The 72,089-nt window shown below is 31.1% G+C and overlaps 1 protein-coding gene across 1 annotated transcript; it reads right to left on the reverse strand.

The window, feature by feature from the left end:
- Positions 1-22,765: 22,765 nt before the first annotated feature.
- LOC124358245 lies at positions 22,766-50,572 on the reverse strand. Its single transcript, XM_046810538.1, has 8 exons — positions 50,487-50,572; positions 35,605-35,801; positions 35,389-35,505; positions 35,029-35,289; positions 34,742-34,927; positions 34,296-34,498; positions 32,034-32,118; positions 22,766-22,863 (listed from the first exon to the last, which is right to left on the reverse strand). Exons 1-8 carry the CDS (start codon positions 50,570-50,572, stop codon positions 22,766-22,768), a joined length of 1,233 nt encoding a protein of 410 aa, XP_046666494.1.
- Positions 50,573-72,089: the final 21,517 nt, after the last annotated feature.

The raw sequence follows: 72,089 nt of genomic DNA on the forward strand, positions 1-72,089 counted from the left end.
TTTAAGATATTTGTATATTTCAGATTTACGTACAGTCGTATTATTTTATTTTTATCAGATTTTGAAAGCACACTTTTAATAATGTTGATTTAATTGTATACAGAGTGTTTCAGCCTATCTTGCCGCAATCTACTGTGGCCGTAATTTGACAGAGAGCGATGTCATTAAATTTAAATCTAATAAATCTCATATGGCGAACGTCGGAGAATTGTTTTTGACAAAATTAAAATAGAGAGTGTACCGTAAAGAAGGTCACAGGATCAAATTTCGAAACTTTCAAATAATAAGATAGGTCATGTTAATAATATTTAACGTAGGTAGATAGGTTTTAGAATAATGAAAAATATGCTTTTATCTTATTTTTCTATTACAAAGATTACCGCTTACAAATGTAGAGAAAAATCCAAAATATGTCTTTAAAATCCCTGCCATTAGGACAAGATGTTATTAAAAAAATAGTAACGACTTGTTCATCATTCAAACACTTTTAAATTGTTGTACCACAAGAATTACTTGTAATTTGAAATTTTCCAGATTCGGATATGTAACCCAATTTCGGATACATTCTGTATTTAAAATGTGACAAAATAAATATTGCGACGTTCGCCGTATGAGATTAATTAGGGTGACAGTTCATTACATCACTCTATGTAAAGCGGCCGAATGGTTTGAAAGAACCTGTTTATCAGTAAACAAAAATAGTATAATTTATATCAGCTTATATATAATTGAATAGGCTGTCTCTTTAATACAGCCTAATGTAGACAAAGATTTTGTCTAATGTTGTTCAAAGATTTCGATTTTCGATTTAATATTCAATGAAATGAAATTAATGATATTGCCGTTTGTACTAATGTAAAGAATGTTGAAAGTCATTTAACAGTTGTCTGGCCTACAATCCACATATTAGTTTAGTTATTTTAATAAATACGTGATACAAACGGTCAAATACAAAATAAGAGAATCGTAAAAAGAAAGGCCCGTTTGTGTCATAATAAAATGCTCTACCAACATGGAAATTCTGAGTTCAGGTCCCGACGAAGCAATTAATTTGATTGATTATATCGGTTTTTAAATTATAACCTTTTATAAATGCATACTAAAATGCAAGAGTGCGCTTAAAATTTTTTTTTTCACCAACTTTTATATTTTATTTTTAGATAGATATAAATGAAACTTAACCATACTCCCAAGTGATAAGCTTCGATAAAGCTCAGTAAACATTGGATAATTTATATTGTCAATGAAACAGAAAGCCTTTAAAGATAAATCTGTGTATAACGTTAGAGTCAATCTTAAATGTTTAGACTGCATGCTCAGTATCACCACCCAGTGAAGGAGGGTAGGGCAGGTCCAGAGAATGTGTCCCTAGAGTCCCCTTTCAATCCTAGAGTGCATCTCGATATGTCTAGACTACAAGTCTACAGTACCATTACAGAACACCTTTACACAGTTTATAGATAGAATACCAGGCTTTGCACTTGATTCATTATTGAATTACGTCCTAGATATATAATTTTTAAAGGGCATAGTAAACACTCCGGAATTTAAGTGATCACTGGTAGATATTCCAATCTTCTGACCCTTTTATATGTGTGTTCAAAGATTAACCGGAATTTTTAACTTTCATGAGTTTGGAGAATCCGATCGCTAGGCTTTTTTATCATGCTGGTACTTATTCTTAAAGTATAATAAAATCTCCAGCTATACTCATTGTTACATATTTCAGTGGCAAGTGTTATGGTTATACATGTTTAAGATCGCAGTGAATTTTATTGTGAAAGAAATGGATCTAACAGTTTGTCTTAGATTTTATGTGAGAAATGAAATAAAGAAGATTAAAGTGTGGGAAATGTTAACAAAGACGTATGATGAGTCTTTGTCAAAGCAAGGATTTTAGAGTTCTATAAAATTTAAAATCAATGTGATGATAATGAAAATGGCGAAAGAACAGGGCACCTCAGCACATCTACAGCTGATAAACTTGTATACATAGATATAGAGGGTGGTAAAGGACCAAAACTTTTCTATTTCAATCCTAGAGTCAGTCTCAGTATTTTAGACAAGTACACTTCACAATCACACAGTATAAGCACTGTGTTAGAGAGTAGCGCAGATCGAGGAAAGTGTTCCTTCTCAATCGTTTAATCAGTCTCGTTATGTCTGTACTACAAGTGCACAGTACAATCACACAGTATAGACATAGTGTTAGAGAGTAGAGCAGATCTAGATAAGTGTCCGTAGGGTTCTCTCTCAGTCCTGGAGTGTCTTATTATTTTTAAACCACAAGTTCTCAGTACAATCACACAGTATAGTCACTGTGTTAGAGAGTAGGGCAGATCGAGGTAAGTGTACGTAGGGTTCCCTCTCAGTCCTGGAGTCAGTCTCATTATTTTTAAACCACAAGTTCTCAGTACAATCACACAGTATACTCACTGTGTTAGAGAGTAGCGCAGATCGAGGAAAGTGTTCCTTCTCAATCGTTTAATCAGTCTCGTAATGTCTATACTACAAGTGCACAGTACAATCACACAGTATAGACATAGTGTTAGAGAGTAGGGCATATCGAGGTAAGTGTACGTAGGGTTCCCTCTCAGTCCTGGAGTCAGTCTCATTATTTTTAAACCACAAGTTCTCAGTAAAATCACACAGTATAGTCACTGTGTTAGAGAGTAGGGCAGATCGAGGTAAGTATCCGTAGGGTTCCCTCTCAATCCGTGAGTCAGTCTCGTTATTTTTAAACTACAGGTTATCAGTACAATCACACAGTGTAGTCACTGTGTTAGAGAGTAGGGCAGATCGAGGTAAGTGTCCCTAGGGTTCCCTCTCAATCCGTGAGTCAGTCTCGTTATTTTTAAACTACAGGTTATCAGTACAATCACACAGTGTAGTCACTGTGTTAGAGAGTAGAGCAGGTCGAGGTAAGTGTACCTAGGGTTCTTTCTCAATCCGTGATTCAGTCTCGTTATTTTTAAACTACAGGTTATCAGTACAATCACACAGTGTAGTCACTGTGTTAGAGAGTAGAGCAGGTCGAGGTAAGTGTCCCTAGGGTATTGTTCATTTAGATTTTCTTAAATCTAACAGTAACCAAACCCGCTAGGACTTTAATTAAAAATAATGGGCGTAAATCATCTATTGTTACGTCAAAAACCTTAATACCTAACATGAAAAAATAATATCTTTAATAATTAATAATAATATTAATATCTGTATTAACGAAAACGAACTTACAAGGAACGGAAACGGATGTTCCAGAATCATTAATTGGTTTTAAACATATACTGATATATTTCATACTTAACTTTGATTATTCCAAGTCAGCAGCACGTTTAAAAGGCTGCGCTAATGTAGTTTGCGGACAGAACAACAGAAAGTCATGCAGAAAAGAAAATTGTGAACCCCCCAAAAGAGAGATTGTGTCAGCCTTCCATGTTGCTAAATTGATTGTCGTTTTATCGGCCTATGGGATTGTTAAGGGATTTTAATGGGCCGAGAGCACTTTACGCAAGATGAAGTAACCGTCTTTATGGGACATTAAAACATCCTGTACAGTGCTTAAGTACTGTTTTATGGAAAGTAGTTATCAAGGCGTGTGTTTCACAAGAGCGAAGCGAGCGATTAATTATTTTAGAGCATATTTTTTGTGTAGTAAGATAATAGTTTGCTATTAAAAATCATTAACTGAATTTTCTGAATAAATAATTTTTATCGCTACATGTTTGATTGAAATCTTCTTGTTATCACTCTTATTAGAATGTCCCACAAATGAGTATTTGTGTTTAATTGTTTATTGCTTTCTCTTTTGTAAACCGACTATCCGGTAACGCACACATGCCTATATATATATATATATATATATATATATATATATATATATATATAAAACAGAAACGTTGTATATATATATATATATATATATATATATATATATATATATATATATAAATGTAAACAATAAATATTAAAACCATCTAATTATTACAGAAATGAAAGGACTACAAATATATCAATATTTGAAGTACAGTACTTCTTATGTTACATTTTACAGATAAGTTTTCACTGTAAAAAGTAGGCATATATTAGAATGGCTACACATTATCATAGTGAACATCTTCACATCTTCAAATGTTGAAGTCAATGTTGAGTTTATCGTACTATCACTAGTATAAACAAATTCAACATTTTCCAATATATAATTTTTATTCTGTGCAAGGCCTTTATTCTACATTCAATGTTGAGTATTTATGGCCATTTTCATTTATTCCGACCATTATTTTCTTGTGCAATGGTTTATTTTGTCTTGCTTTTCTTATCAAGAAAATAGATATACATAGACAGCTCTGAGATGCTTACATCTGCCAATAGAAAACTAAGGTGGTTTTATAACAGTATTAAATTTAATTGTGAATAGTAACTTTGTCTTTGTTTTGGCATTTGAAAGTATAATGGCATATTAATATATTATTCATATGAATTAAAAGGTTATATACATTTTGACATTCATATAACAAGATTTTTAGGTATGATATCCTTTTAACTGTTTTATAAATAGTATAGTTGATTTAATAATAAAATATATAACGTATGAAATCAATATAATTTAAAAACAATGTTTAGACTTAATTAGTCATAAATCAGTCAGTAATGTATTTTAAAATAAATTTGTTATTAATTTCTTGTAATTTGAGATTCGCGTTCCTAGATTTAATTTGCAACTACTAATTTATAATAATTTTTCCTATTTTTATCCACTAAATTCTTGATACAGGAATATTTAATTTTAAGGTCAAATAAAGCCTACATTTTCATACTTACAAAATCGAAGCGAAAACGCTATCTATTTCTATCTAGTTCAAAGTTAAAGTAGTTTTCAGAGTCAGTAAGACTGTACAAGTAACTTTAATTTGAAAAATCTATACTCTGTAAAGAGTATTTGTTTTGTTAGAAATACATACAAATTAGGTTACATCAGAGAACTGACTAATACTTTTTTCAAGAACATTCGGAAATTTGTAACTGTAGTATTTTGGTAAAATATAAAAATATAGTATCACTATACAAAAAGAATATCACTCGCTAGAAAGTGGTAGTTAGAGTAGAATTAGACTTAGAGTGGAATTAGAGTATCTTCTAATGGAATTTTATGAAATGAAAAAGTAAACATGCCAGACGAACCTGGCATAAGATTGTACCACAGGAATAAAGGACATGCTTCAACGTGAAGAAATTGGCAGAGATCTTGCATTAGAATGAGGTGTATACAAATAGTGTGATCAAAGTACTGACAACTATCTGTAGAATTTTTATTTAGATTGAGAAAACCATAATCCACTAGTAGTAATTACCGTCTTTTTTAATTTTCATTAGTACGTTCGTGACTATTTCAATATATCTGTGTTTTCTTAAAAATTTAATAAAACTTCAAAACAATAGACAATAGACAATTTCTTTATTTTACATATTCATAGAGAATAGTACATGCGTCATAAAACAAAAGTTGTGGTTAGTAAAATTTATACAATGGAAATAGTTTTTGTGTCATAGTTATATAATGCAAAGTTGATACAAAGTTTGATGTCCAGAAGGAGCTCTTGTCTTCCGCTGCACTGAGTCAGGTGCTCAAGAATTCGGACTCTTGAATAGTAGGGCCTTTCTTGCAGCCATTTTTTTAGTTGGTTCGCGAAACACTGAGGTGGCTGGTTTCTTAGATGATCGGGCAGGTGGTTGAAAAACAGCGCTCCTTGGTATGAGGGTTTCTTCTCAGAGAGGTTTAAGCGGTGTAAGGGCAGGGTGAAGTTTGTGGCATTTCTTGTGTTATATGGATGTAGTTCCTGATGTCCTAACTGCTGTGAAGTGACTGCATGCAGAATGGTTTCCGGATGTATAGTGAGATTGTTGTGAGAATTTTTAGTTGTTTAAAAAGATTCCCGGCAACTTTCCTGGTGATGTAGTCCTGCTAGGCATCTAATTGCTCTTTTTTGTAGAGTAAGAATCTTTCCCATGTTGGACGCTGTTGTTCCTCCCCATGATACTATTCCCCTATCTTAGGTGCGTTTCGAAAAGAGCAAAGTAGGCAAATTTGGCTACCCTCCATGCTACATACTTGTTTAATTCTGCGAATTACATAGATACTTGAGGAGAGTTTCTTACTTAGTTGGTCTATGTGGGGCTTCCATCACAATTTCGAGTCAATTGTGATACCTAGATATTTGGTCACATTGCTTACTTCCAGGTCCAGGAGAGGTGCTAGGTTTGTAATTTTGTTTTTTGTGTTGAAAACTATTTGTACGGTTTTATTTCATTTAATACTAGGTCATTATTTGTGCAGTATTGTTTAGTTTGGTTGAAGCATGCAGTCGTGTTTATTGCGAGCATTTCATTGACTTTATTAGAGATGGTAATCACAGTGTCATCTGCATACATTATAGTAGAACAGGCATCATCCAGGCAGTTTGGCATATCATTCGTGAGGAGGAGGAAGAGCACCGGCCCGAGCACGGATCCTTGAGGCACCCCTCTTCTCACTTCAGTTGTTGCTGATTGAATTTTATATTTTGTATAATTTTGGGTGTAATTTATTTCTACCAGTTGTTTTCTTCCCTTGAGGTAGCATTTAAAAACAATCTGCTTCTTTACCTCCTACGCCTAGGAAATCGTAGTTTTTGTAGTAGCTGATCGTGATTGAGGCAGTCGAAAGCTTTACTAAAGTCAAGGAACAGACTAGTTACTGAACATCCTTCCTCTAGTTGGTCTATGATGTGTTCTGTCAGCTGTACCAGGGCTGTTGTTGTTGGACCTACCCCTAAGGAATCCTTGCTGTTTGTTTGTAAGTAGATTATGCTGTTCGAGATGGTTTAGGAGTCTGGTAAGGACAATTTTCTCAATTATTTTGGAGAATGTCGGGATGAGTGATATTGGCCTGTAGCTGCCAGGTTCACTCCGTGGTCCTTTTTTTATATTTTGGATATATTTTGGTGGTCTTCAGAACAGTTGGGAAGATACCTTGACTGTAGGGATTTATTTATTATATTAGTTAGTGGTATTATCAGTTCTTCTTTACATCTTTTAACTAGTTTTGCGGATATTTCATCAATACCAGACGATGTTTTAGGCTTTATGGAGTCTATAGCTTTTTTTTACTTCTTCGCTTTGTTGTTAAGTAGAACTGTAATTTCTCATTTGTGACTGGAGCTGGGTCAGGGTTTGCAGGATTAATGTTGCTACTGTTTGTTTGGAGTGTGTTTTCTGCTATTGTTGCAAAAATATACATTAAGGGAGTTTGCTATTTCGTGTGGGTCCTTTGTTATTTTTCCATTTAGCTGAAGACTTAAGCTGATCATAATTTGTGTTAGTAGTTGCTTTTCTTTCATTATTTATTGCCTGCCCCAGCGCTTTTGATTTATTTTCTGCTTGGTTAATGTGTGCTGTAGTTTGTTCTCGCCTTAGGTGTTTCAGTCTCAAGTCATATTCTCTTTTCCTCTCCACTGTTTTTGCTTTATGTTTTGCTAGGCCTGTACGCTGTTCTATTTCTAAAGCACTGATGTACGCATTTTTCAGTTGGTTGCATTCGTCATCCCAGACCTGTCTTTTTTTATTTTGTCTTCCTTTGACTAATTTCAGAGGGCAGGTTTCATTTAATATAAGTTGTAGTGCACTGTGAAAGGAGTTATATTCATGGTTGACATCTTCTTCCATTAAGATCTGGTCGCAGGTTTGTGTGGTCGCACAAATAATCAAAACTTTGATTATTTGTGCGAGTGTGGTATCGCCAACGTTGGAATCTACTTTAGTCAAGATCGCGTTATAAATGATCTCACTCAAAATTAAATTATATATTACTGATTTTACTTTTACTAAAAACTGAGTACGTAATTCCGAAGTAAAGATTTCCCCTCTATAATAAATAGTATATAATTTAAATTGTGATCGATCAGATTTTACAACTTCTTCATGTAGTGCTACCACATCTATTATCTATGAAAACTTGCACAGTGTTAACGAATAATAAAAAATAAGAATCATCACATATTCAAAGTTTGTATAGCAAAACATACACAGGTGAAATGCAAAGTTGCCAGAGAATTGCACAAAGTTGGAACATTAGTGAGCAAGATGTTTCGTGTAATAGTAATAGTAGAGGTTTTGGGTAAATTTTTGGCCCATCTATACACCTCGTATTAAATACAAAATTTCCAAGCACCCCCGTTTTGCCTTTCTCTGAAAGTTAGCTACCTTTGAAAATGTTCCTAATATATCTTTCTCTGTACTTGTCGTATATATTTAAAGGTAGTGACACACGATTCCATTATGTAGTATATATATCCTAATATAACATTATTTCTGGTCTCTGGATTACTTCTTAAACATTTGTTTACAAGTCTGATATTTACTTCACTAACAAGGTTTTTCCGTGTAAATAAATTAATTATACAACTTTCATTCATTAAATAATCTTTAGGGACGTATAGTATTCTAAAGGTTTGCTTTAAAAAAAATTTTGTATCACACATTTTAATGAGTTATTGGCTGTACATGAATATAGAGTATTGTAAAAGGAAATAAGAGTTAATTATGAGAAGTATAACGGTAAGCAAAAAAAGGGCTTGGTGAGAAATGAACTAATCCATTGCCGCCACCGTAATGTAATATCCACCCTACCTGGGTATGAGCAGACAAATGCTTAGACATTTACTACAAACATTCCCTTGGGTTGAATGCTATCCTCCTTTTCTAAAAACCTCTAATTTTCTAAAAATAAAGAGATTGCAATAATTTTGAGTAGGTCTGGTGTTTTATACTAGATTTAATGTAAGGTAAAAAAATCCCTTTTAAGAGGTATTACGGCCTATTGTTAAATCTCTGAATATTCTTACTAAATCTCTAATATAGACCTATAGTGTAATCAAAATTTTTGAACAATAAAACGGCAAAAAATAAAAACAACACTTAGAATTTTAGCAAACCCATTCAAATTAAAAATATTAATACTAAAGAGTTAAAAATTATGAAGAACGACTACATTTTAACTAAAGTACTTAATTATTTTTTCAGTCGCAGGATTTGAAAAGGATACTCAGGAAATATTGTCTGTGGTTTATTATTATGTTGTGGGGCATTCTTTTTCCGAGATCCTTGATACAGGGCTTGGATAGTGGGCACCACTGCTGGTATAAATGGAATCGTAAGCTTAGTACAGTTTTTAACGCCAGCTATTAAGTGAACCCCACCAACTCCAACCATTATTTCTGCAGTAAATTAAATATATTGATTAATTTAAGACTATACCACATTATATAATTGCGGTAAGTGATATACTATTCCCAGAAAACCTCTGAGTTACCCAAATGGTAGTCGCCAATAGTGACTGATGAGTCATCCTATTGTCAGAAAACCTGCCTCAATATCAGAAAAAGTACTACAGTTGGCCAGTAACTATGCCAAGGAGACTGTTATGATCCTGATTCTGCTACTGTTTGGAGGTCATTTATGTATTTTTATAGTTTCCAGACCATATGAGGGAAAATCGCATGGGAGAAAATGAACCATCATCAAACTCAATCTTCCATAAAGAAATTTAGTTGTCATCAAATTTTATGTAATAATTAGTTTTCAGGATCATCAGAGTGCAGTGTTTCTCTCACTCTCAACTAAATCCCGCTGAAGGACATGCACCATCATTTAACTCTAATTTGCCGTCATAGAAAATTCCAAATCTTGTTGACATACATATATCTAGACAGAAGATAACTGAGTGACGCAGCCCTTGAGTTTAGCGTTAGCTCAGTCAATTATACTATCGTAAAAGTCTTAGTGAAGCTAAACAATAACCAAGGGAGTGCTGATAAATAGTAGTAGTCATTGCAATAAAAGTTTATAAATAGAGGATGTCCACTGACTACTGAGATAGGTTTGGATTTCTTTAGTCGTCCTTTTGAATTCATTTTGATAATACAGTTGGCAGCGTTTAGTACTTTTTATATTAGGGCAGGTCTTTTGACAATAGGATGAGCCATGACTCAACAATCACAATTGGCAACAATCATATTGGCAACCCAAGGGGTGTCTGGGAGTAATACACGTAAGTGGCGTATGGTATAATACTCGTTTTTGCTTATATTAAAACGCAAAATATACATTATTTTAAGGGAAAACAAGTTCGTAATTTTTATTAAACCGAACATAAAAAAATCATAAATAATGGCAGACTCACTTAGTGACTGAACGTGTTGTGCAATTAGTTTGAAATTGCATTGTATTTTAGACAGAGACATTCAAGCTCAAATTCTGAATCTTTTACAAGCAGTTTGTCATAAGCTTTCAAAATTATTGAATAACCCATAAGAGATGCCATTTTATATATTATCTGGCTTATCTAGATTACATATACAGAATTAAAGCAAAACAGACACATTCAAGATACAGTACATTATTATGATACTGGCAAATGAAGTATTTTCTTTATCAACTATTCAATAATCATCGAATCGACTTATTATCTTCTTGTCTTTTATTTTAAAGCAAGGAGTTGTATCACTGAGACTAGTACCTGTGGAGATTCTCTGGATTCTTCGAGGATTCATGTAAAATTGCCCCCTCACTGACCACTGTGACTGATAGTGTGTAGAATGGCCAATTGTTAGGTTGACGCAAGCATACTGTTGAAATCATGTACTTAAAACCAATTTTATCGGTTAGATGGTCTTGTGTAGAAAGAAGTGCTGTGTCTAAAGAATCTCCGTTTTGTAGGGGTATTCAAATCTTAGTGGTTCCTGTTTATTTCATTAGCGATCTTAATGGGATTATGTAGTGGCCATGGGCCATTGTCACGACTATTACCTGGTTTTCCCGGTTGGCATTGCGTGAAATAAATGCTACCATAGTTCAAACCTTACACAACTTTTTCTGGTCAACCATGTCTTTTAATATTTTAATTTCACTACAAATACTTAGACGTGGTAAGAACCGGAAAACCTGTATGAATTAATTGAAGATATAGAAATTACTCAAGTTACACATAATTTCATTGTAATAGTTTTCACGAAACAACTAAGATTTGACTGTCTGTGATCTTTAATCGGGCGTGTGTGGGAGATGCCCGTCAGCAAACTGATGTCGGTCGAATTGATATTAAACGATATTCCGAGATCGAATTATCCTGTAAACATGAAATTTTATCTAAAGCTTCACTTCTATATGGAACATCGAGTTCGATAGATAATGTTTGAACCCCATTTTAATCGGTGATAGTGAAAATTCTTTACACTGGTCTTATATGTAAGTATACTGGAAATAAAAGAATCTCAGAATACATATAATTTTAAAAACTAAATGGAGACACATAAAAAATAAACTTTGAGATAGTTACACATGAAGCTGTAGATTTGAAATCTTGTATGCAACCTTAGTACAGCTGGCTATTTGACACGTGCTCCTTCCTCGTTTTGCATTATTCCATATTTTTAAACTTAAATTCAGGAAAGGGTAAAACAGTTGCCTGATATTATTGATATTAAAGTAGTATGGTTTTTAAATATACCCCTCTTTCTTTATATTTACAGATGGCCAAACATCGTTATCAATCATATAAAATTCTTTAAATGGTTTATTTAAATTTATGCTGACTGAGAGCGTTTTTATAAGGTCCAAATTTAATCGGTGTATTCGATTTTATTACAAAGCGGTTTTATTACATAGTAAAGGTGTCGTGATACTAAAATAGTATCGCGTGTCACGCAGGGATACTAAAGCGTTATCTACCCACTTGCCAAGCTGTGTCCTTGAAGGAATAGTTTAAGGCAGAAGATAAATATCTCTGAGGAACATTTCTATGTCTCTTTACTTCATTACTTATATATATATATATATATATATATATATATATATATATATATATATATATATATATTTATATATATCCGGGAGTCGAACCCGTATCTCTCACTTGCCGGGTAAATGTGCTACCATTACACCACAGAGCGCTTACTTTTTCCAATTAAATTATTTTGTATTTGGCCGTATCTGTCACATATGTGTTTAATTAAGCAAACTAACATATGATGTAGTTTGACGGGGTTCGACTCCCGGCGGAGCAAGTACTTTTTGTGATTCAATGTTTATTGAAATTAAATAAGGCTATTGCATTTATATACAATTTAACGTAAATAAAAGTCATTTGACAGGTATTTGGTCTTCCGATCATATGTTAGTTTGCTTAATTAAACACATATGTGACAGATACGGCCAAATACAAAATAATTGAATCGGAAAAAGTAAGCGCTCTGTGGTGTAATGGTAGCACATTCACCCGGCAAGTGAGAGATCCGGGTTCGACTCCCGGCGGAACAAGTACTTTTTGTGATTCAATGTTTATTGAAATTATATATATATATATATATATGTATATATATATATGTATGTATATATATATATATATATATATATATATATATATATATATATATTATATAACATTACAGGACAATAATTATTGATAATTATACCATATTTGATATAATATGAACATATTTAATAGATCATAAAAATATATGACAATAATAAATACTCATGTTGCTACGGTATAGTTAGTGTTAACGTTTTTACAAAAAAGCTGATGTGACAGTAACAACGACTATCTGTATTGAATAAAACTCTTCTCATAAGTAATTTTTAGGAGGAAGTGTGTTTTTTATATAATGACTTATTTGAATGGTATTTCCTTTTTCAGTTATTACTTCGCAACTATGGATTTAGTGCATACGCATAATAAATTTAAAAAAACCTATGGAAATAAAGCATTTGTGTAGAAGTATACTAAATCAATGTTAAAACTATTTTGCCAATATAACCATTTATATTGAGAACTACTTATATTAGTATGTTATGAATTTTGTCATACTTTACAAACAATAATTTTAATTGTAAAGGATTAAAAACTAAGAACTTTACTTAGCTTACAGTAACATCGAATATTCTTCATTGTCAATATACACTAAAGGATAAGTTTTAAACGCATCACTTTAGTAATCAACATAAAATTGATTGTAATTTTCCTGGCGTAATACAACCTCACAAAACCCAAATAATTTGATAATTTACTATTAAATACATTAGACCTGTGATCTTAAATTTTGATGAAATATAAATAGAAAATAAATAGGTTTTTAATATGTTTTAGTTATAAAAAATTATCACTCTTTAGTGATCAGGTAAAAATTTAGGTTGAATCAAGCTTCAAGCTATCAATGAAATTTAGGATTAAAGACAATATCTAATTATCAATCTCAAAAACAAATTATACATATTAACGTTCTTCATTAAACAAAAAAATTAAATTGATTTTAACTCATTTATACGTTAAACTTCTCATACTTCCATCTCTTTATACTGTTGTGTGTACTCTCATAGTACTTTGTATAACATGTATTTGAGTCAGTTTTTTTCAATTTATAATATAAAAGTTTTAATGATACAATGAATTTATGGTTTCTAAGTACGTCATTGTTTCCAAATTCTCCAACACCAATTACAAGAGTATACTGTGCACAAGGTAAATCAATTGCACGGGAAACCTCACCAGATTAGGGTCTGAAGTAGATAAATGTGGAAGATTGTGTTATCTGCCTAGACTGTGTTGCGGTATCTGTAAACCATGTGTGTACAGCATCGTCCACTACCATGAAGTACAGTCTGGTACGTACACCATACTCAAACTTAGTACATGTTAAATACCGAAACATAACATTTAAATTCAATCTAGTTAACCATTATCATTAAAGGTTGTATTTATTGCTTTATATAAATATTTTACTATTAAGTACAGCGGATAACACATTTAAAAGGTTTTGCTAACAATAAAAAGTGCTGAGTATACAATACAACAATAGAAATATACAAAATTATTTGGCTACTGTGACAGTATTGCAATTTAAAGCAAATCATGCAATTATGTTTCACAAAAACTTATAGGCTATAGCTAGTTATAATGGATATCGGAATAATAGCGCCCAGTTGAACCTAATACTTTTGTATCCGGATTTTATTGCAGTGAAAACTGTGATCATGCCAGTACTTAAACTCTTTAATTGCTTAGTATATTCACCTGTTTTGAGTTTTTCAAGAACATGTTGAAAGTAAATAAAAAGCATATACCATTAACAAAATGTAGCGTATTATATTTTTTTCACTAAGGCGATTGAATACAAATTAGTAACTAAAAGTACTTATCGTTGCATCTTAAAAAGTTACTGTTTTTTCGAGAAAAACTTTTTTGCATTTTCACATTTAGCACAACATAGCACTTTACTAAGCTCATATAAAAAAACAAATAATATATGTAATTGTAAAAAGTTAATTAAAATAAAAAATATATAAATCTTGCAATAATTTTATTTGCATAGGAACCATAAGATGTTCTAACTGACACGTCCTAAAAATTATTCAGTTCTAAGTCATCTAGAGTTGGAGAAACTATACCAATAATACTCTATGGTATGCAACCCCATTTAAACCACTCTAATCTCTGGAGGTTAAGTGGTAGAGAGGACTTTTAAGTCCTAACTTCGTCTCTGTAAATAAAGACATTTTTCATTTCATCTCTTCCTACCGTAGTCCGTTTTGGACGAGTTCTTTGCCAAATCTATATCTCTTTAGGCTTACATTCCAGATTCAAGGGGTCGTCTGGGACAGTCTAAAATTTCAGACGCTGTAGCTGAACTGCTAGCCCTTTATTTGTATCGAGTTTCATCTTTTAATCATATAATTTATTTGTCATAACTATTTATTTATCTCAGCTATTTATATCTATGTATTTATCTCAGCTATTTATATCTACGCTTCTAACTATATTTATCTCTAACTTATTATTTTTTTATTTATCTCTTAGAGGTATCCAAAGTTACAAGTACCTTATCTCTTCCGTTGCTCTTTTCAATTTTCTTAAGTACTGTTACAAACAGTTTTAGGCATTGTGTTTTTTGTTAAACTTGAGTGGCGATGGCTTGCTAAAGTTAGCCGAGCAGCTTTTTGCAACCTGGCTTTTCATTTGGAAAATATCAAGCCTTTTTTGGCCAGTTAGAGTTTACGAGACCTAGTGGTTGTCAAAAGCATCAAGTCCTACACTGCTATTGGAAAGTTCTTTAAGTAAGTAAGTATGGTGATGCATGTTTATACGTGATAATTTATCGAAAAGCCAAATTATATCTAAAATCTCCTAGCAATATATTTCTCATCTCCTTCAGGTGATAGATTATTACTGTCGAGGAATTAACATTGTGTCTCATGTCCTCCGATTCATGTCTATCATATTTAACAAACCGTGTTCGTATAATAGCTAAACTTTCTATATTTAATGACCACATTAATTTAGAATTATTCTTACATTTGAAATCCTCATTAGATATATCTTTACTTACAAGATTTGCCACATATTTTCCGTCCTATCGATAAGGTTTACTCAATGTATCAATCACTTCTGGTATTCTGAAAATAGGATAAGCATAGTTTTTGTATTGCTACAAAATTATTTTAAATACCGTCACTTCACATTATGGAATTTGAAGTCAAAGATAGAAACTCTTATTATTCAGTAGTGTTAGTTTACCACATTTCTCTACATTTTTTAGTTGAAGAACTATCAAATGATAGGTACTTTGATTATATCTACTAATTATATTTAATTAAAATATTTTTAAAGTGTTCTCATACTTGGGTAGACAAGTTTCTATCGTCATATTTACTGTGTGAACACTTTAACTTCAAGTAAACTGCAAAGTTTAAGATTTATTTGTGTTGTCATTGACTAGTTTGACAAGTTAAATACAAGTTTTAAAAGCAATGTACACGTGAACTCTAATGTCATATATTAGTTCCTACAAAGAACTAAATTTATGAAGTCTACATGTGAAAGTATGAAGCAGTAGACAATATTTTCTACCAAATATCTTGCTTTAATAAGTTTTCCAAGTATGTATGCTCAATATTTTAATCATAAAATCCTAAATACTTTCTTTATAAATTGTAATTAGAATTTAAAAGATCGGCAACAAATACGTTTGAAAAGTTCTGTTTTTTTTCATTTGTTAAATGAATCTTTTTGTCTTAGTAGATAAACGAGTGAGATAAAATTTATAATCTGGTTCAAACATTTAGCGAAAAATAATTTGATAAATTGAATATGCCTCTGAATATGACAGAGATGACTGTAACAAAAGTCAATATTTGCCAATATAGATGGCTGACGATAGGAAAATGTTATTTTACATTTTTGTACACGTTTATAGAAGTAACCAAATTGTTACGGCTATTACGGAAATAAGCATTTGAAAATTTAGCGTTTTACTTTTCTTATGCACTGTATATAGTACAACATAGACATCTTTAAATAGACGATTTTAAAAGATCTATAAACGTAGATTTCTTAAACGTAAATTTTATCTTTTTCTCCTTTTCAATACAACGAACTGGAGAATTAAAAAGTCACTCACAGATCTCACATCTGTCGTCTCTTCCGTTACTCTTGTTTTAAGCCACGCTAACAAATTGCTAACACATATTTAAAACGCAAATTTAAAAATGCAATTTTAAAATTGCATCAAAAATTGCAATTACAATTTTTAAAAATCTACTAATAAATTAATTCCAATCTGCATTAAATTGCATTTTTTATTTGTTTTGCATGAAATTTTTTTGCATGCAGATCTTTTTGCAAGCAAATTTTTAACATTGCTTAATATAGCTAGGGATGTGTTGCGATATAACATGGTATATTAAAGCTAGTGCTATATTGACAACTGATGTTGAAACGATGTAGAGGGTACGTTTTGAGCTTCTTCATCATTGACTTTTTTGATTACTTTGAACAAACATGACTCCAGATTCCAGGAGGCAAGTCTGTGAAAGCGTCAGATTCCAGACGCTGGACCAAGAGAAAGATGAACTGGAAATAACCTCAAGATTCACGATGAGTAAACCCTTCCCACCAATATTTCATTGTGTATATTTAAGAAGGTTTAGTGTTTTTCGATACAAATAAAGTCGGTAATGTTTTGTTTTTAGTTCACACCACGTCTAAAAATTGTTAAAAAATGTTTTTAATTACTTCAGAATCGTTGTGAAACGCTATATTTAGCCAATAAATATTCAAAAAAAGCTTTTAATTGTCATAACAATATTTAAATGAACTACATATTGATACAGGAAAGCGTGGGCCTGAGCGCGTATGTGATGTTACAAAAGTTTGTTGCCATAACGTACATTACTATAGGTATTGGTGAAAGTTTCCCAGAGATCAAACATGATGATTGGGATTATAAAATATACAAGTATTTCAAAACCCTTTACAAATATTTCGCTATTATTTAGTGATCGCTATTTAGGTGGGTCTCCGAACAGAAGCCTTAAAAGTGAATTCATTCAAACGAAATAAAAAGTAGAGTTCAATACATAGCTACCGTTTATTGGAATAAATTCAAACTTTGCACCTTTACACATAAAAATCGGGCATGTTTTTGCTCAAATATAAAAATGTTACACTTTCTTTAACAGTAAATCAGTATTTATTACAATCATAGTTATTATAAATAGTTTAATTTATAATCTTATAATTACAAATATATTGCACGTAAAATTATTACAGTGCAAAAAATATATTTATAATTACTTCAACAAAATAAAGTTAATTAATTACTGTCAATATATCGCAGAAAATAATTTAACCTAATTAGGATTGTAACTTGTTCCAAGCCATTTGTATGCTCTCAATATTTTATTGTGCTATGTTTATATTTACTAAAATGGAAAGTTACACCCATTAAAAGTCGGCTGGCTCAGTAAAGCTGCATGTCTTGTGAGCTTACTTTCATCACACCCTGGACACTGATCCTGCACAAGATTGCGGATTAGAGGCTCGGCAGGTTTTGATAAGGTAAGCCTCATCCTGTTGCCACACTAAATTCTGAAATCCTTGCTGCTCACACTTTCTGCTATTCAATTTTATACTAACATGCGTTTCAAAATAAAATTATAACGTAATTGAATATACATTGTGATAAATTACGTAATTTTTTAGTCTAAAAACGTACTAAAAACGTATCTAAAATGTAATTTCTTTATATTTTATTTAATACACAAGATTAGTGATAAAAGTGATTTATATAAAAATCTAAAATTTAATACTGATTGTCACTCTACAGCCTAAAACGGCCTCCCTTCAAGTTTTTCTAAAGAAGTCATGAACATATAAAAAACAATAAAAGACAAAGCACATTAAATTCAATTCATATCTCATATTTACAAAAAAATCACGAAAAATATATAAGTGAATTTAGTGTAAAATTTAAAGTATTTTTTATAAATTTTCCTTATGTTAAAAAAATTAAAAGTACCATGAATCATTAAATGCAGTTTTTGATATGAATGTAAAGCTGGATAAAAAATGTTGTACTTTATACTTTACTTAGGTGTTTTTCATACTGATATGATCCAATAATCATTAAAAACACGCCAATACAACAATAATGTGGGTGACTGGTGGTTTGTTAACTATTGAGCAACTTTCTTGTTTGTTACTCGCTTAAAGTTAGCTACCTATTCCAACTATTATTAAACCCATATATTAAGTTTGTGACGTTAGTTTTTATGAAGCTCGTGTTATGATTTTACTTTAAAACCATTCCAATAACTTTTTTATACCTTTATTTATTATTATTCTAATATTACAAGGAGTACTTTACACTACGGGTCGCGTAACATGCTTCGCTGAGGTTTTATGAGAATTTCAAGTCATTTTACTATCCACAAAATAGTTAATTTAATTTACAATTATTTATAACCATATGGTGATAGTCGATGATTGCTCTATAGCCAAAACTACTTTAGAGTCAACGTTAGCCATAGTAACATAACCAAGTTAATAGCTTCGCTCCTGCTCAGGCTTCATTACATTTTAATTAACAATTTAAAATTAATCTTTCAAAGAACTCACTGCTTTTTCATTATCGTTATTTATAATGTAATCGAATTTACCGAGGATTTGATACAACTGGTAAATTAAATTTATCTTATATAGTTGGTTATAAGTTAAATGAGAGAAATGCGTTAAAGAATGGAAAAGGTTACTTTGACTTACGTGGTACAGCGTCAGTTCAATATTATTCAGTGCCATAAAAGCGGGTGAATCATTATTGGATCTATTAAGGTATTACGGTGATTGTATTTCCAGTCTCAGAGACTTAGCTCACTGTTGTATTCAAGGGGATTGTTCACCAGCCGTAACTATTAAATAACCTACTACTTCAGTTATTAACTTGCGATATTATCCGATAGTGAAAAAAGTACAAGCTGTGGAAATTATGATAACATTTTTAGCCATTTCAATGCTATTAGTATAATTGTAGTACTGCACAAATGATATTGTCAGGTTTTGATTGAAATATTCATTTTGGAAAAGAAGTTTTAGCATTTCATAAAATCGTTTTTTTTACATTTTGTTCTTTCAATGTTTTAATTACCTTCCCGTAAACAATTTTTTATATTATTTTGCGGCTAATAATACAGAGGTAACGGAAAAACTGTATTAAATTATTTTCAATACTTCACTGAGATGGTGAAGTTAATGCAGAATTCAGCGTTTTGTTTACTTATTGTTTCCACAGTCTTAGCACTAACGGTAGTTGATGTAGTTCCCGATGGAACTATGATTAGAAGTACCCTGTTTGTTTCTAAAACTATCATATATTAGAGATGAGGCGGCAATATTTACATGAAAAGTCTTATATAAGTGCTTGTAAAAGTTATATTTCTTTAACATTGGGAATATAAAGGTTGATACTGGAAAAAAAGTTTACCTAGTTCGTTTATACGGGGTCCAGGGTGTATTAGATACATTAATTATTATATTATTATGTTTTGCCATAGGATATTGAGGGTAAGTTTGTGTCAGTCACAGCAATGTCAATTAAGGTTTAAAAACTGTGAAAGATTCAAAATATAATAGAATAAAATAAGATACTTGTTGTCTCTATACTTGGATTGACACAACTACATAGACATATAGTAATTTTGATAAAATTTATTTAAAAGTTGGGTTTTATGTAACGTTTGTAAAGTTTTAAATGTATTTATATATTATATAATTATTCCTATTTCCTTATGTAACAAGATATCGCGCACGACGCCTCGTAGAGACAATCCCCTCACGGCCCATACTGACCCGTTCTCAATGAATAATAATCTTGCATAATCCGTTAGTATATAGAAAAGTTATTAAAATATTATCTTAAGTAACTTGAATCCTTTAAAAACGTCAGAATTATGAATTTTGAAGAGTGTTGATTCTCTTTTGAGTTTAAATTTTAAAGTGACTATAAAAACAGTCAATATATAATTTATTTACCTGGAAATATGATATTTTCTGATTTGAATATTTTCGTAGTTACCTTGCAACACTAATCCAGAACTAATCCAGACTAGTTCCAGGAGAAATCCAGTAACTAATATTTATTTTATTGTAATCTTTCAAAACCATATTCTGTTTCTGAGCAGCTTAACTCAGTTTACGAAAAAGAGAGGAAAGTAAGACAGTTAAATATGGACAAATTTTAGGAAAACCCCCTCATAATATTTTCCACTACGCTCGCGACAACCCATTTCGTGCCAATAAACGTTTGGGTTTATCACGTTTAAGCTACACATAGAGTAGTAATAGTTTTGTTTATCTTTCAATATATGAAGCAAATGTCTCATGCGCCACATTTATGGTGTTGTATCAACATAACTAAAGTCCAGACAAGAGAGTGTGTAGAATAATAATAAAGTAGAATAATAATGATAATGGAAGACTAAGTAGCAAAACTAATGCAATATGTAGTAAATTAATTACAAATTATAAAATTAAATAAATGGCTCTCTAACAATGAACCTCGAAATAATTTGAAAAAATAAATCCAATAAATATTAAATTTCCTTACAATTTTAGAGCATACTTATAATTAAGCTTAATAAATGTAAAATAACATTACGAACTTAGCTATATGTACTGAAAAACATTAATACAGTAAGAATTTAATTATAATCAGATTATCTAATACAATTGTAAACCAAATGAGGTAGTAAAAATGTAAAACATTATTCGTTCATACATTCACACAATCCGCTCACATGCACCCCACAGGTACCACCGACCACCACTCCTTCACGGCCTGCAGCAAGTAAGTTATAATAATTGTTGAGTAATAACTTTTCTATATCAGTTGTATTTTTAGTAGATTGACATTCTTTTATTGCCTCTTTCTTTTATTGCCATTATTTCATTCTAATAATATTCCCAATTAATATTGAAACAGCTTTAAAACTGAATTTAAAAAAATGGCAGTGTTGCAGTAGGAGAGCAAACGATCACCTTTGAATACTAATTAGTAGATTGGAATTTGTATCCAAATGTTGTAATATTTGATTTAATTATTAGTTATTATATTACTAAGTAATATTATCAATAGTTATGTTGCAATAGTTATTCTACAACTTTACTATTGAAGCTTTAACTATTGTAGAGCCTTAAGTGTGTGTATAGCATATGATTTGTTAGCAGAAGTAATGAATCCCTAAAAAATTTCAATACGTATTTATCATATGTACGATTACGAAATAAGAACAATCCCGTTATCATCGTTTCCAATATTAACTGTTTAACTCTGTGTTTGAAATATTAAATAAAGTGTAATGAACTGTGAGAAATGGTAGTAAAAACAAAACGGTTTGCGAGAGTTATTGGCGTTTTAAATATGGCAGTAAAGACATTAAAATGATGAAATTTCCGAACGCGATATCACACCATCAGGCGATGAACCCACATACATAGATATATTGGGTAGAAGAGGTCGAGAAGATTTCTCTTTAAATTTTCGAGTCAGTTTCTATATTACTAGACGGAAATTGCACAATATAATCACACAGTATAGACACAGTGATAGAGGGTAGGGCAGGTCCAGAGAATGTGTCCCTGGGGTCTCCTCTCAATCCTGGAGTCTGTCTCATAATGTCTAACATACAAGCGCGCAGTACAATCCCACAGTATAGACATAGTGATAGAGGGTAGGGCAGGTCCAGAGAATGTGTCCCTGGGGTCACCTCTCATTCCTGGAGTCTGTCTCATTATGTCTAACATACAAGCGCGCAGTTCAATCACACAGTATAGACACAGTGATAGAGAGTAGGGCAGGTCCAGAGAATGTGTCCCTGGGGTCTCCTCTCAATCCTGGAGTCTGTCTCATTATGTCTAACATACAAGCGCGCAGTTCAATCACACAGTATAGACACAGTGAAGGAGGGTAGGGCAGGTCCAGAGAATGTGTCCCTGGGGTCTCCTCTCAATCCTGGAGTCTGTCTCATTATGTCTAACATACAAGCGCGCAGTTCAATCACACAGTATAGACACAGTGAAGGAGGGTAGGGCAGGTCCAGAGAATGTGTCCCTGGGGTCTCCTCTCAATCCTGGAGTCTGTCTCATTATGTCTAACATACAAGCGCGCAGTTCAATCACACAGTATAGACACAGTGAAGGAGGGTAGGGCAGGTCCAGAGAATGTATCCCTGGGGTCTCCTCTCAATCCTGGAGTCTGTCTCATTATGTCTAACATACAAGCGCGCAGTTCAATCACACAGTATAGACACAGTGATAGAGGGTAGGGCAGGTCCAGAGAATGTGTCCCTGGGGTCTCCTCTCAATCCTGGAGTCTGTCTCATTATGTCTAACATACAAGCGCGCAGTTCAATCACACAGTATAGACACAGTGAAGGAGGGTAGGGCAGGTCCAGAGAATGTGTCCCTGGGGTCTCCTCTCAATCCTGGAGTCTGTCTCATTATGTCTAACATACAAGCGCGCAGTTCAATCACACAGTATAGACACAGTGAAGGAGGGTAGGGCAGGTCCAGAGAATGTGTCCCTAGGGTCCCCTCTCTATCCCCGCTTTATCACTTCATTCTTCCCTCCGATGTTATGGCCTCCAATACATTGTTGTATTTATTTCTCAAGCTTGCAGTAAAACAGTTTTAAAAATAAAGAACATTTTTCTTTAACATTTCATTGTTTAAAATAATCAATGTTTAACTAATTCTCTTATATGGATAGCATAGAAATAAGCAGAAACCCCGTGAGACCAGGTTTAACGTTCGAAGTAGTTCATTATTATGAATCGCATTTTCTATATATCTTGGTCTTAGGTTGGCTTTAATACGTGTAAACGTTAAATAATCCCAATAATGTTTATTTCTTTAATTATAAAAGTATATTTATGATTATAAATTTTTTGGTGGCATTTGTTAAAACTACCTTGAGTATAGAACAATTCTGTTTTATGATCCCCACAAAATTAAGAATGATATTCATAACCGGGAAAGCGAGTGCCTCACGGTTTAATACATCCGACTTTGGATCGTTGAACTTTTTATCAATACTATCGACCTTGTACAGTATTGAAATTTCTCCTAATTCTGTTTAATAGGATCCTCGCTTAGGTCAGTTGTCCATTAGAATAGGACTTTGGATCGTTGAACTTTTTATCAATACTATCGACCTTGTACAGTATTGACATTCCTCCTAATTCTGTTTAATAGGATCCTCGCTTAGGTCAGTTGTCCATTAGAATAGGCAGATCAATGCTAAAATGGGATGGATGATATGAATATCATTGTCAAAGGGTTCTTGTTACAAAGTTTATTATCATAGATATTTTAAACATAAAGCTAGAACAGCTAGTTAACGTCGATTACTAGAATCTGTTAACGTTAGTTACAAGTTTCATCAGAATCTGGTGAAAATTGTGCTTAGTTTTTTAAATAGTCTTGAAATACTATTTAATATACAACCTATTACTTGTCTCTTGGTTATTCAAATAGTTTTTTCCACATAGTTTAGGAATTTCTTACTCGTTGAAAGTTATTTAACGCATACCTAATAAATAAATATACATTTATAATAAATAATATATGAATATAACACAAAAACTTTATTTCTGACTTATTAACATACATTGTATTACATTTTCTATATACATTTATAATAAGTAATATATGAATAGAACTCAAAAACTTTATTCTTGACTTATTAACATACATTGTATTACATTTGCTGTAAGACCTATCAAAGATTTATTTTGTACGTGACATAAAGTATTTTTCTTAATAAACCCAAAAGGGGTTTTTATATAAATGTTTTATTTTAATTTTTTACAATTTAGATTTTCATAAATATTACTGTAACAAAACCCTTGGGGCTTTTATTTGAAAATTTAATGATAGGCTTAAATCAATCACTATTATGTCATAAAATTTCATAAGAAATGTAAAAAAAGTATTTCAGTAATAACAAAAAATAAAAAATGTACTCGAATAAATAGTTAAACATATACAAATATATTCAATACTTAACTTCCTTTTGGCATTTATTGATAAGTATACAATGTTTAAAGTTTAGCAAAAGTTTAATTTGATATAAACCCATTACAAAATTAAGTAATAATTAAATATTTACTAAAAACGAGTTATTTAATCTGAGTTTCGTCCATATGTACAGGCTTATAAAACTCCCAAACTAATGACATTTATATCATCAAAATACTATGAGAAATCGCTTACATGTCTTGCAATTCAAAATGTTTTTGATGACGCGTTCTTTCAAAAACATGAGATTCAAATTTTCACATACCCTTCGTCACATACACGTTAATATGTTGAAAAATTCAAAATAAATGCTGGAGAAAAGTAGTAAAATATCCATGCAATTTATTTGAAATAATAACATTTGTGGGACTTTATTTCTGCATATTTATGTATAATGTTATTAAATCATTTATTTTACTCCATAATGTATTTCATATTACTAAAAGAAATTTTTCTGCAGCTTGTTAACATTATAGTTTCAAGTTAAAGAATGTTTATAGTATTTCTGTAATGAGAAATACAGCGTTTAGTGTATTAAAATTTAAGATATTTTTTGTTAACTGACATTATTACCTCAATATATTAACTTTAAAAAATTTTAGCTTAAACAAAATTTATTTTGGTTTTCAGTAATATATTGTTGTAAGGAAATGCCCACAAAATACTGGATAAATTATAATTTGTGATTACATGTTTATTCTAAAATATCTAGTAATAATAAACATACACGTATAATTTATTATATATATACCACTAGTTACCCGCGGTTCCGCATGCAATTTCAAAAATTTTAAAAAAGAGAAAAGTTTCCTCTAATGCATTTTTATGAGATTTTGCTACTTTTGAGACCAGTATGATGTAGCCCAGAGGGATTTTTTCAATAGACATAGGCTTATATGTTAACTAGGGACCCTAAAAATGTCAATGTAAAATTTCAGAACAATCGATCCGTAGATTTTACCTGATTGGGTAACACACACACGCAAAAAGACAGACAGAGAACATTACATCCTTAAAGTAACTACTTCATTTAGCGGTCTATGGATGCATGTTTTGCAAAGAGGAAACACTTTTGTTTTGCGTCACGCGGCACGTCACGTTTGATCGCTTTGTAGCCGCTAGGTGCGGGACTATAAGGGGGGCATTTTGGTGTCAGGGCGTTTCCAATCTCTGTTTAGTGGCTATCCAAGCGGCCTAGTGAGAGATTACTGTCGCTTCTTGTTGAAGAGACTACTTCTTTTTGACAGCTATGGATGTATGTTTTGCATATGCTTTCAAAATAGAATGACAGCTTTACCGAGACGCAAACAAACCGTTATTTAAACATTTATCTTAAGAAACAAAAGTTATCGTTACAGTAAAATCTAAGGGAATATAAAGGAAATACAAACCACAACATCATACAACAGTGTATATGATAAGGAGAATAAAGAAACACTTCTCTAATCTAGTTGTGTATTACAATGATTTGTTTTCTCTTCGATCTAATATTACACTATACTAATATTATTATTGACGTAAATGTCCGAAATAAAGCATAACTTAATAGAAGTATTTACAGCTCATTGGATTAAAAATTGAATTCTAGCACAGTTAATATTAATTCGTATATCATTTTACTACTAGTTATGCCCAGATGAGTTAAAAACGGCTTACAAATCAATTGATTAGATCTTTTATAAGTAAAAAAGCTGTAGTTTCAAGTAATTATAGAAGGATATAAGTCATTCTGTTAATCATAATTATAATATGTATTCAATTATATTGGACCTTCACTTACATTCACGTAAGAATAAATAATAACATTTCCGAAGAAACGCAAAAACCAAGATAAAATTAATAACGTAAAACGATAACAACAGAATTACGACGAGATATTTAACGACAATAGGTGCTGCGTTTAAAAGGCAGTCAATAAGTTTTTTTGGGGGAAATTTTTTTATTACAATTATTATAAGCCCATAATTTCATTTTTAGAACATAATGACGAAAATGAAGTAATTATTAATAACGATAATATAGTACTGAAATATCAATAAATATTTTAAATATAATATTTTTTGCATGTAAAGTTAGTGAAAATGTAACCACGTGAATGAGTACAGTATATTGACAATCCTATGTTATAGATATTCGGAACCTGCAATGACGTTAACGATGTCTTGTCACAGCCAAACCAATTGTCAGCAGTGAACTGTAGACTACAGAATACAGATGCCTGCACTCACAAGGAACAGTCACAATCAAACCAATTGTCAGCAGTGAACTGTAGAATACAGAATACAGATATCTCCACTCACAAGGAAAAGTCACAGTCAAACTGTTAAGCGAGCGAGGGGCAAGCTAGACTGAATTTACATTTAGAATAGCATGCAAAGTTCTGTCTCTTCTAGATTGTACTCTGTACTACTTTCCGTGGTTATCCGTGAGATATGTATTTAAATATTCTCTTCTTTTTTATCTTTAACTTTTATTTACTTTATAAATTAAAGAATTCTTATTTTACAAGGCGAAGTTAGAGCTAAGATGCCTCTTTAACAATAGCTTCCATCTTGGTTTATTCGGGTGTGACATGTTTGTGCTCAGCAGCCAAGGGACATTCTCTCCAGTCAGGAATGGATGCAGTTTGTCAAGTATCACTTATTTATTGTAACCTTGATTGACAGTCTCTTTTGCATTTAATTTTTTTTAATATCTTAGGGTCTTTTGATAAACTGAATAACAATGTAGATTTAAATCCTCGAAACTTAGTGTTATAATATTTTGTAACATATTATAACAATAGTAAATTTTTCAAATCCTACTGTTCTTTCTACCATTTTACTGACAATAACGAAACTTAAACAAAAATGAACTAATCTGTTATAACCTGTTACTTTTACTTCGATGCAGGAGTTCAGCAATGAGCAAAATAATATTAAGAGTAGGTGGTAGTGATAATATAATAATCCCAAGAAAAAGAAGCTATGAATTTACATGCACTTATCTATTTCTTCCCTACTTAATGAACGATGTTGTTTCAGAAATTAAAAAGTAGTATTGCACATCCCTTAATAAAATTTACAAAACCTAATAGTGCCAAACATTATTTAGACAGATAATGGATTTTGCACATAGAAACTTATATTCACGATCAATTTCATTTGAACTGCTCTTATAAACGCTTTTAATAATATGTTAGATGCAAAATTTAAAGTATGTTTTCAAAATGGTGATTCTCGGGTACTCAAATGTATTTGATTATGTCATGTATACATTTTATTCTGATACAACTCATGATTGCAAGAGGTCAAACTTTTAGATAGATCTTTAGTTACAACCTACTTTACTTGTGACACCGCACTTTTTATATTCTAACTTTCTTAATTTCTGTATGAATAAAACTATTTAGGTTAAAGCAATCTGAAATAGTTAATTAAATTCTAACATGAGACTATTAACCTACAAATATTTATGTATGTTAAGACCAAAAATTATAAGGCAAAATATGATATGTATACACTGTACCGTTTGGATCATACTCATGTATGTAATACTGGTGTACCCTATTAATTGTTAAGCTTAATACCTCTCACTGTTAAGCTTTTGGATGAAACCGATATCGTTCCTGGAAAGTTATTGGTTTCTGGTTAATGCGTTTCGAGATTTGAAGAGATGATGGCACATTGATATCTTGCCTATATGGATTAAACAGCATTTCTGACATTCATACACCAAAACCGTTATGTATGATATAACTTCAACTGTTTTATGATTAGTATAATTCTTTTTAGTAATAAAATATATAACATATTAAATCAATTTAATGTAAAAGAAGTATTCAGACTTAATGGTTCATAAATAATTCCGTTACGTATTCAGAAATAATGTAATAACAATTTGATATAAATTACGCTTCGGTCCTTAATTTAATTTATAACTACTAATTTATATTAATTTTCCATATTTCAATTAAAAACAATATCAAACAAGAGTATTTATAGTAACATTCATATATTCTAAACTTTCATATTTGAAACATGGAAGGGAATAACACTTTATTTATATCTAGTTGAAAGTTAAATCAGTTGTTAGATTCAGTAAAACTAGTTTACCTGAAAATTTATGCTCTGCAAAGAGTATTTTGTTTGTTAACAATGCATTTCAATCATGTTCCATCAGAGAACTCACTCCAATGTTTTAATGCGAGTGTTTGGAAATTTCAAACTGCAGTATGTTAGTAAGATATATAAATATATACAAAAAATGATCTTCAAATGGAATTTTATTAAAATTTACAAAATAATTCTTAACTTTTTTTGGAGTCGAATACGCTTACCTAATAAGTTTAAAAACGACCAACTTATTTCAAAGATAGTGGCTTAAAAAAGGGTGAACCATGGTCTACTACCTATTTTTACACAACTCTTATTGAATCTCTGTATCTGGAGGTTTTACAAGTCTAGAAGTCCAAATTAGACATCAGTGTTCAATAACATAGACACGTTAACATAACGCTAAGGTCTCGGCATTAAATTGGCATCGGAAACATTTCCTTATAGAACGTCCTTGCTCAACTCGTTAAGGTGAATACAATCTTTTTTTTAAATATTCATACTACGTTCTTGATTATTTTTATATTTTTATGATCTCTTAAAATGTCAATAAAGACTCTATGTTTGATGATTTAAGTGATTTTTGCGTTTATAATATCGCCAACGTTGGAATCTACTGTAGTCGAAATAGCAATATAAATGACCTCATTCGAATTTAACTTTATTTTTCACACAATTATTCGTACAATATTTGACTGATTTTACTTTTACTGAAGAACTATGCACATAATGCCCAAGTATTGCTTGTTTCCCCCATAATGACTAGAATATATTTAGATTGTAATATTTATAGATTTGTAGATTGTTGATTTCACAACTTTTCCATGTGGTGCTGCCATAGCTAACAGCTCTCAAAACTTGAGTCACTTGCTGGAAAATTTAAAACGAAAGTTATAGTCGAACTAAAGTTAGATGATATTAAAAGGACAATGCTAAATGAAAAATAAAGTCACAATCATCACAAATTTCAAAATTGTATAGCAAAACATATACGGGTGATATACAAAGTTACAAAATAATTACTAAAATGTGGTTCATATTGTACGAGAAGTTTTGCGTAATAGTGATGGTAGAGGTTTCTTGTGAAATTTGGCTTATTACAGCACCTCGTATCAGATACGTACGTGTACACATTTATCCATTTTAAAATTCTGTAATAAACGTAAACATTAAATTGATTTTCATTAGTTTTCGCTTTGAGGTATAAAACATTTTTTTTAGGAAACATTTAATTTTAGTTTGAAATAATAGTAAATCTTATTTATAGGTTAAATGTCTTACCCGTTTATCTCATTATAGTGTTATGTGTACTCTCATAGTACTTAGTATAACATGTAATTGGTTTTTCTCAACTTATGTATTTAAATTTTCAAACCCTAATATCAAGTACATTCTGTACACATGGTAAATCAATTGCAAGAAAACCCTCATCGGATTAGAGTCTGAAGTAGATAAATATGGAAGATTGCTCTATTCCCACTTAATTCATGATAAATACCAAATGTAAATACCAAAATATAACATTTAACTTTGATCTATTATATGATTATTATTAAAGGTTATATTATTGCTTCATATAAATATCTTTTTATTGTAAAGTACAATAGATATAAGATTTTGCTATCAAATTCACAATGATTTGTGTGAAACAAAACAATATAAACATAAGAATTAATTTTTTTTAACTGTAAATGTAATGTAATTTAAAGAAAATCATGCAATTATGATTTAAAAAATCTGTGCTATATATATTGTTATAATGTTTTGCAAATTTTATCCACGCCTATTTATCCAAATTGTTATGCCTTTCAATTAAAATTTATCGTTAAACTTTGTTTGTTAATGATTTTGTCAAATAAATTTCCCACTACATTAGAACGGTCTGTAAACTTTCAGAGACACTTCTCATATATTTATATTTCATAATATTGTTACTTAATCATATATTTTGTTTATTCCGTACTTTTCCTATAAAATCTAATTATGTATAGTATTTAAAATATCTAGAAATAATTATTAGAACTATAATAAATATATCCGGAGTAAGTGCTAAAATATAGTTGATGTTATAGGAAAACATCTATTACTATTTTTAACATGACGTGCTACAGTGATAAATTTATCTATATGACTAATAGTAATAGTTTTAACACTTTGAATGCAATAAAAATATTTTATATTGCTAGTATCATATAATTGAAATTTTTAGGAAATTTCTAGAATTACCATAACCGTATTCATAATATAAAGGGGTGAGAAGTGGAAGTTAAAGGCAATATGCAGTTATTCCAGACTGAAGAGACAACTAAGGCAGCTTTACAACACTCTGGAGAGCATTAAACAGCTTCAGCATCTTGAGAAAGTTACCCTTAATGTTTCACCATGTTAGTTAAATATGATTAACATATACTCGTGAAATAAAGTTATACTGTACATTATATATAGTATGAAAATAAAATTAAGAATATTATTTAAAGATATGTGACAGGCTGACAATAACATAAAGTAAAACATCTGAAGAAGGATGATGTTTGAAGAAGGAAAAGAGTGGAAAGAAAACTACTAACCAAATACTTAATAATCAACTTAAATATTTTAATATAGTATATATTTTTAGCGTAGCCTCCATAATTTTTGCTAAAATTACGGAATCAAGGGATGTATAGTAAATGATACATCTGTGCCCTCCTTTGAAATCTGTAGTCACCAAGAAAGAAATGCAAGTCAAACAACTTGAGTTTTTGGTTAATATGGCCGTGATTGGGTCTCAGTTATTTTACGAATCTATGCTTTCACTCTTTGCTCGTGAGTTATTTCTTTTAGTTCTGTAAAATTAAAAACTTAAAATACTTATAAATTACATGAATTTTACATATACATAAAGTATTAGATGATATATGTGAGAACAAACTTGGCTTGAGTTTTACTAGCTTATACATTACTGTGTAATCAAAATAAAATTGAATCAACATAATGAAATAAAACCAATACATCTAAAATAATAAACTAATTCACAAACACTATACAGGATCCACAGGTATGGGGAAGGGGTGTTCTTAGTAGTAGCTTGGACTCTCGACTCACATTCTCGTACAACAACAAAAATGATAATGGCGTGGAACTTATTTCAATACTCAGTATATTGCAGGAATATTTAAAAATAAAACGGCTTTTTATATATCTCAGAGACAATTTATTTCTTTGATACGCCACCACCTTACCCTACAACAGTGATAAGTCCACACAAATTATAAATAAATAAATTTTTATGGAAATTCGATATAAACGATTGTATAATATTCATTGTATAATATTTCATTTTAGATTTGGTCTATTAAGATAAATTAGTAATGATATATATATATATATATATATATATATATAATATATATATATATATCATGTCACATCGTCCTAGATTATAAGCGTAGTTCAAAACACAACGTTATACACTAGTAGCTAAACGTAGTTCTGAAGTTATCTTGAGAAATGCGATGTCTCACAGTCAGCCGCTCCGGTGGGACGTGGCTGTACAATATGTGTCTTGCGGGAATACTTACCTCCTGCCACACTTTTCTCTAGGTTTACCTGAATATAAGTGAGCCAAATAAATTGTATATGTTTCTGTTGAATTATAAATTCGTTAGATAATATTATGAGCTTATTTAATGTTTTATAATAAAACTTCAAAAACTATCATTATTAAATATTATGGCGATGAATTTAGATTTTCAAAATATAAAACTTATAACTGTGTTGGTATATTAAAAGCGTTTAAATGATAATGTTTAAATTAATGATGTCATTTTTTATTTTTCAAAAATCTTCATAGTACTGTACTTCAATATTTCAACATATATCATAGTCTCGAAATACATAACCGATTACTTGACTCATGGTTAGTTATATAGTATGTTCCATATAATTCATACTCGTCCATATAATCCATATAATCTCTTACTCTTAGAAAAATATTTTCCATTTACTCATTAAATAAATATACATTTAGAATAAGTAATACATCAATAGGATCCAAAAAGATTTGTTTGTACACAAGATACATTATATTACATTTACTCTAAGTCATTATGTTCCAGAATAATTACTTTTATTTTAAACTTATACAGATATATTTAATACTTAATTTTAATTATATACAAGGCTGCGCTAAGTAGCTTACGGACGGTCAGACAGACAGTCATGCAGAGAGATACTGTGTCAGGCTTCTATGGCGCTAATTAACTGTCGTCTTATCGGCCTATGGTATTGTTAAGGGATTTTAATGGGCCGAAAGCACTTTACGCAAGATGATATAACCGTCTTTATGGGGCATTTAAACTTCCTGTACTGTGCTCAAGCACTGTTTTATGGAAAGTAGTTATGAAAGCATATCTTCCGCAAAAGCAAAACGTTCAATACATTATTTTAAAGTATATTTCTTGTCTATTAATTAAGATAACAGATTGATATTAAAAAACTGTAACGAAATTTATGGAATAAATATTTGTTTATTGTAACATTATGAATAGCACTCTTACCAGAACGTCCTACAGTAATAATATGCGTGTAATTGTCTATTACTCGCACAATCCTAATCAAATCGTTCTGAAACGCCTACATGCCTTACACAAAAATATACCAATAAAAATTGTGTGTCAAACCTTCTAAAAGTTACAGACACGAAATAGCTACCAATAAATCAATATTTGAAATAAAGAACAGTAATTCTTATGTAACATTTTACTGAAAATCTTTCCCTGTTAAAAGTTTAATTTGATACAATCTTATTAAAAACAAGTAATTAATAATTAAACTTTTACTTAGTTACAAAGGTTTCTAACTGACCTTCGACCATAAGGGTAGACTTTGATACACCGTTTTTTAATAAATACTTTATACCGTATATTTAGAACGGCTTTGCCGATTGAGTTAAAATTTTTCATATTGATAATTCATACAAATATCAGGTTTGAAAAAATAATAATTTATTTACTGTATTCATTGAAGAAAGTGGACCTATTATTTTTCTTAATAAAATAACTCCAAAACTGTAAATTTTTGTAAGATTAGTCAAGAGCAACTTAAAATCTATTTAGTACATGCTAAAACATATAACATATCTAGATACAGTCTGTGTTAAACAGTGTTTCTATAAAAAATGCTAATAAGAAAGTTACAATTATCAAGCATTATACTTTCAAGTCCCATAATGTAAACAAATTTATATTCATAATAAATAAATTAAACAAATTTAAGTGCTATCATAAAACAAATGTTACACAAAACAGTTGACCCCCTCCCAAACACAGACATACACCATTAGATTTGTATATAGGCCTAATAGATTATTTATAATTATTTAGAAAAGATCTTGCTCTAAATGATTTTTTTCAGAATAGTTACATTTTTAATGCTACATTAAAGGCATAGAGACAATCATGTATAGTTTATTAAAAAAGTATTGCTACATAAATTTTGTTGAGTCTGATTTCACCTATTATATCAAATGATAACTTAAAAGATTTACGTAGCAACAGACATGTATGCTTTGCTTAAATTTATTTAATAGTACGATGTTCTATAACATTACTCATAATATTTTACCCATGAAAGGTAGTTTATATTGCATTAATTTACTTTCGCATGTGTTCGTACTTAAGTGTCAATAAATATGAAAAATATAGTATTTTTACAGGGGAATGTTATAATTAAGTGATTGCGCAAGATGAATTTAAAATCCTATTTTGATGACGTTTGGATCCTACATTGACGTTACAAAATGTCTCGTGCAAAGCAAAACCAATTGCCAGCAGTGAACTGTAGACTACAGAATACAGATGTCCCCACTCACTAGGAACAGTCACAGTCAAATCAAATGTCAGCAGTGAACTGTAGACTATAGAATACAGATGTCCCCACTCACTAGAAACAGTCACAGTCAAACCAAATGTCAGCAGTGAACTGTAGACTACAGAATACAGATGTCTCTAGTCACAAGGAACAATCACAGTCAAACCAATTGTAAGCAGTGAACTGTAAACTACAGAATACAGATGTCTCTACACACAAGGAGAAGGCACAGCCAAACCAATTGTCAGCAGTGAACTGTAGACTACAGAATACAGATGTCTCTACTCACAAGGAGAAGTCACAGCCAAACCAATTGTAAGCAGTGAACTGTAGACTACAGAATACAGTTGTCTCCACTCACCAGGAACAGCCACAGTCAAACCAATTATCAGCAGTGAACTGTAGACTACAGAATACAGATGTCTCCAGTCACAAGAAGTCACAGCCAAACCAATTTTCAGCAGTGAACTGTAGACAACAGAATACAGTTGACTCCACTCACAAGGAACAGTCACAGCCAAACCAATTGTCAGCAGTGAACTGTAGACTACAGAATACAGATGTCTCCACTCACAAGGAGAAGACACAGCCAAACCAATTGTCAGCAGTGAACTGTAGACTACTCAGAATACAGTTGTCTCCACTCACCAGGAACAGCCACAGTCAAACCAATTATCAGCAGTGAACTGTAGACTACAGAATACAGTTGAATCCACTCACAAGGAACAGTCACAGCCAAACCAATTGCCAGCAATGAACTGTAGACTACAGAATACAGATGTCCCCACTCACTAGGAACAGTCACAGTCAAATCAAATGTCAGCAGTGAACTGTAGACTATAGAATACAGATGTCCCCACTCACAAGGAACAGTCACAGTCAAACCAAATGTCAGCAGTGAACTGTAGACTACAGAATACAGATGTCTCTAGTCACAAGGAACAATCACAGTCAAACCAATTGTAAGCAGGGAACTGTAGACTACAGAATACAGATGTCTCTACTCACAAGGAGAAGTCACAGCCAAACCAATTGTCAGTAGTGAACTGTAGACTACAGAATACAGTTGTCTCCACTCACCAGGAACAGCCACAGTCAAACCAATTATCAGCAGTGAACTGTAGACTACAGAATACAGATGTCTCTACTCACAAAGAAGTCACAGCCAAACCAATTTTCAGCAGTGAACTGTAGACTACTCAGAATACAGTTGTCTCCACTCACCAGGAACAGCCACAGTCAAACCAATTATCAGCAGTGAACTGTAGACTACAGAATACAGTTGACTCCACTCACAAGGAACAGTCCCAGCCAAACCAATTGTAAGCAGTGAACTGTAGACTACAGAATACAGATGTCCCCACTCACAAGGAACAGTCACAGCCAAACTGTTAAGCGTGCCGCAAGCTCTCGACTTTAGACTGAGTTTATATTTAGAATAGCATGCAAAGTTCTGTCATTTTTTGATTGTTCTTTCTTTACAGCTTTTAGTTGTTATATGTGATATTTCTATTTAAATATTTTCTTAATTTTTACGTGTAACATTTATTTACTCTTACAAAATATAGTATACTTTTAAGAGAACATAATGATTCTAAGAAATTGTAACGAAATGAATGCACATTTCTATTGGTTTAATACTGTACTTTAAATATTATCTTCAACATTATAACATTATGTTCAGTGCGATACATTTTTGTGTCGTTGTAAGAAATTTTATAAATTTTTAACTTATGTAATAAAATTTACTTTTTACATTTATTATAAATTATGGTACATTCTTTATGAAACCTACTTATTGAGTAACCCAGAAATATACAATAATTAAGTCCATAACGTTATAAATTATTAGTTCGAGATGATTTGCATTTGTTTGTACAACTTTTTCACGCCACATCTTTTATACAAGAAATGAAAAATGAACTATCAATATATTTGCCTATGGCAGAATATCTTCAAAGAGTTAAACATTTTGGCTTAACACATCTTAACACTTATTTTGATAAACTTGGTGTCCGCCTATCTTTTATGGTTCTACAACAATAAATTCTAAAGGATTATAATTATAGTAATTCAAATTTAGGGTACAAATAACTGACATAATAAGAACGAAAACTATGATAAGAACGAAACTTGATTTTGCTCTTATTACATTGTAAATTACATAGGGGTAAATCAAAGAAAATAAAACAAATAATAAAAGCTATGAATCCACATGCAATGGAAGCTTATCTCTTTGTTCTATACTCACTGAGCGATTGTTTTTTTCAATAGAAATGAAAAAGAAGTATGTTTATAAAATTACACAACTTAAAAGAGGCAATACATTTTAGGCATATCAAATAGTTTGGTATACGAATATAGAAATTAATAATAAATATTAGTTGAACTGCTCTACTAAAAAATGCGTTAAATGATATAGTTGGATTGAAAATTTAAAATACAGTGTCTGAAATATTATTGAAAAGTATTCTGTTACCTAAATTTAGATGTGCTATAATCATGTATTAAATTTTATGCTGATAAAACTATTTTATTTCATAATGCAAAATTGTATGAATGGATTCCTTTATCAACACATATTTTGTGAATTTAAATAAAAATTTATATTAAGCTCCAAACAGAGTGTCCCAAGGTGCTTGGGGGTACGTGTGAGCGAAATGGTTTACTTGGTGATATGTTTTGATATTCGATAAAATTATATTCGTGCATCTGGGCTGAGAGAAGTAAATACTTAAAACACAATCCAATATAATTTTAAAACACAACATATAAATGTAAATTATATAACTAGCAGAGATGACATTTATTTCCAACACGTGTTCCGTGTTGGTATAAAGTAACCAAGTGGGGAACACATAACAACGTGACTCTTGCCCCGCAACGTCTCAGTTCTCATTTTATCACAATGTCGGAATTATTTTTAAACATATATTTTATTAATATTCTGAAGTAGTAGCTTTGATTTTAACTTTTGTTTTAAAGTTAATGCAATTACAACTAACTATACGTATATATATATATATATATATATATATATATATATATATATATATATATACATATATATGTACAGATTTAAATATTTTCTTTCTTTGCCTTCTTCCCCGTATTACATGTTATTCTATAGTTTTTATTTATTTCACTAATTACATAAAACATTTTAGATTGAAAGTTTCTTATTTCTCCATGAATAAAACTGTTTACGCTGAAAGAATAGGAAATAGTTCTACACTTTTCCCTTCTGCGGTGTGAAATTATTAAATGGAGCCTATTTCAAAGAGTATAGTATCAGTACATTGAACTGTAATAAGAATCCATTTACATACAAGTATCTATGTATATTTAGAGCAGACCATTATTACGTTAAATAAACTATGCGTAGGCTGTACCTCTTGTAACATACTCATGTATGTAGTAATGTTATAACATATTGTAAAATGTGTCTAGTATATCCCTGTTAATTGAGTAATCTGAGTCATTAATAATCTTTCGGGTTAAGCAGATATCGTTCCTGGAAAGAGATTAGTTTATGGTTATTGCGTTTTGGAGTTTGGAGAGATGATGGCATATTAATAAATTTTGCAAACATATTAAATATAAATTCTGAAATTTTTTATACAAAAAATGTTACGCTCGATGTACTTTCAACTGTTTTATGAATATTATAGTAGTTAAACTGTAAAATATCTAACCCATAAAATCAATAAATTAAATTAATCTTCATACTTGATCATAAATTAGTCTGCTAAGTATTTATGCATAAATGTATTATTAATTTTTTGTTAAGTGGCCTTTATGTTACTCGAAATAATTTGCAACTACGAATTTACATAATTTGTGCTAGTTTTAATTTAACTTAAAATGTCGTACGTAAATGGTGGAATATCGCTTCAACTGTAATATTTACAACATCGAAGAAAATGATACTTTATTTCTATTTAGTTTAAAATTAAATCACTACTGAGAATCAGGCATACTAATAACTCGCAGTTTGAAATATCATAGAAATTAATTTTTCATTTTATTGTAAAAATACCTTTGAGTGGAAAAGTAAAAGAAATATTCGTATAGTACATGCTTTGTTAAAAAGCACATGCAAATTATGTTCCATGAGAGAACTGATTGCAATACATCTTTTAATACTTTGATATATTACGGAGCAGTATTTTAGTAATATATAAATATTAGTAATAGTATTTCTAACCAGATTCTCAAAAAGATTCCGAATTGATGACATAAAGAATAAACATGATTGAAGTTCCTGAAATAAGTTATTAGTCACTGGAATGAAGGAAATGGAGACTTGGACGCAATGACTGAGATGACAAATTGTCATGAGATGTATGCAAATAGTCTCACTAAACTTTGTGTTAAGTTTTGACATCTAGCGGTGCAGATCGGAAATGGATAGGGTCATCAAAGATTCAGAGATCACTCCTGTCATTTCCAGACGGTTTGACCAATTTAATTAAAAACTTAAAAGCCTTGTACTTTAATGTGAACTACTATTTTCGTATAAAATATGGAGTGGCGGCCCCTTTACGGAGGGGCACACTCTAACTAAATGTTTCCATTACCGACCCCCCACGTAACGCAACTTTGGAAATGTATAAAAAATAAATATTCTGGCGCAAAACAGAAGTCACTATCTATCAAAACTTTAAGATGGCGGCCGCTAAATGGCGGAAAACGGCATTTTCAGTTATTTAAAAATGAATTTTCATGCACCTTGGTACATGACTTGCAATCGCGTAACTGATTAGTTTAAATCGCCCCCCCCCACTTATTTCCATAATGATAGCATAACACAAAAAGAGAGTTGGGTTATTCTTTATTAATTAACAGTAATATTTCAGAGGATTAAAATTAAAATTATGTCGATAAGCACGAATTTTACAGTGGTTTGGAAGAAAACTTACATGTTTTGATGGTTAAAATAGAAGCGTTAATGTTTTCTAAGAGAACGTCTTTGCTTAGCTCTTATCAGTAAATACCGTTTCTTTAATAGGATAATGCTAAGTCCTGGAGTTTTTATTATTTTGATTTTTTTTGTGTTCTCTTAAAATATCAATAAAGATTCTTCCTTTGTTTTTTTATAGATTTCTACGTTTATGGTATCGCCACTATTGGAACGGACTAGACAGGATTGTGAAATAAATTACCTTATTTGAAAGTAACTTTATGTCCGCACATTTATGACATGGACTATTTGACTTTTTTACTTGTACTAAGAAATTGTTAACTTACTAACAATGGTGCGGCCATAAGTACTAATTCTCAAAAAAATTCATGTCATTTTGTGGGAAAATGGAAATCAATAGTAAAAATCTAGAGTTATGATCGTACGTAAAATATATTACGAATAAAATGCTAAACGAATGATAAATAAAGAATAACAATCATAACGAATTCAATGGTTAGATAGCACACATATACGGATGATAAGCAGTTACAAGAGAATTACACGACGTTGTTTCATTATTCAGCGAGAAGTTTTGTGTGTTATTGATAATACAGGTTTTGCACATTACTACATCTCTTCTTAGATACGTGGCTCTAAAGAACGTTTTTTCCTTTTTTTTGAATCTATCTCTACTTCTTGTGCATTTTTCAGGTAGAGAAATATCATTCCATTTTCTATATCATTTCTACTATACCAATTTATGGTCTCTGGATGGTTCCAATTAAAACTTTTGAGAGCGGAGATAATATTTAATGTATTAACAAGGGTTTTTTTAAAAATAAAACTGAATATATAATTTGTATTTAATAAATAATCTATAAAGACGTAATTTATTCAAAACTTTGCTTATAAATCAATTTTATTTATCACATAATGTAATTTGTTACTGGCTGAACTTGAATGTACTTTTAAACGAAATAAGAGTTCATGATGACAAGTTAAACATAACATGTTTATTAAAACGGTAAACGAAACAAAGAGCTTGGGGAGATGTGAACTTATCCATCGTCGCCACCCTAATGTAATATCCACCCCACCTGGGTATGAGCAGACAAATGCTTAGACATTTACCGACATCCCCATGGGTTTAGAGCTATCCAACTTATCTCAAAACCTCTACTTTGAAAATATTAAGATTGCATGGTTTTTGTCAAAGGTTTATCACGTTTAAAACAGCCCAGACTTTGGTGGCTGCTAAAATTTATTGAATAAATAATAGTATTGCTACTAGTTCATATTTTATTTTATATTTATATTTTTCTGGATCTATCCACCTAATTTTACAAAATCCTGAGGAAATTCTGGTTTTAACAATATTTTTCTACATCATGACGTTTTTTGAGACATTTAAGATTTTATCATGGCTATTTTCAATATTCAGTTCTATACTCAAATCACTGGAAGAGAAACTTTGAATAAAGTTGATTAAATTTAAGAATTTTTAAATTCATACAATTGGTTCTATAAACAACACAGAGCATACAGAGATTTTAACAACAAATCATTTAAAAATGTTACAATTCAAGTGCTGTGAGATTCATACTTACGTTTCATTTCTTTTGCAACGACCACTATTAAAGTTCAGGCCAGCTGTACATGACGGAATAAAATAAATTCACTTACCTCTCAGTTAGCCAGTTCAAGGTCATATTTTATTGAACATATATAAGTTACACATAATATATTTTATATAAACTTCATGTGACAGCTAAGATTTTACTGTTAACTGTGATAAAATGGCGTGGGTCCAGAATGCCTGGCAACAGATTGAAGTCGTCAAATTTATAGTAATTATTGTTTCTATACTACCGCCTAACATAATTGTGTGAGCTTTAAAAATTATTTTAAGTATGGGTTTTTTTAATATGCTCTCCCTTTTTTATATTTAAAAATGGTCAAACATTGTTTAAAATAAACTAAAATTAATAAAATTAATTTCATCACTCATGTTTATTTAAATTTACGCTGACAGAAAGCGTTTTGATAAGGCTGAAAATTAATCAGTGTGCTGGGTTTTATTACTCAGCAGTTTTATTACATAGTAAAAGGTGTCGTGAAGTTAAAATATTATCGCTTGTCACGCAAGACTGCTGAAGTGTTATCTAGCCACCTCCAACACTGTGGACATAACGAAATAATTTAGACCATAACATAAATATCTCTGACTAATTTCTGTCTTCTTACTCCATTACCTCAAAGCTTATTTACTATGTCATACTACAGGGCATTGCTTATTGATATTGTACCGTTTTATATCATTAAAACATATTTATTAGGTCGTAAAAATATATAAGAAAAATTAATATTGGTGTCGTTACGGTATAGTTAGTAATAATGTTTGTACTAAAAAGCTGATTTGACCATAACAATGGCTATATTAATGAAATACACATTTTCTTATAAGTAATTTTTAGAAGAAGAATCTTTTAGTGGTTTATTATAATGATAATTTTTCTGTCATGTATTTCATTTAAATTATGGCATTAGTGTAATGCGTAACAAATACATAAACTTACATGTAATAAAGCAAAATATTTGCAAACTATTTCTATATTTAAATTTAATTTACGTTAAACGTTTTTGTCAATATTATCATTTATATTGTGAAGTACTTTCAAGTTTATTAAAAATGTTGTTATTCTTTAGGAGCAATTATTTTAATGCTGTTTTACTGAACCATAAGATCCTAATGTAGCTTGCAGGGATATTTCTTAGTCAAATTACACTAAAATGTAAATAAAAACAAATAGTTTTTACGATCACTATAACATTTATTAGGTTTATAGTGCACTACAAATTAATGAGGAACGTATGTAGATTGATATTTTATTATTAAATACATTAGACCTAGGATCTTGAAGTGAATTTAGATCAAATATATCCATTTATTATTTAATATTCAAAAGAGCATTTTTAGGAAGAAATTCATGTTTTTACTGTGTTCTCGGTATTATAACTTTGAAACAGAAAACTGTAAACAAGTCGAGATTTAGATAAGAGTGTTTTGTATTGAAGATCTAACTTTATAAAACGAAAAAGATAAATTGATTTATATTGTTTTTAGCTTTTAAGTATGGGGAAATTAGTTAGGAAATAGGAATTTTTTGCCTGGAATACCATATTATCTCATTTATAGGTTACATTTCTCACCCGTGCATAAAATCATACTGTTTGTTACATGCACTCTCATACTGCTTTTAGTTTTAATACATCGTAATGAATCGATGAATTTATAGTTTCAAATGACGTAAATGTTTCATAATTTTCCAGCACTAACAAGCGTATGCTGTGCTCAAAATTAATCAATTGCAGTGAAACATTCATCGGATTAGAGTTTGAAGTAAATAAATGTGGAAGTTTGCGTTACCGGACTACTTCGTGTTGTGGTATCGGCAAATCCGTCTATATAGCCTCGTCCGCCACTATGAACTACAATCTGGCATTTACAGCATATTCAAACTTACTTCAAGTTAAATACCAAAATATAAGATTATATTTCAATCAATAAATGATTATTCATTGCAGCTTGTACTTATTACTGTACGAAACGTTTCATTATTATATTATTTTTGAAAACTTTCATATACAATTTTATGTTACATTGTAACTGTGTAATTTGTAAATATTAAGTACAACAGATTGACATTGCAAAGATAAAAGAGATAGATTACCAATAATAGAGGTGTGGTAAACGTAATTACTACATTTAACATGCATTTTCACGATCGTTCCTAATAACTGATCCTTATATTATGTTAAGATTGATTTTGTACCAAAACATAACATATGTGATACATTTTTTTTTAGTTTCGGCATAGTAAATACTAAATATATTTAATGTGGTAGAACGTTTTCTTAACATATTTTTTAGTTATATTTTTCACAATTTTCAGTATTTATAATATGAATATTAGTAAGAAAAGGGGAATAGCAAGTATAACTGAGCAGTTAGAAATTGAAAAAATGTTATTACTGAATAAATAAATTACTATACCACAATTGCATTGCAATAACATATACATTTTAATTTATTTCCATTATTTATTAAAGTACTAATGTAAATATAAAATAGGTTACACACTATAGAAGTAAAATCTTGTAAAGTCCTGCTCTAGATTATTTGTTGAGCGATAAGATTTGAATTATTGTCAATATTAATACAGTATTTAGCTATTTACAGTGCTAAATGTAATATACTTCATTATGAATGAAATTAATAAATTTATTATTTTGATTTACTAGATAGGTCAATTAGAAATACCCAACGTATTTTTAATTCAATGCACACCAAATTCAACAATAATAAAACAATACTTTTTATAACTAATGTAACTATTAACAAGTTTAACTGTAACGTTTTACCACTATTTAAAATGCATTAAAATTATTGCCTGATTTAGCTAAAGAAACACACAATGCAGCGTGTATAATAAAAAAACACATAAATATAAGAATACATTTTTTGACTATATTTACCTATACTTCTTTTGCAAGCATATGCAATATTAAGCAATATTTTGTAAGCAAGCTAATATTAAGGATATGAAAATTACAAAATGTAACCTATTATCTATCTTATTCAGCTACAGAATAAAACATAATAATTACAATTACTTAGCGAAAAATTAATTACATTTTTTTGGGAAATTTGCTAATTCTTTTACATCTAGCACAGCATTGTACTTTGGTAAACTCACAGAAATAAAAACCCATAATACATGCAATTAATGCACATTTTTTTAAAACAAGAAGTACATACAACTTGCAACATTTTTCTTGAAAAAAAACTTAGGAACAAAAATATGCAGTTATGGTTACAGTCGTAAATGGTTAGTAGACGAGTGAAGACATATTGTGACCTGTATTTCCGTATTTAGTTTAATGATTGGTGTTTTTGTATAGTTTTTTTTTATTAAAGTGCATGTCTTTAGTGTTAGTGAAGTTGACATACAACATGTAGGTTGTGATTCCTGACTCAGGCGTGCCACAAACGCTTTAGTAAGATTTTGTTTATTTTAACCTAGTTTTGTAATTATGTATTAGGTTAGTTCTTTACCTGAAGAAGAGATCAGATTGCAGATCTCGAAACGTAGTGTTACTGTTTTCTTGTTTCACTTAACGATGGCAAATGTCCGGAAAAATCCTGTTTCCTTCACAATCCTTCCATCGTCAAAAATAACCTTCAAAACAAAGAATTGATTCTCGGTACGGACCCGGAACCAGTAAACGAATCAAAGACCTTGAGAGCTTGCATCTTAAATTAATTAAACACATTAATCATTTAACTTTCTTGCATAAATGTAAGGTTGAAGACCTTATGCCTATAGGGGTTAACTCTAAAAACTCTTTTCATAGTAGGAAAGCCAGTAAAATTTTGTCTTCTGGCTTCTAAATCTTTACTTAAAGAAAGAATTGCATATCATCATCGTGAAAAATACCTCCTCCAAAATAGTATTGAGTGTAAAAAAAACTGAATTTAAAAACACTGATCGGTACAGAATTCAACAACATTCTCGAAAGCATCCAAAATAGATGTATAAAAGTTTCTGAAACAGATAAGAAAAAAGAAAATCTCCAAACTGGAAAAAATTAGGCCTAAAAAATGTGATTTGCCTAAGGATGGCAACGTGAATACGGATGCAAATAATAAAAACGTAATCAATCTCTCTTCGAAAATCCTGAATGAAGCGGAAATATCAGTATTATCCAAGGGTTTAAACTTTTTCTGTGGCACAAAAATCGGTAAAGGCACTGGATTTCGTAAACTGGAATTGAGTCGGCTGTTTCACAGTTACCTGAGGAACAGGGTGACCGCTTCCGCTGCGAGGCCAGTCTTTTACTCAGAAAAATTCCTCCCACAAAACCCAATTTAACAATAGAGGAGAAAAAGGCCAGGTCGATTCCTTTGGGAAAGATGACACGGTCAAAATCTTACCTGCCGACAAAGGCAACGCTACTGTGGTACTTGACTCAGTAGCGTATAAAGAAAAAGATTGCGGAAACTTTAAATACTGGCAAATATACAGTTTTTTAAAATAAAGACCCGACTGATTCATTTGAAACGCAAAGTAGCAAACACCTTAAGAAAACATAAAGAATTTTTTTTCAGATAAATTTAGATCTAAATTAACTCCTCACCACTCCAAAATCCCCCATATGTATGGCCTTCCCAAAATCCACAAACCTACCATCCCTCTCCGGCCCATCATTAGTTCTCGTGATTCACCTTGCAGGGAATTGTCTAAAGTCCTCTTGGACATCTTAACACCATTGGTAGGAAAAACTGACTCTTTCATCAAAAATTCCAGGGATTTCGTAGAGAAGTCAAAATCCCTAAAGTTGACTGAAACTGACAAACTGGTAAGTTTTGATGTCGAAAGTCTATTTACAAATGTACCAGTTCCAGAAAACTCTCGGAATTATTAAATCACGTCCTCAAAGAAGACCAAACATTAAAGGATAGAACTAAACTTCCCGTGCCAGTAATTATGGAACTGTTAGAACTATGCACTCAATGCAATTATTTTGAGTTAGAGGGTAAAATTTACCGTCAAGATGAGGGGATGGCAATGGGTTCTCCACTGTCTCCCTATTTTCGCCAATATCTTTATGGAGGAATTCGAGCGAAAAGCTTTGGCTTCAGCTCAGTTTTCAAACGAAGATTTGGTGGAGGTATGTGGATGATACCTTTGTTATTTTTTTTCTCATGGAGACATTGAATTAAATAATTTTTTGAATCACATTAATAGTATTTCTCCTTCCATCCGCCTCACAATGGAAGTGGAAGTCCAAAACAAGCTTCCCATTTTTGGATGTGTGTGTATAAAGAGATAGGGATGTCCTTAAGACAACTGTTTTTTCGAAAGATAACACACACAGGAAAATATTTAAATTATCAATCCAACCATCAAAAATCTGTCAAAGAAGGAGTAGCCTACTCGTTGTTTGATAGAGCAAAGAGCTTGTGCTCAGATAAAGATGGACTAAAAAGAAGAATTTAAGAAAATTGAATCGGATCTCAGAAGCAATGGATACCCTCAATTAGTAATTAATAAGTGCAAACGAACCAGAAGAATCATTCCTGAGTCAGAAAAACAGAATTGTGATAAATTTGCGTTTATGTCAATCCCTTATGTGCCGGGATTATCGGAGAAAATTAAAGAGTAGGTAGAAAGTACAACATTAGAACCGCGTTTAAAAACACACAACACTCTTAGACAAAGTCTCGTAAAAACAAACCAAAAAATGGCACACAGGATTCCAAAAACTGTGTTTACAGTATAAAATGTAGCTGCAATAGGGGAATACATAGGCGAGACAAAAAGACCACTAAACATAAGGATAAAAGAACACAAAGAAAACACGAGAAAGGGTTTTCACAGAAAAGTCAAAAAATTGCACACCATTGTTTGGTCCGAAGACCAATCATATGAATTGGGATGAAGCCCACATAATACATCGGGAACCACATTTCTTCAATAGGAAATTAATTGAGGCAACATACATTAAATTGGCAGACCAACCAATCAGTCAACCATCAGTCGAGATTAGGCCGCTTTGGTTGCCAATTCTAAAAAATGAACTAAAGAGAATACCAAAAGAATCAAACGGATCGGATATTTGCAATAAACCAATGCGGAGTCACAATAATGGTTTTAAGAAGTTCATCTCGCATGAACCAATAATAACGAAAGGGCCCATTCCTGTTCCCCTTCCCTTGTATTTCCGCCATCTTGTTTTAGCCGGCCGTCACGATTACCATTGGCTACCCCCTCTGGTCAGTCGTAAATGGTTAGTAGACAGTGAAGACATATTGTGACCTGTATTCCGTAGTTTAGTTTAAATGATTGGTGTTTTGTATAGTTTTTTTATTAAGTGCATGTCTTTAGTGTTAGTGAAGTTGACATACAACATGTAGGTTGTGATTCCTGACTCAGGCGTTGCCACAACGCTTTAGTAAGATTTGTTTATTTTAACCTAGTTTGTAATTATGTATTAGGTTAGTTCTTTACCTGAAGAAGAGATCAGATTGCAGATCTCGAAACGTAGTGTTACTGTTTTCTTGTTTCACTTAACGATGGCAAATGTCCGGAAAAATCCTGTTTCCTTAAATCTGTTTATAATATTTTTTAATGATTTAAAATTTAAAATAAAAACTAAAACTAATATTACTCTGCATAATAATATATAATATTGCAAAGAAAATATAATTTCAATCAATCAGTCCTTCATTCCTGCCGCTCAAATCCATTCTCAGCAGCCACGGTCATCCGATCCAAGAAGAGTTTTTTCAAAGCTGAATTGAAAATGTAGTCAAATTTAAAAGCCGACCCAGCAAGGTTTACTTCTGGCAGGTTTATACCTTATAGTTGAACTCACACTGTTTCCACAGTTGAACCGCAAAAGTCGAGATTCTGAGGCGCAAGGTTAAGGGTAGTTTGATAGGGCTAGTCTACTGCAGGAGATCCACCTCTAGTTAGATTTGGTGGGGTTCCCTAAGAGTCAAAGGTTGATGCCAGCCTAGAATTGGGAGCATGCGACCTCCTGCCTGCTTTGACTGGAGAGGCTGGCTTCCCTTCCTAGGAGACATGACTGAGACTAATGCCCTAAATATTTCCTTATGTATCTCGAAAAGAGGCGGCCACTACTCCCAACCGTACCCATCCAGAATATCCTGTCACTTCGGATGTAGCGCAAAGGTCCTTTTAGGACTAAGTGTAATTTTTAAACTTCTTGTCCTAAGAGAGCAAAAAAACTTATAAGACATAAAAAACGGACAAATCCAAAATATTATTTGTAGCGAGAGTTTCATCTTTACAGTACCGCGGGGCAGGTTGGGAATCAGTTATGATTCAGTAATGGCTTTATTTTTTATCTATACGGATTTACATTGTTTAAGATTTTTATTTAATAAAATTGATCATTATGATATAAACGGAACAGTTACATCGCTTACACTAGCATATCTGTACGTCCATGGAAACAAATAATCTGACGGTTATGTTCGAATCACACCCACACAAACTAAAGTTCCTAGTCGTAATAAAATCGGATAAAATGTTATTTAACCCTTGACCTGGATGTAATAAAATTTTAAAGCACTGACCATAACATAAATTCTCCCAATAGCTGAAATTTTAGTTTTCTCAAACAAACAGTAATGTGAACTGTAAGATGAAGATCAATAATTTTGTATTAAAAAATAAATATTCTAAATTTAATAATTTTAAACATTTGTTCAATATTGGAATTTCGTCATTGGCTGCAAATGTTGTTAGTCCCGTTCTAGTTGCTTTTAATAGTTATTGTACCCTTACGGGCACTTAAGTTTTCATAATAAATCACCTTGATGTAGGTTCCTGTACTTTAACTTTACCTCGTCTCAAATATTAATATGACAAAAGAACAAAAGAGTACAACATTTCCAAGTACGTATAGAACCGGGCATTTCAATTATACTGAGGTAGAACGTGCTCAATATTAATATTTAGTACCTTCAGAAATATATATCCTAATGTGAGATATTTTAACCTTAACAATTCTTAAAATAAATTTATTTTATATTCTTTTCTACTTATTTATAATTAACTCCTAAAAGGGCCTCACACCTACGCCAAACTTTCTACATTGACTCCTTGGACATCATGATTGTCATCCCTGGTCATCATCTGTGGACACAAAGTTTTAAAAACTCATTAGAAATTTTGTGTATTTTTCGTAATGTGATTTCTAAAAACATGAATTAACTTTCGTTATATAAAAAACTATTTCCATAGTAACTTAATAAAATATACGTTCTCCTTTCCTTCATGTATACGTACATCTTATAAATTAAACTGAAATTACTACGGTTTAAAAAATATAATTATTTATATTCTTTTGCATTTTGTAGTTTAATTTAATAACCTACACATTTATTTATTCTAAATTTATTCATTCAAGCATTTACGCCTTGCAATTAAATTAAATATAAACCCTTTGTGTATTTAAGATTTTATGAAATAAATTCCACACTGCATAAGAATATCCTGTCGACTTTCAGAAAAGCTTTCAATATATTTGTATTGCATACAATAAAAAAATACATTTTTATATAAAAGCTAAAATTGTAATGAATTTACGAAAAATAACCAGAGTGAGAGTTGAAGCATAGTTTCCAATTTAGGAAGTCTATTATCATTTTCAAGGCAAGTGCCATAAATATGCCTTTACCTATATAAATATTGGTGATAGTTTTAATACAGTTAATACAATTATAATATTTTATAGTTCTATTTTCTTAATGGCGACTAATTTATAAATATCTAAACAATGTCTAATTTACTAAAAAGAATTTAATCTTGTGGGAAAGAAAGGAAACATCATAACCGTATTCAAAATATATAGGGGTGACAAGTGGAATTTAAGGCAATATGAAGTTATTTTTAAGTGAAGAGACAACTTAGACAGCATTAAAAAACACTCTGGAGAGCATTAAACAGTTTCAGCTACTTAAGAAATTTGCCCTTAATGTTTCAACATGCGGTTAGAATAGATAAGCGTATAATCTTAAAATAAAGTTAAAATTTAAATAAAGGATAGCATTCAAATAGAAAAATTTGTGGTGGATCGCCTTTAACATAAAGGAAAACAACTGAAAATTGAGGAATTTTGAAAAAGAAAAAGATTATTAGGAAAATCACTAACGAAGTATAATTAATATTAATATTTAGATTTAGAATTTATTACTTATTCTCCACAATGTTTGCTATACTAAATGAGGGGCAATAGATAAACAGTAAACAATACATTATTTGTGCCCTACTTTTAAAACCGTTATTCACCAAGAAAGAAACGGAAGTCGAGAAACTTGAGTTGTTGGGTAAGGTTGTCGCGGACCGAGTCTCGGTTATTTTACAAATCTATGCATTCATTCTTTGTTCATAAGTTTATTCTTTTTAATAACATCCTGGAAATTAAATAATTTAAACAATTATAATGTATGTTATAAACATTTACTAGGTTTTTTCTTAGCTTTAAGAAGACATTTGATACTTGTTTTCCTGTGAAGCTAAAAAACGTAGTCCTACGGGAGGCAAAAATGGAAAAAGGCATTTGGCCCGATCTGCAAACTGGTACACACCGGATTTAGCTGACCTACGTAGTCTCATTGGCATAGTGTGTGATATGTCTAAGAGTAGGTCCAATCTGAAACCTTGGGTGCAACATCTGAGGAGGGAATACCATGCTAAGGTTATGGAGGCCAAACAGGCTGCAGTGGGAAACTTTATTGCACAGTCTCAAAATCTATGCAAGGCAGCCTGGGACTATATAAATAGGAGTAAGCACCGAGTGTCTGCCCCTGACACCGATTTTGACACAGCAGAAGTCTTCAATGCATATTTTCTTAACTCTGCCAAGGATCTTGTTAACTCGAGTAATTTGTCTCTGGTAACTCTTCCTAGTGGGAATGGGGACGCATATCTAACTTCGGTCCCTGTGGTACCTTTTAATTTTGCGTGGAAGCTAGTTACCGTGGAAGAAGTAATAAAAGCAGTGCATGGTTTTAAGAGTTCCAAGAGTAAAGACATCTATGACAAGTCTGTGGATGAGTTAAGAAGGGTTATTTATAGTATAGTTCCTGCTCTAATAGACTTAATAAATTTGTGTCTGTCAGAAGGGGTTTCCCTGAGGTTTTGAAGGCATCGATGACTGTACCCGTCTACAAGAAGGGTCCACAAAGCGAGGTATCGAGCTTCAGACCTATAAATCTAATACCTATGTTTGCCAACGTCATTGAATCTGCCATGCTGGAGCAGCTGTGCAATTTTTTTGAGTCACATCACCTTTTGGTACCAGCACAGTTTGGCTTCAGAAGGCATAGATCTACTGTTGAAGCTGTGGACTCACTTCTTCAGGCCATTCTTAATTCTTTTTAAGCAAAAAGTTCTACTGCTGTACTGTTATGCGACCTTTCACGTGCCTTCGATTGCGTGTCGCACAAGATCCTCTTGAAGAAACTGGAAAGGTACGGTGTACGGAGTTGCGCCCTGAAACTCTTGAAATCTTACTTACATCAAAGGAAGCAGTCTGTAACCTGGGATGGTAAAACCTCAAACCCCTTGGTTGTTGAGCATGGTGTGCCTCAGGGCTCAATTCTGGGGCCATTTTTGTTTATCTTTTTTATTAATGATATTTATTACAATGTAGCCGGTAATATTCTGCTGTATGCCGATGACTCAACCTTGTTTGCAACTCATAAGGACTCTACAACCGCAGAAACACTTGTTAAGAACCTTTTTACAAATGCTTCATATTGGTTCAGTTATAACAGTTTGTGCCTAAACAAGGACAAGACTCAGGCGATTACTTGTAGCTTGTGCAACAATGGTGTTAATGTGGAGGGAGTGAAGTTGCTTGGCTTTAATCTTGATTTGAAGCTTGTCTGGAATATGCATGTTGATGCCTTGTGTAGTAAGCTAAGTAGGGTAATTTTTTTGCTTCGAAAGCTTAAAGCAGAAATGCCCTTTGAGTTTGTTAAGTTAGCTTACTTTGCCTTTTTCCACTCCCACATTGTTTATGGTACCAGGCTTTGGGGACACTCTGCCAGTGTAATTAGAGTTCTTCGGTTACAGAAAAAAGCCCTTAGGGTACTAAGTGGGGCACAGTTGCTTGAACACTGTAGACCACTGTTTTCTCAACACCGAATTATGACAGTGTACAATGTATATATATATATATATATATATATATATATATATATATATATATATATATATATATAAACATTGAATCACAAAAAGTACTTGCTCCGCCGGGAGTCGAACCCGGATCTCTCACTTGCCGGGTGAATGTGCTACCATTACACCACAGAGCGCTTACTTTTTCCGATTCAATTATTTTGTATTTGGCCGTATCTGTCACATATGGGTTTAAATAAGCAAACTAACATATGATCGGAAGACCAAATACCTGTCAAACGACTTTTATTTACAGGCTCTGTGGTGTAATGGTAGCACATTCACCCGGCAAGTGAGAGATCCGGGTTCGACTCCCGGCGGAGCAAGTACTTTTCGTGATTCAATGTTTATTGAAATTAAATAAGGCTATTGCCATTTATACAATTTAATTTATATATATATATATATATATATATATATATATATATATATATATATATATATATATACCAATGTCTTTTAGCAATTAAGCGTAAAGAAGATGACTACATCACTAATGCAGGTGTACATAGGTATGAAACCAGGAAATGCCTTAATGTCCATGTAAATAGATCTAGGTTACACAAGATCTCAAATTGCTTCCCTATTATAGCCACTAAAATGTTCAACTCCATACCCCTTACAGTTAGACAGCTCCCGGTACAGAAGTTTGGGCCTGTCCTAAAATCCTGGTTGTCAGATATATCCCTTTCAACAGCCTAACTGAATATTTTGGATCTGACCATTCCCTTCTGCTTGGCTATTTAAATTAATTTGTTTTTAATTTCTGCATGTGTTTAATGTTATTATCTGTATATTGCATGACCCAATACTCTTTAGATTGATATATGTACTTGAATTAATGAGACCTCATTAAATAACGGTTCTTAGTCAAATCATGACTGTTTTGTATTCTTAGATGTAGTCTTTCACAAAATGTATGCTTAATTTTAGTTTTAATATTCACATTTATGCCTAGTTATATTTATATTTGTATTAGTGCAGGGCCTGTTATGTATTAATAATTATTCAATTAGTGCAGGGACATGAACTAATGCACACTGTTTGTAACTATTAGTCAAAACTTTATTTTCTTACATGTAGTAACTTTTTTTAATGTTGGTTAGTGTTTAATTTTAATACCGGCATAAATGCTTAGTTTTATTTATATTTTTAGTACTTGACCTGATGGACATTTATTGGTGCACGGACTCTAATTATTGCACGCAGCTAAGTTTTGTAGTGGAATGTTGTTTTCACTAGACGTAGCCTATTACAATTTGTAGATCGGCTGAATAAATCATTTGAATCATTTACAAACTTTATTCTTTAAAGATGGAATATTAGATGATAAATATCTACTGTTCCAAGATGATAAATATCTTGAGTTCAACTAATCGTAGTTAAATTGAAAGTTATACATTTATCTGTGTATTATGTTCTTGTTTAATATACAATTAAAAAATTTGAAATAATGTTTGAAATATATAATCCATACTGAGTAGAAATTTTATTTGTTCATAAGTTGACAAATAAATATTAAAATGTTTCATTAAAGTGCTAAGAATTGTGTTATCGTTAACATCCTTATTGATATACATTACAATTTAAACTTTCAACTGTTTTATTCAAATTATTGTGTATGAGTATATGGTGGTTAATCTGAAAATAAATATTTTTATAGTTATCTACACAAATTATTAGTTGATAGTTGGTCTTTCGATGATCTAATTTTATAGCACCTTTTCTACTAATAGATCTTAATAGTAGTTCTAGTAGTCATTAGGTCTAACACATACACCAGATTTTAATCAAAATGTGCCTAAAAGTTGTTGGCACGCCACAATAAATTACGCCATAACTTTGATAAGTTTTCCTCTAATATTCACTAAAATATTTTGTGTATTAAGATATGAAAAACTGTTTAATTACATCGTTTATTCATTCTAAATTTACAATATTCTATGATTATATAAGAAAAATGATAGCATTGCTAGTTTGTGAATCAGACTGTGAAATGATAACACGTCAATACCAGGATTTATGGTCCCATTTACCAAGAAAACCTTTTATCATTTAACGCGTCGCTCGCTCACCCTCAACACACAGTATGAGTGGTCAATAGAGGTCAAAATGTTTCCCTTGGTTTCTTTTTTTCCGCGAGTGAAATCTGAATGTTATGAGAAAAAACTGTTCCATATAGTGAGATATATGTATAACAATGTTGATGTATATCACCGAAATTCTAAGGAACACGTACGTTAAATGTTTTTCATGCTTTCATGTGTTACAGAATAAAATATTAAATTAATTTATAAAATACGAAATTTACAAAACATTTCTTAAGGGTCTAAGAAACCATGAAAATGTATGAATTATTTATGTTATAAACATTTAGGCTACATGATACATTTGAATTTTTATGGCCTTAATTTGGAAATGTTTTTTATACATATTCTACAGTAAAATGCAGATAATTATAAGTCAATAGGCATTTGGACATAAAGATTTTACTCAATCGATTGATTTTAAAATGTCTGCAACTTTAGTGTTTAATGTTTAACATATGTTTGTCGGTTTTAGTTTGGGTTATTATATTGCTACAACAATAATCCTACATTTTCATACAAACAGTTTATCAAAATGCCATTTGCCTGAGTTAAATCGACTTATACAGTTTTACATAAATGCCATCTTTAACGTTTACGTCACTAAATAAAATGATAACCATGGTTTAAGCAGCCTTCAAAATGAAGTGAGACGACCTCGCCAATATCTCCGATGCGAAGTCCTTAGGGGGAGATATTTCTCTGGAGATTGAGTGGGTCATAAACCGGCCTACTGCATCATTGATCCTGCCGCTGACGTCCTGACCTTGGCCACCCAGGACATCCTGCACAATATGACCCTGCCAATATATTTCTATTTCACCTACTTAAGTCATAACGCTTTTCACGACTGGTGGGGTCATAAAAGCGTTCTGTGCAGCTTTCATCAATCCAGTAATTTACTTTTGGATTTTTAATCCGAAAAACCCAAAAGTGACAACAGACTTTACCATGTCACCTTTTTCTTCTGTATCTGGTAAAGCCATCAAGTAAGTTTTGCTCATACGGAAGGAACTATTCTTTCAACTTAGACTTTTACAGAGTTTTTAATGTAGTGTGGTTTTGTTTGTTTACTGAATACATAGGTGTAAACGCCATATTATAAGCTCATAGGTCCTTTCTCGACTTTAACTATGACTTAAGTAACTAAATGTGCCCAGAAAGCTGTTAAGAAAAACCCCTGTATCTGTTCTTAATATTACTTCTTGAATTAAATTGCTTTGACAATACAATATATATGCGAATGTTGAGTTTAGCTCTAGTTCACCTTCCTCTTAACTACAGCATCTGAAATCTGAAGCTGTCGCAGACTTGACTTCTGAAATCTGCACTCAACGAGCAAACTTGCACCTGCTGATATAATGAGAATACTCCTAAATTGCACTTCATTGACGTGTATTTCTGGGTGTTTTGATTGATAATACCCTAATACAAAGAGTTTGTGACGGAAGAAATATACATTTGAATACCTTTCTGAAATCCAGGAAAACTACTTGTGGTGCAATTACATTTATTAACAATCAGGGTGATAATTATTTATTAAAGTAGAATTAAAACTTATTATTACAATAAAGAAAGGTTTTGATCTGACAAAGAAAGAGAGAACTCCCTCTCTCACTAAGGAATATCATATAAATAGCAGTCCAGATAATACCCTTAACTCTTTGTAATTAAATAAATTGGAAGATTTCATAACAGAGAAAGAAAAAAGTCAAATGACCAGTTGATTACAAGATTAAAAACTTTTAGCTTTACTTTAAATTCACACCTCAATGTGTAAAATATAATGAAAATGAACAATTTCAAATAAACAATGCAAGTAGTTTTGTAATGTTGCAATGTTGGCGCTTGGGTTTCCCATAAAATAGCATTAAAAAAAAGAAAATCGGAAGTCTATACATGACAAATACATTCATATTTTTGTAGTAATTTAACAAACATTTTATATTTCGATACATTTATAATATTGGAATCATAGAGTGCGCTTAAAAGTAACATGAGGTCTAATTTTAATGTACTCTGTAATCACTCTTGAGCCCAGAGGTTACCCAGGAAAGAAAATGGGAATTTTTAGTAATAATATAATTTTAACTCTAAATTGTAGCAAATATTAAGTATGCTGTGCGTGTAAATTAGTGTAATGCAGATTTGAAAGACAAAGTTTAGCTTTTGATACATATTTAACAATACTCTTTAAAACACGTATTAGTTGGTTTTTACTTAAACAGGCCTTTTACATAAACTCAAATTCGGTACTGAAATACCTTACACTAATTACCATAACTATACAATACAATTTCTTATCAAAGTAGGCTTCATACACCTGAGTACTTTTACATATTATTATTCGTGGGAAAACTCTGTTTCAAAAGAGACAGAGTTCCATTATTCATTACATTATGGTTAGTCAACTGAAAATTTGAAGAACTTAGACTTTAGGATTCTCAACCTGGCATAAAATAGTTTAATTGTTACTGAAATCATATTGTAAACTACTGGGTAGATTCAAGTAATTTCATTATTATTACATGGTAGTTAGTAAATGATAATAGGGATATCTACATAAAATGTTGAGTACACAATCTATAGAGTTTCAATTAATATCACTGAACTTTAATAACTATATCCCTGAGTATTGTAAGACGTACAGGTACTCAACTATATATAATAGAGATACTACAGATCAGGGTTTAATTACACTTGTGGGTGGGGCGGCATTGCTTTGTTATCTTTTCAAGTGACACAACACCACGAATATAGCGACCGACATGGAACCCGCCTATACAGTCCGTCACAACTAATGAGGGCACTGCTATTGTGTCTTAGTTATAAAATAAAATCTGAATTTAATAAAGTTTATATGATTACAATTTTGTACATTTCCAAATGTTTTATAGGGCTTTTTTATATTACATCATAATAGTACAGGTATATTTTGTTAGTTTAATGATATTTTTGTTTACGAGTATGTATATGTGTATAATTTATTGATAACTAGCAGTTACTCGTAACTCTGTACGCGATTTCCTTTTGAATAACAAATAGGTCATGTGCATATCCTTTTTAATGTGTAATAAACACTCCTCAGATAAAAGGTGTTCAATTGGTGATATTCCAATTTAGTGATCAATTTGAGTATAATTGAAGTTTAAGTTTGAAGAAAAATATTTTGAAATCCATTTGGTGAGGTGCGAAAAGTTTGTTATGAATACTAGCTGCTATGAACTTCAAATTTAGGATACCCCACGCTGGCTTAAAATAGCAAAATTTTTACTGAATTCCTTTGTCCCTAGTTACTGGACAGTCATTTTAGTTATGTCACAGTTATTATAACAATTATTGTCTCCTACCCGCGGCTTCAAATGTAATTTTCTACTTAAATAAGAGACATCGACGGTATATTCCTTTAAAATATCTTTATTAACCTAATTCCCATGCATTGCATACCTAATATCTGCAATGATTACAGTTAAAAGTAAATATTTAGTAACACTTTAATTATACGAATAACTCTGTGCTCTTTAGTGATTACAGATAACGTTAAAATAAGAAGTGGTGTTACTTTTAAGCTTAGTCTATGATTTTATAACATAAACAAAATTTCATATAGATACTTTAATTATTTAAAAATATGATTGTTTTATAGCATTATAATACAAATAAAAAATAATTTATTACAAAAACACATCTGCTGAATAAGTAAAAAGGTGAGTTATTATAGGACCAGGGGGTCGTAGTTCGGAGGTGTTTTCGAAATAGTAATGGACATTCTATCTGGTCATGTGCTTACCAGATACCCTAAAAATGTCAATGTGAACTTTCAATACAACCGGTTTAGTAGTTTTAATTTGATTTAATAACACATACGCATGAACACACAGATATACACTAATAGCTTTATATAATAGATCAAATAATAGTATGATCAAAACATTTTACGAAAACTAAACGGTTTAAACTAAGTTGTAGTACTTTTTCTCTTTAAAATGACAGAGTTTATATTTAAAAATTAAATAGTACAAATATTGAATACCTAATGTTATTTTCTAATAATTTATGAAAGAAAATTCACAATTATCCAATCATTTCATATTATTCAATGAAACCTCATGTTATGTTAGAATTAACAATCTGCAAAAATAATGAAAGTTAAACCGTTTTAAATTTATACCAGATTATGGTTACACTTCCTCTAATTTACTTTATGATATCTAAAATAAAAGTGATGAGTTCTGAAAGAAGTAAATTTCAATTATGCCTCTTCAAACAGTGCGATGCACTGACAAGTGCTATTGTTTGATCAACTGCAGTGGGAGCTATTTACATGCAAAAGGCCTCTCTTGATAGTGATTGTTCTCTGTTTGTATGAGTTTCAACGTTACATTAGTTTTGTGCTATTTATACGAACTTATATTGCTAGGTGAGAGAGGGAGTTCTCTCTTGGATCAAAACTTTTCTTTATTTCAATAAAAAGTTTTAATTCTACTGTAATAAATAATTATCACTCAGATTGTTAATACATGTTAATTTAACCTCTAGTAGTTTTCCTGGATTTTAGAAAGGTATTAAAATGTGTATTTGCTCCGTGACAAAACATTTCACTCAAACAGCTGGAATCTGGAACTCAAACTCAACTCAAACTGGAAAACCTATAAGTTATTCTACAAAATAATATCTTAACACTTTAACTAGATATTTGAAGGTGGTTTAGTTATATTATTATTATTTTAAAGTCATTTGGAAATAAGCTTTGGTAAAATTAACATTTAGTGTTACATATTATACTTAAGAAAATATCGTATAAATCTGCCATACATGACAGATAATAGCAAGAGTTTTGGAATTTTACTGTATAATTTTGCTGGTCATTGTTCCATACTCAAAAACTAAACTCTGTCTACTTAGTAGGCTGAGCGTTACCGAAACTATGACCCGTGAGGCTTGAAAAATTTCGTTTCTGCGTATATGTATATCCGCAAGATATCGCGAAAAGGAACCGAGATATAGAGTTGGAATTGTGCAATAACTTTTTATATGAAGAAAACTGAGTTAAATTACTGTACTTTTACTGAACAAAAAGAGTTCAATGAAATAGGCTTGTGTTACTTCAAAACCTAGACTAATAACGATGAATTAATTAATAAAAAAACTTATTTTCAAACAAAACATGCTTACAGTACTTTTTCTACAACTAAAAAGCATAACATACACATTGTTGGACAACGGCAATTAATTTTTATTTTTTTTAATGATTTTTAAGGTATTATACACAATTATTTTTAAAACTGGAATTATTTGTAAAATTTTTCATTGTATTAACGAACTTTTCAAATAAGCAATATCAGATAACTATCAATATCTATGTGATAACATAGATTGTAAAAGGTAAATAAAAGTATTGAATTTTTACAAAGTTTTAATTCGAAATAAAAATAATATAATTATATTTTGGTAAATTTCCTAGATAAAGTCTTAGGCGTCAGGTGGAATACAGTATTTTAGTGCATATTAAGTCCAATTATGGTTGTCTAGATTTTTGTATGTGTAGGAATATATCTGTATTTGTCTTTGATTAATGGTTAGTTGTAATGTAAGAAAAAAATTGTAACCGATTTTGTTTATTCTTCGTACGTTATTTATTTAATTAAACATTGATTTTCTTAAAGTTTACGTATAATTTTTATTGGCTTATTTTACATAATTATCTTAAGAAATTAATTCTTTACAAGTTTTGTTAAAGCATTTTACGTGTTTTTACACATTTAAAAAAGTTAATCTACTTGAAACCTAAATGAAACTTGTTTTTGGATACCGAATTTTACGTATTTCTTCAGATATCTTAAAAATTACTGCAGCTAGAGGTCTGGTACCAATTTTATTCAATTTTTCAGTTCAATTTGCATAATGTACATTAAATTTTACGTCCTGGGTAACGCCCAAAATAATTTAATAGGGCTCCCTTTTAACGGTGGCACTGAAATCTGGGCGAAATCTTTCACCCTGTATAGCTCGCTAACTAAGCGTTTCTGGACCTATGTGTATATGAACTTTTTTCGTTATTTTCACCGTAAGAACAAGGCCTGACAGTTTCTCCGTTTCTTCATTGGACACCCTGTATAATGGATAATATCACTCCATAAAATTTGGCTAAGCGTTAGCGAATATTTTTACGTGGGTCTTATAAGTAATCATGATGGCAACTTTAAAATGGTAGATCAATAAACTTGGTGAAGTTCATTATACTAATAAGAGATTTTACCATGTGACGTATTAACAAATTTAGTTTTAAATATCCCAACACATCTAATAATTTTATGGTGACTTGGTGAGCAGATCTTTTAAATGTAAATTTTATCATGTAGGAAGATATTTTAAATAAAATTTCGTCTCTGGACTATAAATTTCGCATGAAACTTCAACTCTACATAAACATGAATGGGTTTTAATATTAATCTAATGGCTATATATAGAAGGCACCAACATCCTAGTACAGTTTTCATTGATGAATTAAAACATTACTTATAGAAACATAATGTTATGACCTGCAAGGTCATGTTAATATTGGGCGATATAAATATCAATATACTTTAAGAAGATAATTCAGTAACTGATTACTATAAACTTACCTTGGCTTGTAATGGATTTGAATCTTTAATAAACGAACCTACTAGAGTCACTGTAAATTCAAAAACATGTTTAGATCACATACTATTAAAATTAACGAACAAAAACAAAATAGAAATTAAAGCCGGCGTTGTTGATATTTGTGTGTCGGACCATTACTTGACAGCTGTTAGTTTGAAGTAGGGGCCCCTCCCGCGCCGTGTGATTCGGTCAAGGTAGCACAGCTGTCTTATCGCATTGATAAGGATCAGCTGACAAATAGTTTAGAGTTGGTGGATTGGAGTGACGTTTAATCAGCAGATTAATGCATCGTTGGCCTTTGACGCGTTTCACAATAAATTAAATTCCATAATTGCAGATTTAAAGAGTGTCCATAACAATTAAAAAAAATCCAACGTCTGTTAAACTTAAGCCATGGATTAATTCAGCTACCTATAGGCGTATTAAAATTAGAAACAATCTGTTAAAACAACTTAAGAAATATCTTAATGACGAGGAAAAACAGAAACAATTTAGGGAATTTAGAAACAAGCTGCAAAATGATATACGTGTTCTAATAAATAACTACTATTCGGAACTATTAAATAAATTTAATGGTAATCCTAAAAAAACATGGAGTATTGTTAAAGATATTAAGGGCCAGACAAAAATGCAATAATAATTCTGCCATAAATTTAAATGTAAATGGTAATATAATTAATGACTCTGAAATAGTGGCGAATGAATTTAACAATTACTTTTTATCCATTGCTGGTGAACTAAGTAAAAAACAATTAAGAAACCAAACAATAATGACTATAATGATATTAAGAATTGCTTTAAGAAACAATGTAGCACCAAATCAATGTTCTTAACCCCTGCAACCTTAGATGATCTCAGGATAGCAGTTGTTTCTTTAAAGATTGGTACCGCTGCAGGTCTTGATGGTATTGGGCACCTCACTGATTAGAGAAATGTACAATAATATTGCTAATGTTCTACTTTATATAATAAATCTTAGCCTTGAAACGGGGCAATTTTCCAGACAAATTAAAAGAAGCTCTAGTTATACCAATTTTTTAAAAAGATTCTAGAACCTCTCATAGCAACTACAGACCAATATCTTTACTGTCCTCTTTTGCAAAAATATTTAAAAAAATTATGAAACAAAAATTATTAAACTTTCTCCAAAATACCAATTTCTTTAGTATAAATCAGTATGGATTCAGACAAGGTATGGGTACTGAAATGGCTTTGCTTGAATTCATGGATAAAGTGGGCAAATGGGATCAACAATGGGAAAAAAGTTTCAGGACTATTTCTAGACATTACAAAAGCGTTCGACACAGTGGACCATGAAATTCTCTTAAATAAATTATATGATTGCGGAATACGAGGAACTGCATACAGATGGTTTCAATAGTTATTTGTCGGGGAGGAAGCAGTGTGTTAAAGTCAGTGACAGTATAAGTCAATTAGGTGAAATTAAATATGGAGTACCCCAAGGGTCAGTTTTGGGCACAACCTTGTTTTTGATTATGTAAACGATCTGTGTAAAGGCAATTTTTGTGGTAGAGTGACTGCATTTGCTGATGATACCGCTTTGTGCTACGTTGAGAATTCATGGGGAAGAGATCGAGGAAAAAAATAAATTTAGATTTAAAAGAAAATTGAGGTGGTGGTTTGCTGTAAATAATATGATTTTAAGCCCACAAAAAAACTAAATACATAAATTTTTCTTTAAAAGGACGGGCACATTTTTTCAAATAAAATTATTTACAAATGTCTGGATTGTATTAACAGTAATGTTCAATGTAATAAAGATAGTAGTTTAGTTTTAGAGGAAGAATCCCTGAAGTATTTGGGGTTATGGCTGGATAGGAATTTAAGTTGGAAAACTCATATATCAAAATTAAAACAAAAACTTAATAATGTCAGAAGAATATTCTATTTTTTTGAAAAATGTTTGTGATAAAAAAGCTCTTAAGAATGTTATATTTTTCCCTAGTTAACAGTAGACTGGAATATGCAATTTCGTGTTGGGAGGGGACGTACATCTCAAATTTAGAAACTTTAATTACTACGCAGAAGCACTTTATAAGAATAATTATGAATAAAACGAAAACTGAATCATCATATCCATTGTTTTTTTATGCTTGAATATACTGCCTTTAAGATACTTGTTTTTTATTTAAAGTCCTAAAAAATTTCTTTATGAGAAGCCAAAACTATAAGCCTACAAATGAATATAAATTAAAGCTACGAAACGCAAACGATTTATTAGTACCAAAACCTTTTAATACCTTTTTTTTACAAAGACATTTTTCTATATGGCACCAAGAATGTTCAATCTGTTACCACAAACAATCAGAAATGAAAATTCGTTAAATGTATTTTTTAAAACATCTTAAGAAAAATGGCTTCTATCATTTGTAGATATTGAACCAATATTATTTAAGTTTGATTACCTAAATGGTTAAGTAATAAAAGTTTTATTTGTTTATCCTCCTCATCTAGTTTTATGGAAAATGTATTTATTTATGCAAAGACAAACATTTATTTATGCTTACTCTCCTTAGTTATATTAATTTTGTAATTGTATTTTTTTGACTCCGTGTAATTGTATATATAGGCTCTTATAAATTATCTGAAATTATTTATAGTATTCTAGCTAAGCGGAAAGTAATTATGATTTCAATTGGTGATTGTAAACTTGTATAATATATTGAATGTTTATTGTATTTGCTTGAGTTGCTGCTATATTTTTTTTTTTTAGTTAATTGAAAGTGTGTAATCAGGCATGCCTGGGAGATTATATCTTTATTTCTCAGCTTTACCCTATTGTGTGCATGTTGTATTCATATGGTATAAGAATTATATAGTATTGCATTGTATTGCATGTAATTTTGAAGAAAATAAAGATTATTATTATTATTTAATGAAATATAATCATAGTCTGTAGTCGAACTTTGATGGATCACCCAGTAAACTAACACAGTTTCATTTTGATTAACCTTATGATGTACAAAACATTCTTCGTCAAATAATTGTTTCTTTATCCGTTAACTATGAAATGGGCTGTATATTTGAAAAGTTATCCAGCGTAAAACAGCCTATGATAGGTATTATCTTGTGTGATTGTGTAAGGGGTAAAAAGTAAACTGTTTGTACCAGTTTGAGGAAGCGCGAGGCTTTAGTGCATATGAAGAATATTATAGAGGTTTTCATTGGAAGGTTGATTGTGTAAATTGTAAGCTTATATCTATTTCATCTTGACTCTTGAGATCTGGAGTCATGATAATCTGAAGAGTTTCAAAATATTTTCACTGAAAACCCTTCCCATCGTACGGTATGTGTAGAAAACTCGGTTGATCCACTCTGCTTAAAGTTGTGTCTAAAGTAGTGCATCTGATGGGGCAATGAGATTATATTTTGTCCTTCTTCACCTAAATTAGACTTTATATTCTAGGTGTCTCTGTTGTCAAAACGATGTTAAGAGTACATCTTTAGCTTATATGTCGCCAACGGTGTTTAAATCTCTTCAGACAAACATTACTCCAGATTTCAGTAGTTAAGTCTGTGATAGCGTCAGATTCCAGACGCTTTAATAAAATGATGGTGAACTAGAGCTTAAATCAACATTCACATTCTAGAAATGTTCTGTAGCTGCAAGAATCAAAGATCGGTCTGATAATTTATTTTCCCATTCCAGAGACAACGCATTCAAATCTTAGCTGTGGAAATGATTCTATCGTTACTATTCATTCCATACGGCATCAACTGGCAGACCAATGAGTTTTTAATGGATTTGTTGTACATAGCCTTTTACCATGTGGAGACCAAGAAATAAAATATTTCGGTGTTGGTGGAATGCAAACTAAGAATACTGATCTACTATCAATGGTCGAGTACGTAAATAAACACCCTATACTCTTAGCTATATAGGAGACATACCAACTCATATTGATAAATGAAGCATATTTCATATCACATATTATGGGAATAAAGCTAAAATTCTACTGTTAAACAATTTTACTATTAAACATAAATGTCAATAGTTTTTGAGCAAGATATGTCAAGAAAGATTTCATACGTATACTTCATTTCTACGTAGACAAGACTTATGTCTATGGTGGTATATATTCAACCATTGAATTTGGCTGAGCGTTATTTAAGCCTATCATTCAGTACACTGATAAAATTTCCCTTTTTTCTGCATTGGGGTGTAAACTTGTTTGTTGTATTGGCTGTCTGTTTATCTGTCCACAGAATAGTTATAAAATAAAACAAGTTGGGGATTTTAAATTTAGAATACAACTTCAACAAAGCCTTTTACACGACATGAGGTGTTGCCTACCTTGTAATAGTGCAGTATTAAGTTAGCACAACAAATTATGTACATTATAAAAATAAACTAAATAGTGAAGGTATTTAGAGAAATAGTTTTATGTCAATACTTCAGGAAGGAATTTTTTACTATGTTGAATTAACTTTACACGTTTACTAAATCATTGTGCTTCTAATTAACTATGTAACAAAAATGTTAAAAAGTATTCAATATTAATGACTGCAATTGTATACTAATTTTGAATTGGTTACTAACGCTATGTTTGCAGTTTCTGGAGCTGAAGAAAAACTAAAAAAGATCTTCACTCGCATCACGATGCGATGTGTAAACATTACCATCTTCTGATGGCCCCTTTGAGGCCTGATATCACTACAATCACGTTGTGCTGAAAAATAGTTTGTTTTCAGATACATTGACAATATATTGTATTAAATACGTTTGCTCGAGTAAGTGAATTACATAAAATGAAAATACAAGTAAATTGGGTAGGGAATAGGTGTTAAAACTGTCGTGTATTTATTCTTTGTTAAGGCTTTTAATATACATCTACCAGAATAGTAAATAAGAACAATGTGTAGAACTGATTTGCCAGATTGTTATAAATATAGCATTAGAACAGCCAAACTTCCTCCTTATTGAATTTCCCATTTCAAATAGATTATTCGGGCATTTACTTATGGTGTAAATAATTTTCATAGAATATTTGGAATTCTATAAAATAATTTGGTAGCGGTTTATAGGGTTTTATTTTGCTTGTAACTTAAATTATTAACTTGGAATTGTTAAACATTACAGTAACTTAATAAAATAGTAATAAAATAGTAACTTTGTTTAAAATTACAGAGTTTTAAATAGTTTTACTGAAATGAGATATATTTTAAATTGTGTTAAAAAAATTCTAATAATCAGTGCAATGAGTTCTTTTAATACCAAAATTATATAATTCATTATTGACTATTCTAAAAAAACGTATTTAGCTAATGATGCTAAGTTGGAACGGGTAAATGTTAAAGTATGTTATTTCATGTATAATAGATTTTCCTCACAAATTTATGTAAACGATAACATTTTATTAACACTTTGTAATATTATAAGAATGGTTCGTATTACCAGAATATTTGTAGTTGTAATTTGATTGAAATGATTGGTAATACTAAATTGTACGCTGTTCTTACAAACAGAATAAATAAGATTTTATTTGAATAATGTGTAATCAACTTTCATTAATATTTCATAAATGCTAAATACTCTCACAATAATAAAAATTGTCACTTTATTTCATGATCATGGTACTTTATTGTACCATCTTCCTGGTATTATAAAAGTTAATATGTGTATTCTACATTGCCAAAAGGATTCACTCTTTGAAAAGTATTCATACATCCTGGTACAAAAGGATACTGCGAATATTGTTCATTAATTAGATATTGAAATCATTTGCATATACAAATAAATGTTTGTTCGCCAACCATGAATATAAATTTTTAGCAAGGAATTTCATGTTTAGGTGTAAAATATGGATGTTTAAGTACATGATAATTTCCCAGAATATCTCATAGATAGTATAAAACCAATGAACTGCATTTCCTTGGATTAATTACAGGATTTGTAAACATAAGTATCGATATTTTCGATTTGTATCGAAGCATTAAATATTTTATAATTTTATATTTCAATGTATGCAATATATTCATCATTTCTTAATAACTTTAAAAAATTAAACTTATTTTCGGACCTAAAAAATTTGTAAAATCAATTTATGGATCGAGCAAACCTGTCAGTTTAAATTTAATTAGCTAAAGCGAATGCAAGAAGTCATACCGTCTAGTCACGTAGGACACTTTCTCTTTACCTGTGTTTAAGGGAAGGATAGTAACTCTTGTTAGAGTTAGTTAACGTTTTTATTTGTTTAATGAAGGAGTAGGTTAGGTAAAATAATTGAATAATAGTTATTTTATGTATCCAGTACTAATTTAATTTTTTTAATATTGGCTAGAAAACCTTTAATGAAAGAATTTAATTGAAAAATATTTTCACATAGGTATAGCTAATCTCAAAAAAATCAAAATAGAGAAGCATTCCCTCTTGAACATTTCCTTACCCTTCCACCCTTATTCATATATTCTATGTGTGTGTTTACTTTTAAAAATCTGTCATCCTTTCCAGTACATTATACATCCTTATTCCACACGATACAAAACTTGTCCTATAGTTCCAAAGCATAAGGATGAATTCCTATAAAAGCCATATATCTTGGGCCAAAATATAATATTTTAATGCTCTATGAGACTACATAAAAACTACTGAACCCTTTCAATATTAAAATAGACTAAATACTTATATCATGAACAGAGTATGTTACATCTTTTGGTGGAATTCTTGGGAGGCATGTCTCTGACTGTGTAAGTATAAAAATTGTATTTTTCCTTTAAATTGTATTAGACATTATAAGTAATTTTTTGGGATCTGATTAAATTTGAACCAGTATGTATATATATATATATATATATATATATATATATACTCAAACGACCCAATTCTGAGGATTGTCCTATTCTGATGAGTGGCTCCTCAGAATGGTAGCGTGAATGTACAATTTGTTCTGAGTCGTCAGAAAGGGATCAAATATGTACTAAATTATTTGTCACCTAAATTTATACTGTTATTTAAACTTTATACCATAAATACCAAAAACAACTCACTAAACACTTAACTGTAGCAAGACCTTTAAATACACGTGTGTCTGGTTTTAAAGCTGTATAAACCAAGTGGATACTGAGTTGTATAACTTTTGTAATAATTGCTAAAATGTCTAGTTATTGAGCCCAGACGATCTTGAGGTGAAACCCACGAAAACAATTTTCAGAACACTATTACGGGAAATTATTTACAGTATACACTCGTGAATTTAACGAAATTTTGCATTGTGTTTTTATCGTTTTTATTCTAAGATAAAGGTATAATTTTAATGAAACAGAAAAGGCCAAAGCTTTTAGGATGAAATAAATTACTCAAAAACTAGATTTGAGTAGAGACAAAAAACCGTCACCTAGTTACATTAGCTGAAAAGTGTGTTAATATGGATTATATAAAAACTATGTTATAGATATTCTATGACTAATGTCTTAACAACGGTCGATATTAAACATGTTTTGAGAGGTTGACACCTGTCTGAATAGGACTGTTATTTGTTATGAAAGTCTTTTTACACATCTTGATATAAGAGTTTATTTGGATTAAACTCAAATAAGTGTGTACATGTAAACATTCTCCACGTAGATAGATATGTATCATTAAGAATACGGCCGCAATTCTTAAATCATCTTTAAGATTGACCTTGCAACAGTATAGCATTTAGCAGACTCTGACCGCTAGATCGCATCATCGTTTCCTGTTTTCTGCGATAAGCAGCCCGCTGGCCCATTCCACCTCCACTCCAAGTACCCGGAATCAATTATCTGTCCCACCTGTTTATCTCTCTCTCTCTCTCTCTCTCTCTCTCTCTCTCTCTCTCTCTCTCTCTCTCTCTCTCTCTCTCTCTCTGTCCTTCGACCTTCCTGAACCCTACATCTGGCAGTTTCTAAAGTAGCAGTGTACTATTTGATATTAGTATTCGTTCTCTTAGAAATTCGTTATAAATATTTTTCACTCAATTCATCAAGTAATCGGTATTGCTGTCTTCATGAAATTCTGAAGTTTATTTATGTACCAATAAATATACTCTTGTGACTAGGTTACAGTTTGAACCAAAAAAAGTATCAGTTTTTCTAGAGACAACCATATAAAACTACGAAAAATATTGCATCTAAACATTGGAACAGTGTTTTCAATAAAACTGTTGTAGAAAAACATTTCAACAGAGCGTTTCTGTTATAATCCACAAAAAATATCACTTTATAACAAGCCAAAAATTTTTACATCATAAAATTATGAAAAACAAACGATGAATTCAATGTGATTATATTTTACAGATATACAATAGAATTGAAGAATAATTATAATTTATAAAAGTTTGGACATAAAACGGCATTTCCAGAGTAAAATCCGACCGTGCCATAGATGATATAGTTATCAGTCGCAACCCTTTGAAGGCAACCTAGAAAAGTATCATCTAATTTAAAAGATATTCTTCGTCATCGTCAGATGGGCGATTTGAAACTCAACGGGATATCGTGCACGATCTTCAAGAATGTTTCGCAGAATTTCGTTATCGACAACAACTCTAGTACATCCTAATTAATATTATAAATGCGAAAGTGCTATTGTTTGTTTGTTTTGGTTTTACTCGTAAACTATTCTGCGAAATGTACTGAAATTTTACATGGATATTTTTACGGTCCCTGGGATGAATATAGGCCTTTATTTCGAAATCCATCCGAGCTTCGCCTCACTGGTATTTAAAAGAGCGAAAAATCCAATCTTGTTCAGTAAAAGTGTGAAATATTAGTTAAAGGAGCATGTAATTGTAATCAACTGTTCTGTGTAAACATTGTTCATTATGTTCAATATTTTAACATTATATAGTAAGCACATTCTCTAAGGAAAAACAGATATTTTGAACGCCGTTTTAGATTTCAGCTATTACGTAAGTATTCATCTACCTTACAAAATGCCCTGAAACATAAGATAGCAAGAATTTGACACTGAAGACTCCCTTTGAAACAGTCGGCAAATAGTATGCTAATGACTGTGCTTCTGAATTAATGTACCAATTCCAACTAGCTCAAAATGTTAACAATAAAATGTTAAAATTTTAACAATATTTTTCTGTTTATAAAGAAAAAACGCATAGCGTCATTGTTAATGAACTTTTAACTGTGTATTCGTGTCAAATATTAAGTATTAGATCTAAATTACAATGTAACAATTTAAATTTTACTATAAATTTAAAGACAAATATAAAACCCATCTTAGTTCACTTCTAACGTAGACTGCCTGACGTACAGTCCGGTACGAAAACCAGAACCCTCTTCAAAACTATAAAAACATTACAGAAATCCTCCCACGGAGCTGAACTTGGTTATCTGTCTTGAACTCTGCACTCCGCTAAACAGTCCAGGAAGTCCTAATCTCAACATTTAATTCGTGACTCATCACTCCGAGCGCTAGGGGGACGAACCTTGAACTTCAGCTGTTGTCATACAGTCGCCTACTTCATTGCATCACATAACAACTACTACGTTATCTATCTGTTCAAGGTCGGGACGGACTCACTCCGTTACCTTGGTGATTGACGAATTTTGCGTTGGCGCGCCACTATGTAAATATAGCTTTGTTAAGTTGATTAGGCTAAACTTTCGTCCAGTATACCAAGAAACGAGCGTTTGAAGGATTATAAATTAAAATCCTAACATTTATAAACATTAAAATAATAACTTTTGTCATAAATAAATTAACTCTGTTTCCTGAAAAAAATTACAATACACATCATAAAAACCTCAGTTTTAAAATATTGGTAGAAACTTACTGAAAAGTGTAACAATAACATCGAATGAAATAAAAGGTTTTAAAATAGTGAAATCGGCTAACTAAACGTGTTGTACTTCTCTAAAAAAAATAATAACACTGTTGTATATTATCAACAAATCACTAACATACAACTACCGTCAACAAAAATAGAGACATGAACGTGTTAAAACTATTACATTACATTACAAACTATTACAATTAGCCGTTCAAAGTGATGATGGATACATTAACAACCAGTCTCCGTCGCACACTTCCCGCTCTTCGAGCGAGAGAGAGAGCGAGAAATGGCACATTGCCATTGTTGGATATAGATATATGGTACCGCAGAATTCTTTGTAGCCTTTTTTGAAAGGTACAGTTTCTTAGTACATTATTTTGTTACAAGTCGTAAGGTTTAGTCAGTAATAACAATTAAAGAGCTGAAAAATATCAATTTTCGCACCATACAAACTTTTTTCTACTATCATTAATTGATGTATCATACCTAAAATCCCCCCTATTTTGTAACGAAACCGACAGTGAAAACCGTATCAAATCCGTTGAGTAGTTTAGAAAATACCTATGCACAAACAGACCAGCACAAAAAGTTACTTTACATTATATTATGTAATGATGATTATAATGTTGCTAAGCATAGCAAACTAAGCCTCAAAGAGATGTCTTTCATACTGATAAGTAGTGTGGTCAGCATTACCATTATTTGGTTCATTTCCTGGAAAATTTTTATTCTTTTCCTTTGTACTAGACATTGTTGGGGATTACATACCTGAATGTCATATACCACTCAGGTAAAGTAAAACGAACGATCCAATTGTCTTAATTTGCCAGATAAAAAGTATTTATTCACATTGATATTGCTCATACTTACAGCTCTGTCCATGTCTATGACCATTTTCAGGTACAAACATAACATACAATTATACAATACATACAGTATACAATTTTATACACACTATAATTTTTTTGAAAGCACGCTACTAGAATTCTTGACACTGCTCACTTCAGCAAATCCATTTTTTGTGAATGGCTATTTTCAGGTAGTGTATACAAGTAAATATCAGGTTCTCACCAAACTTTGAAGCATTTAACCATATTAATTGTCTTACTTGTTTAGGCTGTGAAGTAAATTATGTGAAATTATTCGTATTTACAGTTATCTCTTTGGCTACTTTCAGGTATATTATACAGTTAAATGTTGAATTCACAACGAGATCATGGGCGAAGAATTTATATAAATTTCGACCAAAAGATTCTTACGGGTACCCGTGAGTTCTCTAAAGCAAATTATCAAAGTAATGATTGCACGCCAGAGGTCGCACCCGTGACAGCTTGCCGCAATTTTCAAATATCTGTAGTAATGTTATGATTAATAATATCAGCAGCTAGGGAACTCAATTGAGCTTCTCTCATATACATCATTACAAGATACGTTAGACCTTAACTCACTTTGTTTTCAAAACCGGCAGTATTGTCTGATACAGAAATTTAAAATCACTCACTTATAATAAATTCAAGTT

Source organism: Homalodisca vitripennis, chromosome 3, assembly GCF_021130785.1.
Source record: "Homalodisca vitripennis isolate AUS2020 chromosome 3, UT_GWSS_2.1, whole genome shotgun sequence".
Taxonomy (NCBI): domain Eukaryota; kingdom Metazoa; phylum Arthropoda; class Insecta; order Hemiptera; family Cicadellidae; genus Homalodisca; species Homalodisca vitripennis.

Coding starts and splice junctions, on each gene's coding strand:
- LOC124358245 (XM_046810538.1), bottom strand. CDS start 50,572: ATGGTATTCCCTCCTCAGATGTTGCACCCAAGGTTTCAGATTGGACCT. Junction 35,290..35,388: donor TTTGGCTGTGACTTCTCCTT/GTGAGTAGAGAC, acceptor TGTATTCTGTAG/TCTACAGTTCACTGCTGACA. Junction 32,119..34,295: donor AGACATTTTGTAACGTCAAT/GTAGGATCCAAA, acceptor ACTTATATTCAG/GTAAACCTAGAGAAAAGTGT.